Source organism: Cololabis saira, chromosome 2 (assembly GCF_033807715.1).
Source record: "Cololabis saira isolate AMF1-May2022 chromosome 2, fColSai1.1, whole genome shotgun sequence".
Classification (NCBI taxonomy): Eukaryota; Metazoa; Chordata; class Actinopteri; order Beloniformes; family Belonidae; genus Cololabis; species Cololabis saira.
Window position 1 is genome coordinate 14,530,028 of NC_084588.1, and position 60,948 is coordinate 14,590,975.

At 42.4% G+C, this 60,948-nt stretch overlaps 4 protein-coding genes across 7 annotated transcripts in view; 3 read left to right on the forward strand and 1 right to left on the reverse strand.

The window, feature by feature from the left end:
* jph3a (junctophilin 3a) overlaps positions 1-2,371 on the forward strand; it is a 23,764-nt gene extending 21,393 nt beyond the window's left edge. For both annotated transcript variants that reach the window (XM_061738804.1, XM_061738814.1), the window contains one exon: positions 1-2,371. This exon is cut by the window's left edge and continues 865 nt beyond it. The gene's annotated coding sequence lies outside the window, so the exon portion shown is untranslated.
* Positions 2,372-9,115: 6,744 nt separating this feature from the next.
* On the forward strand, positions 9,116-13,435 carry LOC133458666 (zinc finger protein 319). Its single transcript, XM_061738826.1, has 2 exons — positions 9,116-9,447; positions 10,256-13,435. Exon 2 carries the CDS (start codon positions 10,396-10,398, stop codon positions 12,154-12,156), a length of 1,761 nt encoding a protein of 586 aa, XP_061594810.1. The 5' UTR covers positions 9,116-9,447; positions 10,256-10,395; the 3' UTR covers positions 12,157-13,435.
* A 4,212-nt stretch (positions 13,436-17,647) lies between these two features.
* LOC133458675 (casein kinase II subunit alpha'-like) lies at positions 17,648-39,210 on the forward strand. 3 transcript variants are annotated; one of them, XM_061738836.1, is made up of 13 exons: positions 17,649-17,878; positions 27,343-27,713; positions 27,804-27,915; positions 29,861-29,962; positions 30,091-30,141; positions 30,308-30,367; positions 31,686-31,769; positions 32,275-32,385; positions 32,463-32,564; positions 33,409-33,509; positions 33,644-33,792; positions 35,385-35,472; positions 38,812-39,210. In XM_061738836.1, the coding sequence occupies exons 2-12, from the start codon at positions 27,607-27,609 to the stop codon at positions 35,456-35,458; spliced, it is 1,053 nt and encodes a 350-aa protein (XP_061594820.1). In that variant the 5' UTR covers positions 17,649-17,878; positions 27,343-27,606; the 3' UTR covers positions 35,459-35,472; positions 38,812-39,210. The 3 variants fall into 3 exon arrangements, with proteins under 3 accessions (XP_061594837.1, XP_061594820.1, XP_061594829.1); XM_061738845.1 differs by lacking the exon at positions 17,649-17,878 and adding an exon at positions 17,908-18,143; XM_061738853.1 differs by lacking the exon at positions 30,091-30,141 and having other exon boundaries at positions 17,648-17,878.
* A 1,928-nt stretch (positions 39,211-41,138) lies between these two features.
* kiaa0895l lies at positions 41,139-60,498 on the reverse strand. The gene is made up of 7 exons (XM_061738866.1): positions 60,358-60,498; positions 55,943-56,684; positions 55,722-55,865; positions 53,714-53,846; positions 51,271-51,576; positions 49,800-49,897; positions 41,139-46,491 (listed from the first exon to the last, which is right to left on the reverse strand). Exons 2-7 carry the CDS (start codon positions 56,636-56,638, stop codon positions 46,330-46,332), a joined length of 1,539 nt encoding a protein of 512 aa, XP_061594850.1. The 5' UTR covers positions 56,639-56,684; positions 60,358-60,498; the 3' UTR covers positions 41,139-46,329.
* Positions 60,499-60,948: the final 450 nt, after the last annotated feature.

Here is a 60,948-nt window from a genome sequence, read left to right on the forward strand (position 1 = left end):
AAATCCAACGTAAACACAGGCCTGAATTCATGAGGGGTGGAGTTTTACGTCCGACCACGCAAACACACTATCGCACGCAGAAAATGAAACTAAATCCTGACATGCTGAGAAGGATTCAGCCTTGCCCCTTTGTACAGCCTTGAGACTGTTATGTTATAACCACTAATATATATGTGTATGTGTCATTATTATTATTCAACTTTGTTACTTTTTGCAGTTTGCAAGACAGAGAGAATGATGAGTGCCTCGTATTTATTCATTTTTCCTGCGAATACTTTATTTAAACACCGAACAGAGACAAAACCTCCCACGTGGGCAAGCTAAAGCTCGAGCCCCACAGGACGCGCAACTGCCCCGGCCCGGCTTGGCGGCGGTTTTGCTGGGACTGTGGATCGTTTTGGAAGCAGAGCTCTTCCAGTTGCTGCCTCCTCAGATGGATTTGTGAGTTTATACGTTTATCCGTAGGCTCAGAGAGTGCGTGGGAATCGCGCGGTAGTCTGCTTGTTCAAAGACGTTCATCTATTTAAACTTTTGCTAGTTCTCAATTCTAAATACAGCAAGTTTGGTCTTGTGTGCTTAGTAGTTCGTGCTTGGGAAGTACAAGTCGTGAGAACGTACGTCGGAGGACAGGAGGACACATTTCAGTTTACCTGAGCTGGAGCAGAGGCGTACCGGTGTACGCCATGTCATCAACTCCACTAGCTCCACCAGCAGGCTAACGTATATAAAATAGCTGAGCATAAAATAAACAGTGAACATTAAAGTGGCTAAACTGTTTTAATTGGTTTTTATGCGCTTGTACATCAGCCACGTACAGTAGAAGTGAACATTTTATAAAACTCCAAAAAGCTTTTCGACTTCTAAATTGAACTATGTAGTTCAAATCTCTTCTAAAACCCTCTGAATTGTTTACCGACATATCTGCGGTTCAGCGCCAACGCGTATTTTTAGCAGAGCGGAGCAGACGGTGGCTTCGGGGACGCTTCTGAAGGCCCTTTTATTTTCAATGTTTGAAACGGGTATGAAGACGGACGGAGTTATCTGTCCATATCCTGCGTTGATGTCGTCTGTCGTTTTGCACCATGTATAGGTCAGTGGTGTTCAACCCTGGTCCTCGAGAGACCCTGTCCAGCGCGTTGTAGATGTTTTCCTGCATCAACACAATTGATTCTAATCAATGATCGTTATCAGCTTGTCATCAAAGTCGGCACAAGTCTGTTAATGGCATTTGTGTCAGGGTGTGCTGAAGCAGGGAAACTTCTTAAACATGCTGTATCGGCGCTCTCCAGGACCAGGGTTGAATACCACTGGTCTAGGTGCTTACACATACAGATGAAATGATGCATTACCACCAGAAGTCACTGGGGCAGTGTAGAGCCAATCTCTAAACTAAACACAAGAAAATGGGCGTACATCCTAAACTATTGTAGATTACGTTGGTTGTCAATTTTCAAGAAAATTCAAGACGATGATTGTCCATTTATATATTGACGTCCATTCAGTAGTTCCAATTCAAATGAAAGATCTCCTCTGCAGTTGCCATGTTTTTTTATATCAGTAGTTGACTCGTCACTGCCCCCTGGTGGATGCGTTGCTTACCTACCTTATGAACGTAGACTTGCAGAGGTATGTAGGCTAGTGGTGAAAACAACGTTTGGAATGGACAGATGTACGAATACAGAGCATAAACTCGGCTAAACTCGCTCCATGGCGCTTGCTAGACTAGACGTATCAGCTAGACTAGACTGTCTTCGATTAACACCGCTCACAGCGGTTCTGCGTCCTGGGAGCCTTGAGCTTAAGAGGAGACAAAAAAAAAAATGAACTAAGCGGACCATCACCCCTTCTCCTTCCCCCTTTTCATGCAATCAACCAACCCCCACCCCGAACTTGAAACGGCATGCACTGTTATGTCACTCTCTCCTCGTCCCCCTTTTCGGACCAGTCACAAAGTGAAAAGTGGGGTTTCTACAGTTTCCAGGCACTTTTTTGGCCAGATGAGTTTTGTTTTTGTTTGTTTGTTTTCATTTTTTATTTCCAGCATGTTTGTTAAGCCTGCTCAATCTGGTGTCAGTTTGTGAGATTCTCCCTCCTGTCTCTTATCCAGCAACACAAGGCTACGTGAGACATGGAGAGCAGTGTAAAATAAACGCTAGCTTTTAACTCTCAGTGGATACTGAAATGTCCCCGAGTTTCTGAATGATATAAAAAAACAAACTCTCTCTGCTACTGTATGTTTTATACTTCGCACCAAGTGGCATCATCATGTTGTGACATCATTGCATGCCCGAGCATGCTCTTTCTTACTCTTTGGTTTAATGAGGTTGTTTCGAAGTTAATGTGGAGAAAATAATGAAATGTTTGAAATTAATGAGTTCGGTGTGGTTATTCCTGTTTTTAAAATGATTCCAGTTCGCAAAGGCAGTGAAGTAAACCACGTCTACTACCCAGTTTACATGTGGGGCCCATCGGAGATAAAAATGGTGGTTAATAAAGATTGACTGGTTCCATATTGTGCCACATGTGAATTATCCACTTGGGTTTGCTCATTTTTCACCCAAACATTTCACTTGGCGTCAACATGGAATCAGGGGACTGTCCAACATTGGGCCCTATTCTTATCTCAGGTGGGCCCAACATACAAATGTTGTTTGGGTACCACAACTACCAGATACTACGGGCCAGTTACACTGTTGGTTGGCCTGTACTTAAGCATGGTCCAACCTGAAAGGCAGTGTCAACAGTACCGGACGAATCACTCACATCTCACAGATCCCAATCTGTTTCTATGGAAAGTGAGGAAGTGTGGCCAAATCAAGGAATCTTGGGTAAGCTGAGTGTCAAGGCAGTCAGTGTGTCACAGTGTGTATCCAATTCACCTTTATGTTCAACCATTGTACCGATGGCTGAAAATAAACAAAGGAATTCAGGAGGAAGTAAAATGCAAGATCCAGCAGAAAGGATTATAATCAGGTAAGATTACACAATAACAAAAAAGGCATACTTATCCTTCCTCAATCTTTTAAATTCATGTAATTTAAAGAACATTTTAAAAATAATTACATCCTCGAGTCTAATCATTGCTTTGTTGCAGCATACTGCTGCATTTATAGCATTTCTTCCAGATGAGATCTGAAGCCATTTGTAACACACTTATTTTGAATTGCGTTTACAATGTGTCTTTAATGTGTCAACCCCCTTTTTATTTCAGTTTAGACTTAATGTCTAAACAGAAATATAAGTCCATGCAGTCAAATCTGGAAATGAATCTCTCTTTCACAGGATGTAGAGACATAAAGTCACGCAAACTGCCAATTGCAACAATATAATCCCAATACAATCCCCCATCCTGAGCAGGCACCAGGCGACTGTGGAAAGGACAAAGTCCCCTTTAACCTGAAGAAACCTCTGGCAGAACCAGACTCAGGAAGGATGGCCATCTGCCTCGACCGGTTGGACATTGAGGGACAAGAAAGGGGACAGAACAGTGACAACAACAGATCAGCATCAGGAATGTAGGTTACCAACAACCATAGTGTCATTAATAGAGTCAGGGTAGAAGAGAACAGAGTAAGGAGAGGTGCACCATGGGAGGTCCGCCAGCAGTCAAGAGATGTTTCAGGGCACCGGAGCCATCCCCACCTATAAGCTTTATGAAAAAGGAAGGACTCTTTCTGCTTCCCGAACACAAACTGGCCAGCAGCATACTGCTACTGGGTAGCTAAAGGGGATTCAGTATAATACCCACTATGGTGGATATTATACTGAACTTATATTTTCAATCTTGGCCCCCAAAATGTTGGAAAACTATTTAATATAAATAAAAATCTCTTAAATCCAAATTGTATTCCCAATAACACATACTACATAAAAAACATCAAATGTTTAAACTGAGGAAAGGCACCATCTTATTGGGGGGTAAAAAATAATTTGATGGCAACATCATGTCTCAAAAAAGTTGGGACAGGGTCCATATAGTTTTGGAACTGAGGATACCAGATGATGAAGTTTTAGGAGAGGAGTGTTGTCTCTTTGTGGTCTGATATAAGACAGGAGCTGCTCAGCAGTTCTGGATGTCCCTTGAAAGGTCTGGACTGCAGTCAGGCCAGGTAAGCACCCAGGTTCTCCTACTACAAATCCATGCTTTTGTAAAGGATGCAGTATGAAGTTTACCGTTGTCTTGCTGAAAGATGCAAAACCTTCCCTGTAAAAACATCTTGATGCAAGCATGTTGCTCTGGATTAGTGAACTCCACTAGCATTTTATCTTTAACTCACGTGATAGAGCTACCAAGCACCAGACATAAAGTTTGAACTTTAAGTCTACTGTTAGGTAGGTATGAAGTATCACATCTTCATAACTTCAGATTAGATAGCCGATAGTAGATCTCTTTGACATTATTACCAACCATATCTAGATTTTGTGCTTGAGTTGGTCTTTTTGCAACCAAACATTTGTCTGAAACATCTTGGGAAAAGGTTTTCAGGAAGTCACCATAATAAAACTGTAAATTACGGTGGTAGATTGCCCAAGTTAGCAACTGTAGCTGAGAGGCTTACTGATAGTTTTATATGTTTTGATCAAATTCATAATGATCTAAAATTTTTCATAAAATTGTAAAATATCACACTTTCAGCATTTGATTTATTTAGTATGTTTTACTGTCGTTTTTTTTTTACACATTGTTGCAGTCAGTTTATTTGCATCCCAATTTTTTGGGGATGTATTTATTATTTCAGAACCTGAAACTTATTTTGAAAAGCCTAATTGAGATTGAAATGACCAGTCCCTAGAAGATTTGCAGGTTGGTCCAGCCTTGAACTGGGCCTTTGTCCAGCGCTGACACACTGCTCAGGATGGTGGAAAGGGGGTTGTAAATCACCTCTGGCCAGTTTACAAGCATTACAGAAAGAAATATCCAAAAGGCTGCCATCTTCTCAGAGTGATTGAAAGGCAACAAGAAAGCAACAAAGAAAGAAGAGCATAATAAAAAAGCAAACAACTTTGCAAGCAGGACAATTAACCAATACTTCACATAACATAGTCAGAAACCCGGAGCCCCTGCAGCCACTCATCCTCTGGACTTAACAGCAGAAGTAAATTAATTATTCTCATGCTCTTTAATGTAAATACTAAATATTTTAACCAAGCAGAGTATGCACTACATGTTGGTGTATATCCACAGTCGTCCAGGCCATGGTAAGGTTTGAGCTGCAGGGAAATGGACCTCTTTTCTTGGTCCTTAAAGACAGTAACAACAGCTCTTAGGCCTGAAACTCTCCACCAGCCAACCAGGAAAGAAGAAGCATTTAGGAAGAGAGGAGAAATCTCTTCAAGAATCAACAAAGAAGTCCAGTTTTCTTTTCTTCAAGCTTGTAAGGACATTCTGTCAGTGGGTTGGTCCATATTGATTGAGTTCATGCTGGGCAATAAAGTCAGAGTGAGAAAGTATCCAAAATAAACATTTCATAATTAATTGGTCAAATAAATAAACACATTGAACAAAAAAATGCTGAAATATAGGACAATTTTCTTCATAGAACACAGAATGGAGTGTCAGTGACTATTAAACGTCTGTGGGGCGGTGAGTGCTTTCAGTCTGCTTATTTCATTCCAACAAGTGCTCCAGATGTTTCTAAAGGAGTCTTGAAGCTGTTTTACTGGGGCAGTGGAAATGTGACTGAAGACACGCACAGAGGTGAGTTTTCCTGAAGACTTTTCGGGGGAATTGTTCTCTGTTCATTCACCTTGTTGGAAGTTGGAAAAACCACGGATCCTCACACTGTTCATGTATGAAGATCTGTGCCGACTGAGTTGACGCTCAGTTAGCACAAACTGCCTGTTGCTTCACGAAACTTCTTCCTTAGACTGTTCCAGACCAACCTAAAGCTAGTCAACCGTCTGTTGGAAAAATTAACAGCACAACAAAATGTATTCTCTTTAAAATGTGGCCGATATTCTGTTTGGTATTTATTCACAGATAAGAAATCAATACAGTGCTAAACACTTTTAGAGCCAGTTCCCAGTTGTCTGCATATTAACTGCAATATATTTATTATGTCCGTGTTGTCTTCAACCTGGAAGTTATAACGTTACGGTGTAACTTCTGGATTGATGCCAATGCAGAAGTAAGAAAAACTGCAGTTCCTTGAGTGACCATTAGGATGTGGCTCCAAAAGTGTGTTACCGGTAATCTCGTTTGATCTTCATGTTAAAATAAACAATTTTTGCAGCAACTATCTTATTAACATATTTACAATCTGGTTAAAAAAATGTTTTGGTCTCCATAGCTAGATTACTCATTAATGACAGCTGTGTGAGCGGTGACACTTTTGTACCACATCAGGTACATTTATATAAAGCACTAAAGTCATGAATAATTAGGGGTGTTGACTTTTGATAGGTGGACAATTACGACAATGACCAAAGATTTTGCTCTGGAAGCCGATATGCACAGTATGAGGAAAAAGAGGCTTTAAAAGCACCCTTCAGAAAACCTGTGGGTAAGTAATTTATAAGGTTTTCCATCCATCCATCCATTTTTACACCCACTTTATCCTTTGCAGGGTCACAGGGGTCTGCTGGAGCCTATCCCAGCTCATTACAGGTGAGAGGCAGGGGTTACACCCTGGACAGGTCTCCAGTCCATCGCAGGGCCACATATATACAAACAACCAGACACTCACACCTACGGGCAATTTATAATCACCACTTAACCTACTATGCATGTTTTTGGACTGTGGGAGTAAGCCGGAGTACCCGGAGGGAACCCACACAAGTACGGGGAGAACATGCAAACTCAACACAGAAAGACCCTGCCGGGCCTGGGAGTCAAACCGGGAACCTTCTCGCTGTGAGGCAACAGTGCTAACCACCAAGCCACCGTGCTACCCTTTATAAGGTTGGAAACAGTTGGAAAAGTGATTAAATATTTAGTAGTAGCGGTAGTAGCAGCAGTAGTAGCAGTAGCAGATTAGAACAACAAACAAGTTTACATGACACCATTGGATGATGTAGGAGATTATAAGATTGCTTTGGTTGCAATCTCGGCAAAGAAAACGGCGCCAGCGACCTCCGTGTCGTCACTTGTGGCCAGCTGGTATCTGACCGGGACCAGCTGGTATCTGACCGGGACCAGCGCCACTCGCGGCCACAGCGAGAACTGCAGGTTGCTACGCGTTCAGTGTCTTTTTGAGAACGTGCACGTCGACGCGTCAAATGAACGCAGGATACGCGTGGCGGCCATGATGCGTACGCGGTCTGAACTGCAAGAATATCCCAGGCTTTAGTCAGTTATCAGCCACCTTGTGGTGGTTTAAGGAACTGCATATTCATGTGCCGCTGCAATTGCTTTTTAAAAAAGCCTAAATTTACACAGAAATTTTAAGTGAATTAAAAAGACCCAATATCTCTCAACCAGCAGAAGTTTTTAGTCGGTTTAGAAGCTAAAAATAAATGTTAGTGAGCCTAGTGTTGACACGCAGTCCCGGTGTTCTGCCAATTTCTGCTGCTTTGCCGAAAAATGTTACCTAATGGTTTTCTACCTTTGTAGAGCTACAATTTTACTGTGTTTTACTCCCTAGTCCACTTCCTTTCCCCCAAGTGGTCCTTGTCGCTTGCCAGGCCGTTATTGTAAATAAGAATGTGTTCTTAATGACCTGCCTGGTTAGATAAAGGCCAATGACTGAATGAATATCAAATAAAGCGATAGAATTGTTTTTTTTTCTCTTTATCGTATAATGTTCACAAAGTGTAATGTAATTCATGTCATGAGTAGTGTATTTTGAAGCAGGCCCGGTTCTACGAGGGTGCATAAGCATGCATTGCACCCTCAGTTTATGTGTTTGCTTAAAGCCTGAATTATGGTTCTGCGTTACATCGACGCAGAGCCTACGGCGTAGGGTACGCAGCGATGCGCACCTACGCTGTAGGCTCTGCGTTGGTGTAACGCAGAACCATAAATCAGTGTACGTCACTCATCTGCATCCAGCGCGCAGTTTCCTGCACCAGCAAGACGCTGCTCTCTGCTTAACACAATGTAACAATGAATATTCGGAAGTGGTTCAAGCCCAACCACGCCAGCAAGTTAGACAACGGTGGTCATGAGAGAGAGACTCGATCTCAACTTGACTGGACCACACAGGTTATATTTATTTTTGTTATTTATTTTTCTGTTTTATTTTCTGTTGCTAGATTGTCTGATGGGTGAGGTAGCCCAGACTAAATGTAGCATTTTCTTTGTTCTGCAGCAATATTGCTGCAAAAATGCACTTGAAAGACACTTTAAATATTATTGTTTGACTGGTATCATTCCACTTGAAACCACTCTCATGTTTAGTGATGGTTTTGAGCTGTATAGATCAAATTAGTTTGAATTTCTATGTTTTATTTTCAGGGTAAGAAACATCTGTTGCTAGATTGTCTGATGGGTGAGGTAGCCCAGACTAAATGTAGCATTTTCTTTGTTCTGCAGCGATATTGCTGCAATAAAGCATTTGAAATACACTTTAAAGGAGCTTGAGGCAAGAATAAGAAATGAGACTCAATAGCGCCACGACGGCCGTCGGGGGTACTGCAGCTAACAGCGAAGCCGGCACGGGAGAACGGGGAGAAAGCGCATGCAGCGTCATTTGACGTCACATCCGCAGGACAGCGCGGGAAATTTGGGCCCGAATTGCAGCACATTTTGCAGCACACAGCCTGTTCAAGGCAAAGGAGAGATACACTAGAGGGCTCATTCTTTCTGGTTTGGAACGCTTCATCTGACATTATTACTAGAAAACTTAAAACGTATATGCATTTTTTTTCATAAATCCTGCCTCAAGCTCCCTTAAATATTCTTGTTTTGCTAGTATCATTCCGCTTGAAATTATGGGAAAATGCATAATTTAGTGTTGAATAACGTGCCAGGCATGTGCACCCCCTCTGATCTGAGATGCAGCCCTAGTCATCATTTTCTAGAACCGGCCCTGTTCTGAAGGATCAAATACATCAATATTATCAATTTCACATCGTGCAAAAAAAGGGTGGCAATCAAACTTTGAAATCGACTGTGCGCATGCGCAGAACCACAAAGTAGCATTTCTCGGCGGGTAGCAAGGCTCGGCAGAGCACCGGGGCGGGACAGCGCCCCCTGCCGGCACAGCGCGGAACTGCGCCGTGCAACATCTCAACGCGCTCGTTGATCGCCTTTGTGTTCGCATGAAAGCTCCCCGAGGAACCTCCAAGAGCCTCTTCTCTCCCCCGGGGCCGGTCTGGGGCTCCCCGGTGCCCCCCCCGGCATGGAGCGGGTGTAGCCGCCGCGGCTCGGCGGCTGGTTTCCGGTGTCCGTCCGTCCGGCTGCTGCGCCCCGCATCCCCCGCACCGGAGCTCGGAGTCCCCGCACGCAGCCTCGGAGCTCGGTCCCCGGCGAGAGAGGGAGGGCAGAGCCCCGGTAGTCCCCCCACGGTGAGTGCCGGGGTGGTGTTTCCGTGATGGAGGAGGTTGGTGCAGGTTTGTCCGTGCAGGTCTGCAGGAGAAACCCCGGGGAGGCCTGCTCTGCTGCCGGACCCGCTCCGCACGGCTACGCCGTAGCCTACGCGGAGCCTACGCGGAGCCTACGCGGCGACGCACACCGTACGTTGTGCGTCGCCGCGTTCCCTACGCCGTAGGCTCCGCGTCGTTTTAACGCGGAACCATAAATCAGCCTTTAGCCGTCGAGCCGCCGGGGTAGCTACATCCATCAGAAAAACACACAAATACCCGCGTTTCCGTGTAAAACAGCAGCTTTTTACTGCACGGCGTCACCAATGACACGTTTGCAACCTTTGAGCTGAAACATTTAGCTCAAATGTCGCCATCATTGACGAGGGGACGATTTGCATTTCAGGAAATAGACGGAGCCCATTAATTCAGGGTTTTTAATGCGGCTTTGAGCCAGTTTTTACTACCTGTTATTGTCACCCTTATCGTCTTTTTCCTGTAAATGCTTTAGATCGCTAAATGCGGTATTAGAATCGACCTGGCCAAAGCCGTAGCTTGTAGTTTGTGTGTGTTTTGGATAAAGGGGATGTAAGTGTTGGGCCTGTTTTATTCTCATCAGTTAAATGTGCTCACTTCCCTTTGGCGCTGCTATTTGTTTCCCTTATTTGTAGACAGGAACTGTCTGCAAATTGTGTCTTTCATGTTTGTTTATAATGGTGTCAAGTCACATTCTTCCTTGTATCTTTGAGCATATATTTACTACGATTGTCTTCTTTATTTTGCTTTTCTCCAGGTTTTCTCCCTGTTTTCATGGCACGTGTGCAAATGCAGATTTAAAACACAGTGGTTCCATCCTCCCTCCTGTCAGATTCGGGGAGTAGAAATTGTCCTTTTATGAGCTCTTAGCCCGCGACATTCAGAGAGGAAGGAAGGATGACGGAGGCATGGCAGCAGCAGCAGCATGCGGTGGCTCCGCCCGCTGTCGTGCACACGATCCCCCAGGCCACCGACAACCCTCTGGGCTGCACCGTGTACGGAGTCGTCCTGCAGCCAGATACCTCCCTGCAGCAGCCCCAGCATCCTCAGCAGCACGCTGTCCAAACCCAGCAGCCCTCCTTGCAAGTAGGGGGCGACAGAGGGCACAAATGTGGAGTGTGTGGCCATGACATTTCTCACCTGGCCAACCCCCATGAGCACCAGTGCATGGTGACCACAGACAGGTCCTTCCAGTGCACGCAGTGCATGAAAATCTTCAGCCAGGCCACGGACCTGCTGGAGCACCAGTGCGTGCAGGTGGAGCAGAAGCCGTTTGTGTGCGGCGTTTGCAAAATGGGCTTCTCGCTGCTCACCTCCTTGGCTCAGCACCACAACTCTCATGGAAATGGCAACAATCCGATGAAGTGCTCCATCTGTGAGAAAACCTACCGGCCGGGCTCTGGGAACGTCACCCCGACCTCGTCGGCCGCCAACCCCCAGCAGCCCTCCAACGGAGAGTCGTCGGGCGGCGGCGCGGTGATCAGCGCTTCGTCTCCTCCCACGTTTGAGGCGTCGGCGCCAGACCGGCCGTACAAGTGCTCAGTGTGCCATAAGTCCTTTCGGCATTTGTCGGAGCTGACCCGCCACGAGAGGATACACACTGGTGAAAAGCCATACAAATGTGACACGTGCGACAAAAGCTTCAGCCAGTCCTCACATCTGGCGCACCACCAGCGCACGCACAGCTCGGAGCGGCCGTACAAATGCGCGGTATGTGAGAAGACCTTCAAGCACCGCTCTCACCTCGTGCGGCACATGTACGCCCATTCAGGAGAGCACCTTTTCAAATGTAACTTGTGTGAGATGCACTTCAAAGAGTCGTCTGAGCTCCTGCACCATCAGTGCCAACCGGAAGGAGAGAGGCCTTTCCGCTGTGGGTCGTGTGGGAAGAGCTTCAAGCGGCCGTCGGACCTGCGGCAACATGAACGCACTCACTCCGAGGAGCGACCTTTTCAGTGCGAGGAGTGCCAGATGAGCTTCAAGCAGCAGTACGCTCTCGTACGCCACCGCCGCACACACAAAAACCCCGCCGATCGCCCTTTCAAGTGCAACCTCTGTGACAAGGGGTTCCTGCAGCCGTCCCATCTGCTCTACCACCAGCAGGTCCACGGCATGGAGAGTCTGTTTAAGTGCGCGTCCTGCCAGAAGTCTTTCAGCCAGTCGGGGGAACTTCTGCGACACAAATGCGGAGGCGAAGTGGAGAAACCCTACAAGTGTGACGTGTGCGGCAAAGGTTACAAAAAGAATTCGACGCTGCAGCGCCACCAAAACACCCACTGCACGGAGAAGCCGCTGAAATGCTCCCTGTGCGACAAGCGCTTCGTTTCCTCCTCCGAGTTCGTTCAGCACCGCTGTGACCCGACGAGAGAGAAGCCCCTCAAATGCCCCGACTGTGAAAAGCGCTTCAGGTACTCGTCGGAGCTGCAGCGCCACCGCCGGGTCCACACGGGGGAGAAGCCCTTCAAGTGCGACAACTGCGATAAGAGCTTCAAGCAGCGCGAGCACCTGGCCAAGCACCAGAGCGTGCACTCGCGCGAGACGCAGTTCAAGTGTGTGTGGTGTGGAGAGCGTTTCGTTGACCTCACGGCGCTGCAGGAGCACACGGTCCAGCACACGGCCGAGAGCGAGAGCTTCCCCGAAGCTCCCTGCATCCAGTAAACTCAGACGTTCACCTACAAGTGTGCCAGCCTCTGCTCTCCCCGTTGTACTTCTTAACAGGCTCCCATTTATTATGATTTTTAGTGTCTGAAATTTCAAGACTCTGTTCATCCTCACACCTCTTTGAGTAAACCAGAAAAAAAAAAAGACCAGGTTGAGAAAATATGTAACGTAGAACGTAGAAAGATCCTGATTTTGTTCAAGGTGTGGGACCTTAGTCTGTGGTTGCATGTGGTTGTCTGTTTTGTAACCGTCGATGGCCAGAACGTTGACACAGTCGTCCAGTTTGTGAGTTTTCTTTGTCTGCAGTCAGTCCATGTGCCTTTTTTTTTTTTTTTTTTTCATTTTGTTTTTTATTTTTACCAGTCGTTCATTTTTGTGTTCTTGTTTAATTTAACGTCCAGTAAAGCTGAACGAAGACTCTCTCCTATCCGGCGGCTGGCGCGTGCAGCGGTATCTTCTCACATACTAGGTCTTAGGGAGTACCATCTGTTTGTGCATGAATATTTATCTCACTTTTAATATCACTGTTGTATTATAGGTTCAGTTCATTTAGGAAAGCATCCTAAGAGGAAGAAGAAAAACAAAAGTGGATTTGTGAAAATGTATAGCAGTGTCCTATGAAAACTGTGTTGTTGCATCTTTGTATTAAAACAAATGGCATCTAGGTAACTAACTCGTACCTTTCGTGTCATATGAACACTTGACATGTGCAATAAAACGTGCACAATGTTATATTTATGACTACTGATTAATGGAATAGTCTACTCTGTTATATTATAGATCGTGTGTATACGCTATGTAAACATTTAAAACTGTATAGTGCTTATGTTACCCTTTTTTTTCTAAATTCACTATGAATGAGCAGCTTAGTTTCATTTCCCGTAGGATTATCCAAACATTTAACCCGACAACACTTCAGCCACAGACTAGCTGCATTAGTTATTGTGATAGAGCTAACAAATTTATCTTATTATTATTATTATTGTTATCATTATGGTTATTATTATTATTTGTCTATTATGAATTGGCCTTTTATTATTTCCACAGGATTCTAGCCGCCTCCTCGTCCAAATCGGACCGAAATAATCCGAGTAGCCTCAACGTTGCCACTTATGTGTTGGTTTATACCGGGGATAAACTAAAAAAAGAAGAAAAAAAAAAGATGTGTGTACTTTAGTTTACGGTGTGGATTTCTATATTCTGTACAATCTTTGCAGTATATTTAAAGGGTATTTGGGGTTAAGAAAAAAAAACGGTCAAAGGGGTATTTCCTGAAGGGGGAGGGAGGGGAAGGGGTGGGTTGGGGAGGGAAAGGGTCGACTGTGTGCCACGGTTTAAATCCTGGTGAGTGCTTCAACAACTCCAGTTGGGGTGCGAGTGTCCTGAAGCGTATGGATATCATGATCGACTCCTGTTCATACTGTATATTAAAATAAACCACCCTTATAATAAACGGTGCGTTGCGTTTCTGTCACGACAGCTGTAATTGTCTTTTTCTAAATCCACTTATCGATTGAGGAGGAATCCGTTTTACTGCACAAGCTAAAATTAAATTAAAATCATTTCTACTTGTACTCTTGTTTTATGCATGAACACAAAATCATCTACTTGCTCTGGGTCTTTTGGCAAATCCAATATCAGATTATTTGCATTTTTTATTTTTGCTCTGTCATTATTTAATAGAAGTCAATTTCCAGATCCTCCCCGATCCACTTTTAGCAGCAATAACCTGAAGTAGTTGTTTACTGTAGGATTTATTAGGCTCTTGGATATTTTTGGAGATTGAGTTAGCAACAGTAACTATGGGGGTGTGACGTGGAATTACTGATAAATCAGTTGCTTCTATGCAACAAATTCTTGTGTGTTCAAGACATGTCTCAATATAAAACAAATGTACATATCCTTCTATTCACGGTTTTCTTTTCCCTGTCTCCGAAATCATCTCAAGTTCCCTCCAGCTGAAACTAGGAACATGTTTTTAAGCAGTACATCTTACACACTGTGCCTGTCTTGTTACAAAGTACAAAAGTAAAAACAAATCTAACCTACATTTATTTGTGCCTTGTCTTTCAATTCTAGGGATTTATATATAATTCATTTTTAAAAAGTGGTTTTCAAAATTCCATGTAGCGCAAATACACAGATTCAGTGACTGTAAATCGACCCGATCAAAACTATACTACAGTAGCCTACTAGTACGAAAACAATGTACAGTATACAAGACCTGTGAAATGAAATAAATACTCAGATGATATATTGCATCTGGGACAGTTTCCAATATTCAACCAACTAGTTCCAATTGTCTCTGGTGATATTGTAGTACAACTGTTTTTAAGGTGGCATACTGCATACTAACAACAACTGCTTTACTGGTGTCCTGCCTTGTATGGGGGGTGCCCAGTCTGCACTTTCAAAATAAAGTGTATCTTACAGTATAACCAGAAACCAAGTGACCAGATGCCTCTGTTACGCCCTATTGTATTATGGGATACAGCGTTCAATGTAGACTGGTCAGTTGCAGATGTATCTGGAACTAGTACACCATAAGTATTTTTACACATACAGGAGATTGTGCAGTTGTTCACATACTGCATACTGCAGTTTGGCCAGTATTGTAGTATGCAAATCTGCATACTACAATACTCCAGCTTCCTCCTACAATCTTAACATGATTGTCAGGTTAACTGGGGGTGATAAATTGCACATAGGTCCCAGTGCTTGTTTGTGGGAGTGGTGTGAACCTGTGCCATCTCTTGGGCCAAAAGAGTGCTGATCAGTACCAGCAGTTCCCGGCATACCTGTCAAGTCTCCCGTTTTGGATGGGAAACCACTGTAATTTAGCCCTCTATTAGTATTTTCCCGTTTTATAACATGATACATTTTAAACAGCAAACTGAATTGTCACTAGTCTCGCGAGAACTGCCACCTGCTGTAGCCTGGGCGGCAGTTCTCGCGAGGTTAGCGGCAACAACGGGAGGAAACTCAGAACAACAGATGAGAGATGGATGGATGTAACGAGAGAGAAGGCATTTCTGCTAAAAAAGCGAAGACTTCGTGTAAATATCTGTAAAAATGGGATAGCGAATTTACTTTCCTAAAGATGAGCAGGACGGGGAACAGTTACGAGTTCTGAAAGATGTAACTGCGATGTTAGTGTGTCACTGGGGAAGGAGCGACGTCCGTCAGCAGCACAGCGAGCCACATGAGTGAAAATGACAAATTAAAAGAAAATGTAAATGTTTCACTTGAAGACAATCAATGTGTATATTTACTGAAAATATTTTAAATAAATAAATGTGCTTTAATTCCCTTTTGTGTTTTCATTTAGGCTCTATTATAAGAATTACATACAGTACATAGGAAGTACAGCATTTCAGTGTCAACAAAGGTAGAACTATCAGATTCTGAGCAGATAATTGTCTAAGTGGTTGACAGGTAGTTATTTTGGATTTCTTCTAAATCTGTCTTAAAATGTAAGATATTGGACCTCCCGTATTTTTAAATCCAAAACTTGATGTATGAATCCCCGAATTCATACCCGAATACCCGAATAGTAATGAGTATAGATGGTGGATATATATATTTATTTGAATTGTTATTACCAAAATTGGTTAATTTCACACTAATTCACTGAACTCTTACTGAACATATTTATTTTAGCCTTCTGTTGTGCATAAATTGAATTGTACTGGATTTAATTTAGGATTTAAATCATTAGCAAATCATCGCTTTGTTATTTAAATACATTTGAGCTAGAGGTCCAACTTTTTGAACACTAGATGTTAATGTATTTATATTTATATCCATAGAACTAAGGAACATCACATCTCTTTATTACTTCTCTAAAAACACAAAACAGTGGTTACTTGATAATCAAACATGCTGTCATAATCTGGTATATGGGTCAGGTTATTGTTTTTACTACCTGTTTGTGCTTATGTGCTTTTGTGTGAGCTAATGTGTTTGTGTGCGCTTGTTCTTCATTTATGTTGTTTGTCATTATTTGGAGTTATGTCATGGTTTTACTAATTGTTTGTACTCTGTGCTCTAGTGTTTTAGTGTGTTCTCTTTCAATGTTTATTATAAATGCCATCAACCTACCAGGGACTGCAGATGTAAATTAGCCTAACTTTAGAACATATGTTTTTCCTGTGTCCGGTGTCCAGAGACTTCTGGTTAGAATTAAGAAACTGGTTACTACAAAGAATAGAGGACATACCAGTCTTATATCTCTCATATGTTTTTCTATATAGATAACTTGAAGTCGAATGTATCTGACATAATAAATATAGTTATTCTCATGGGTAAATATCATATTTATTGTAGTAAGTGGAGGAATAGCAAACCCTCCTTTGATTAGTTTTTAAATGATTTTAAATTATTCTTCTTATCCCTAAGAAAAATAGACTCCAACAAAATGGTTAAAAAGATTTGTGACTATATATCTTGTTTTCTGCTTTTTTGATGCATGTCTCAGTCCTTGCTCCTCTTTTTGGCACTTTTGTTTGCCTGATTTTAAATACTGTGATACTTTTATAGTTTGCACTTTATAAAAACCCCTGTTTGTCTTTTATTTCAGTATATAGTTAACTGTTTTTTCTATATAGCTCTGTATTTGACAGCATCTCATATTATGTCTACTAAGTATACTATCCTCCTTACGAGAAGATGTTTAATTACTGTTCTATGTTGTTTTATTGTGTTCAATAAAGAAAAAAAAGATGGCTAAATCTGGCACATTTTATTTTTATTATATATCTTTATTTAAACTCGAAAATCATTGAGGGCGAGCCCTCATTTACAATGACATTTACATGATGGACTCAAGTGCTCATGATAATTAATGGAACCATCTCCCCCCATGTATAGTTGCAATAAACAAGGTGTCAAGTTTTAAAAGGAGACTGAAGCAGGCTGTGGTTCAGAAGGAAGCCATGATCGGTCCTAGGTATACATTGTGATTATTGTGCAAATTGTAAGTATTATAAATGTAATAGTCAATATATTCTAAATCACTGTAGGCTATGAGTGTATATAGTATAGTAGTATGAGTATATTATAATGTATGAGTATATTATGATATGTAATATATTTATACTACTATAAATAGAGGTATGGGTATATTATAAATTATAAAGTCGTTGCAAACTATTTTGCTCAAAAGTGGATACAGATCTGGTGATAGTAGTAAATATTGTTACTTAAGATGTGGATGGTGGGTTACTTAATCTTTTATTTTTGTTTCAATTTATTATTTCAGGAATTGTAGTGAATGTTTTTCACCCTTTTTGAGTTGTATCATTGTAATCTTTTGTATGTCTATGTGTGGACCCCAGGAAGAATAGTCTTCCCATGGTGAAGACAAATGGGAATCCTTTTTAAATAAACAAATAAAAAAATAAACAAATGTGCGTTGTCCCTTTCTAAATAAATAAATAAATGAAATGAAATGTATTTCTGCAGGAGCAGGTCTCAGCAGCGCAGTGATTGAGGGGTTGGTTTAACTTCCGGGTGAGCTGGTGTGAGCGGAGCAGCGTCCCGGTCCTGCTAACAACCCGAGCCCAGCGGTTGATGCGAGAACGCCGTTAACCTGCAGGCTCGGACCCGCGGTCACCTTGGCAACCGCCGGAGCCCGCCGGAGCCCGGACATCAAAGGCCCGCCGCCCGTCGCCCCGGCGACCGTGGATGACGTCCTGCCAGCGCGAGCCCCGCTAACGAGGTTAGCCGCTAGCCGCTAGCAGAGCCGTGTCCGTTTGAACAAAAACAACAACACGGGCCGCTCGGAGCATGCTCTGGTCGGTTTATGTGTGCAGTAGAGGTACCGGCCCGCCTAGCGTCTGTGTACTGGTGCCGTAGGGGGCCCAGATCGGTGAGGGTTGTGTGGGATAAACAGAGAGGAGCTAGTTAGCCCGCTGGCCTCACAGCTCGGTAATCACGACCCAGAACAGACAGAGCCTTTAACGAGCTGAGGGACGGGTGGACGGGTAAGAGACCAGAACCCTCATTATTATGTTGATGTTCAAACGCTGCTCACACCAGGGAGGGTTGAGCCTCCAGTCAGTTTATTTTAATTCAATTGTTTTTATAAAGCGTCTATTACAACAGAAGTCTGTAGGATCTTTACAGAGACCAGAACACAATTATTACATAAACAGTGGCAGGTAAACACTCCCCTAGTGGGAGAAAAACCTTAAGCCAAACAGTGGTACTGGTGCTGGAAATCCTTGAAAGTGCTTGAATTTCAATGTTGTGTTTTCAAGGCCTGGAAAGTGCTTGAAATTATAACTCTTTGTCTTTCACAAAATTGGGATCAGACTTAGGGCTGAGCGATATGGACCAAAAGTCATATCTCGATATTTTCTAGCTGAATGGCGATACTCGATATATATCGATTTTTTTTCTGTGCCATAATTGGGGTTTCCCCCAAAGCATTATAGCATAGCATCTCTGTTAGCTTCATTTTTTCTGAGGCAAACCCTTAAAAAAACAGTCAGTTTTAATACAAAGCCTCGTGCCAAATGTCACACAGGTTCCTTTATTAACAGAGGTCTGCACAATATCAAAATGTATAAAACAAATGAAATAAAAATAAACTGCCTGCATAAATAGAATAAAAATGCTTCTTGAATAAAATAAAACAAATATCCTTTTCCTGCATAACAATTAAAATACACTGTACAATTAATACAATGTAGACAGTAACATGCAGACTTTTCCACTGAGGTTGACAGTTGTGCAAATAACAAAACATTTGTGCAAATCTCAAATAAAACATGTAAACAGATATTGCATCTCTTTGAGCAAATCTCAAATAATTACAGCAAGTCAACTACTGTACATTTTACAGATTTTGTGCCAGGCAAACCTGTCAACACTGTCAGGTTTCAGCACACAAAGGTAGTTTTCTGCCAGCGCGAGGGGTCAGCGTTGATGTACAGGCAATTTGTCACAAAATAAGCTATATCGATATAAACGCTATTGTCTCGTACCATATCGCGTTTGAAAATATATCGATATATATTAACATCTTGATATATCGCCCAGCCCTGATCAGACTGTATAGTAAGCAATTTACAACTGCTATTCAGACTGCAAAACAAAAGCAATCAGGATACTTCACACAATGTGGGTTATAAGGATATAATAATTATACGGTTATAAGGATCACACAAACACACTGTTTTTAAAGTAGCATATGTTGAAATTCTGGGACATTGTCAAACTAAAAACTCTACAAATCATATTCAAAGCGAGAACTAATTCACTTCCAGGCAATTTACAGAAAAGGTTTTGTGACAGGGAGGGGGGTTATAATTTAAGAGGAAAATTTAATTAAAAAAAAAACAATGTGTTCATTCTAAAAGGAAAAACATGTGTATCTCAGTTGTTGGAGTGGATCTATGGAATGGGTTGGGTGATGGGTTGAAGCAATGTACAAATATAAATCAATTTAAGAAACGGTACAAAAAGGAAGTTCTGGGAAGTTATTTGATTGAGGAAGAGTTATGTTAAGGAAAGATTGTGTTTGTTAGCTGGTTAGGTGCAAAGGCACAACCAATGGGAAAATCTGTAGCCTAATAGTGTAAATTAGCAGCTATTTATTATTAATATTTATGTTTAATTTATAATAGAGGTAACAAAGGGGCAGGGTTAAATACGTTTTACTTCTACCTGCTCCTTTTCAGACACTGGGTTTCTTTCCCTGTTTGTGTTACGTTTTTGTTGTTGTTGCTTTTTTTCTGTATGTTTTTGAATTTGTTTTAAAATTTTATATTTTTCCCTTATGTGTTTGAAATAAGCAATCAATCAATCAATAGTTTAGTTATTACAAGGAGAAATAAAATCAGTGAGATGAAACATAACTAGTTGTTTACAGCACGATACAATGTACATAATTGTGATAAAAAGCGGAAAAAATAATCATGAGTATATATATATTCCTGTAGATATTTTACCCCAGCGATAAGGTGCTTGAAGATTTTGAAAATTACCCTTGAAAGTGCTTGAAAAGTGCTTGAAAAGTGCTTGAATTTGACCTTGAAAAATGTGTAGGAACCCTGAAGGAAAAACTCCCCTTTAGGAGGGAAGAAACCTGGATCAGGACCTGGATCTTAAGGGGGGGACCCTCCTGCCGGAGGCCAGACTGGGCAGAGCAGGAAAGGATAACAGACGGAGAGAATGAATAACAGAGAAAGTAGAGAGACAGATATATATATATTTATTTGAATTGTTATAAATATATTTATTTTAAACAGTTTTTTTCACTCTGCTTTACCATAGCAGTAGCTCATAAATGACCATGGCGACATGTCGTGTGCAGCCAGGTTCAGCTGAGTCAAGCCTGGGTCCTGGTTTTCGGTTGTTTCGTTCACTGAACCCAGATATAAATAGTTACAAACAGTAATAGACAAATGGCTCTTATTTACATATATACAATTTTTTAAAATAAAAAAAAAGTGAAAGGTGCAGCATTATGAGGTAGACATGGTTATTGAGAGGTGCATTGTTACAGCGTATGATTGTGGTTATTATTATTATTATTATTGCACAGTGATTGATTAACCTGAGACTTGGGGGAAGAAACTGTCTCTGTGTCTGGAGGTTTTGGCGTACAGTGCTCTGTAGCGCCGTCCGAGGGGAGGAGTTCAGACAGACTGTGTCCTGGGTGTGAGGGGTCTGCAGAGATGTTACCTGCCCGTTTCCTGGTACTGGACCGGTACAGGTCCTGGATAGATGGGAGGTTAGTTCCAATTATCGTCTCTGCAGACCTGATTGTTAGTGGCAGCCTGTGCCTGTCTAGTTTGATGGCCGATCTGAACCAGACAGTGGTGGACGTGCAGAGAACAGACTGTATGATGGCAGAGTAGAAGGTGATCAGCAGCTGCTTATGCGTTCTATAATTATCCATTGTGGACATTGTTACTGTTCGATCATGTTGTCAGAAAGGTCTTTAGTGGATTATCACATGTGTTGAGGGGATCAAACTAGCAAGTGTTGTCAATCAATTCAAGCCATATAAGGAGCGAGCGCTAAAAACACATGTCATCCTTCTCAATGGCGTCCTTATTTTTGAATGAGTCGACGATTAAGCACTTATATTGAGAAGGGCTTTCAGATAAGGAGGAGTGTTTCGGGACAAGTCTTGTCCTTCATGAGCGTTGCCACTTTTCTGGGGATGCCATCTGCTACCGGTCCAGACTACTGTGTCCCAAACTTCAGCACCACGCCGAGCAGAGCCCTCACAATTACACAGGTGATCTGTGTTGGGCTCAGATATTTCACAAGTGGTCCTTGATGCAGCCGGGGATCCCCAAATTCTTAGCAAAGCCACTATTTGCCACACCATCAGAAGAGCGTATTTGGCATTAAAAGCATATACGCACATCTTCATAACCTTCCCTGCCCAGATTGAATTTTTTTTAATTGATTAATTTATTTCAGTCATTCCACCATTAACCACACGCGTATTAACCTATGGTGGACAGGTGTCAATAGTCTATATGCCTTTGAATAATACTTACTGGATTAATGTAAGACAGTCATTCCATATTATACTAGAGAAATGTGTGATTGTGTTGCATATTCAGTAGTGGAATGATGTACCATGTATGTAGGGGGCAGTTTCTATGGGAGGGACACAGGCAGAGGCTGACACCCCCATCTGACTCCCTTCTAAAACAGGCCTGTCTTTATTTATACCAAGGGAGAGCTCTTCTGGTGGCTTGGATTCTGGGATGGTGGGCCACCCCCTGTGCCAGACACACAAGCCTTTTTTATTAACAGTTAAAATAAATACAGGGATAAAATCTGTGAGCAGGCATCTTCTAAGTCAGTACAAGTCACAGGAAAGAGCGACAGGCCGGGATAAGAACCTGCGCTGCATGCACGAGGGCAATGGCCTCTGTAAACGGTGCCTGGTCTACCCACTGAGCTATCCAGGACCCAGAGTAACATGAATTAATCCACTGTCAGATTTGCACATTACATTATAGAGTTCCACTGTTCATTTATAAGTTTAAAGTTGTTAATCTGAGCAAATGTCAAGTAAATCCTTGAATGATATGATTATAATGTTTTCCATTAGGAGTAGTGGTTAGAAAATATGTATTTTGGGTTATTTACGCATTCAGGTGATCCGCTATAGTTTGCCATGTCCTTTTGTCGCTCCCTTGTAATAGCAGCAGTGTTTCCTTTCTTTAGTATGTACTTCATTTTTTCATAAGCCTCCATCAAAAGATGTTGCTCATTTGGCTTACACAATGTATCTGTAGAATCAGTTAATCTGTGATCGATCTCATGGTCTTTTGAAGAAATGTGTGGACGGGCATTTACCTGGATTACTGACTTGACAAAGCCACACCTGCTGAGCCTAGTTTGGCCTTTTTTGAAACGGATGAAGCCAGGATGAACTGATCGCGCTATGTCAAGCCTGGATTTATCTCTTATCCTGGATTTCTTAATCCTACTTTTGTGAAACAGTCGTCAGGTTGATTCTGGAAGTGGGATGGGGGTCATTTACCTGAAACACATGGAAACATCCAGGTTTTTGTAAATTGTGTCCATCTTTTTCTGATTTATTCTCAACTTCAATAACAGTTTATGAAATCTATGTCAGGGAAATTAGTTTTTTAACACTTCTATTCACAACCATTCCCACCGGTACAGAACGTAGCAAACCATTCACATCAGGGCATAGGGGGACTTTATGCAGTAACTCATACAGGTGTGTCTAGGAGTGAAACTGTTTATCTATTCAAAAAACTTTGATTTGTCTTCTTGGTAGTCCAACTACGACTCAGGAGAACGTACTTCAGAGGACAGGACGTAAGTCAGTCTTTCTGCAGCTGGACAAAAACATCTTTAGTCTTAGTAAACAGAGGATGAAGGCAGCGGATGATCATTCAAATGATTATTCAGAGGCAAAGCACATATGTAATGCAATAATGCATAAAGATGAAATAGTGTTCTAGCACAACTACATCGTATTACTGCGGCCAAAAACAGCTGGTTACTTTAGATTGACCTGCTAAGTCACATCCGGCGCTTCCAGAGACGTGCAAATTCACAAAAAGTGTTTCCATTACACTTTTGCGATAAAGTGGATTATCGACATGTTATGAAGAAGTAAAAAGGTTTTTGCTATATTTATTAGTTTTTTCAAACTAAGCGTTTCCATTGCAGGTTTTTCTTTGGGATATTTTGGTTTTGTGCAGTTCTAGGAGTAATGGAAACACTTGTTTACTTTAGCAACATCACAACCCGGCTAGAAGGCTAGCATAGTTACAATGTTCTTTTTATTCCGATGCCATTAATTCTTGTTAATGGAAAATAAATGACATAATTAAAGGCTGGAAAAAAGCTAGTAGCGACAAACGGCATGGCAAACACGCTGGCGCTGTCTTTGGTGCCTTTGTGATCAAAGTGAGTATTTGATTTGACGAAACTCAGATTGTCCGGTAAATACATTCTTATGATCTAGAGCAGAGAAAGGACACAGGATTATTTCTATACTGTCACCATTTGTGTGGAACTTGGTTTTAAAGGTTTTGATGAGGTGGCATGTACATTTAGTCTTCAGGTTTCTGGTCTTAACAATCTCTGATAGTGGCCTTGTTGAAGGATGTGCAGTGAACGTTCCTAAATTATTTTACAAATCAGAAAAAAAGTTGTTACTCCATGGGCTCTCAGTTGGCCCTTGGGGATGCATAAAGTATTCTTGACTTGATTTTATAATCAGAAGATTCAAACTCCTATGGTTGTAAAGAAATGAGACATGTTTTGGTGAAATATCAGAGATGGAGTACAAAAGCTCCCTTTCAACCATGTGACAAAATAAGTTTGTTTTTTTTAAGTGTCGAATTTTTTGTTATATAAATATAAAGTTTTGAACCTTGGTAATGATCACATCATGCCTGCAATGGAAAAATATTTTCTCAATTAGATAATTTACCATCACTCATTTAATCTTTAAAGTGTTTTGTAGAACTCAATTTAATATTAGTTATTTTGATTCCAATGAAACACCATAAAAGCTCCATTGTCATGTGTAAGAAGAGGAAGCTACTACATGTTGTTAAATGTAAAAATAAAGTTAATTAGGACTGATATGTCCTGTCCTGTTTCCTCCGGGTACTCCGGCTTCCTCCCACAGTCCAAAAACATGCATATGAGGTTAATTGATGATTCTAAAATTGCCCGTAGGTGTGAGAGTGAGTGTGATTGTGTGCATGGTTTGTGTGTTTCTATGTGGCCCTGTGATGGACTGGTGACCTGTCCAGGGTGTAACTCCTGCCTCTCACCTAAAATGAGCTGGGATAGGCTCCAGCAGATCCCCGTGACCCCGCAAGGGATAAAGCGGGTAAGATAATGGATGGATGGATGGATGTCCTGTCCTCGAGGACCGCTGCCCCTGCATGCTTTAGATGTTTTGCTGTTTTAACAAACCTTGTTTAGATTGTCATCTGGGTCTGTAAATGATTCATTAATTTGAAACATAATCTCAAACATGTACTACAATGGACCTCCATGACCAGAACTGCAGAACATTGCTAAAGACTGTATAAAAAGAACTGGATAAATCCTCTGACCTCACCAATAAGTATTGAAGAGTTGTTTATAGCCCATTTTTCAGCCATCTTGGCAGGAGTTTACTCCACGCAAAGCAGTTAATCCAAAAATAACCAAATGTGTGGAACGGACAGACCAGGCAGCTGGTTCGGTCACGCTTACCTTACCTCACTTAGCACAAGCTGGATGTTTTAGCTTGGCTTATGATAACCTATGATAATAACTAATGTTAATTGACTATATAAGAAGAACTGAGCACACCCCCTGTCCTACCATCCTGAGGATTTCTGATGGGTTCTTCTGGTGGCTTTTTCTGCACAACACCATGTTGCAAATGAGGGTGATGAACCAACCTTGAAAGGTGACTTGAACATTATGCTAGTCCAAGGGTGCGTCCCAATACTCCCCCTCGCCCTCCTTTTCTTCCCTAACCCTAACTTTTGCGCGTTCCCGTGAAGGTAGTGGTGTCCCAATTCCTCTTTTCACCTAGGGGGAGGGGGCATAACGAGGGCTAGGGGCTGAGAATAGCCCCTTCAAATCGAGGGATTTCAGATGCTGACTTGGCGAGCGAGGGGGTATGAAAAAAAGAGGCTCTGCGTCGATTTGACTCGCCGACCGAAGGCAAACAGGCAGACTGGTCTCAGAGAAATAGAGAGAAATAATCCTGTGACTCGTCAGATTTGTTTTGGATGTTTCTGATATAATAGTCTTCAGAAACCACAAAGTAATCCAGCTGTTATCTGGGTAATTTACACACTTTCAGATAAAGTTGCGGAAGATCACGCCAGAATAAAGGGATTTATGGTTCCGCGTTACACCAACGCAGATCCTACGGCGGAGGTTACGCAACCTACGCCGTAGGCTCTGCGTCGATTTAACGCGGACCCAAGCTCCGGACCCGGCAGAAATCTCTAAATTTCGGAGCAAATTTCTTAACAGGCGTAGCTACAACTGTTAGATTTAATCTATTAAACCAACATATTCCTAAATGATTTATTTCAGCCGGCGTGATTCTCAACAGAGCTGCGTCCCGGGAGAGAGTGTCTCTCCCGGGACGACGCAGCAGCTTGACCCGGCGGACACGTCTCTTCTCGGGCTGTGAGCTGAGGCTGCTCCCCGGGGGCGGCGGCTCTTCTCATCTCCGAAAACATCGGGTCAAATTTCTTAACAGGCGTTATTTGGATAAACTGAGCCCCGGTTGGGGATCTTAAGGTTACCATTATACCTGAAAAAATATTAAAACTTAATAAAGTGCCATATTAACAGCGCTACAGCTGAAATTAAAACAGCTTTTGGCTCTCAGCTTCCTGATCAGGGAAGGGATGAAAACGAGGGGTAGGGGGAGAATTGGGACAGGCACCTGGGCCAAGTGCCCTAGATCTCAAGTGCCCTAAAATCTCCCCCTTCTTTTTTAGGGCTTAGGGAAGAAAAGAAGTGCGAGTGGAGAAAAGAAGGGCGAGTGAAGGAGAATTGGGATTGGGCCAAAGTTAACCATCACCTAGGGCTGGGCGATATGGACCAAAAGTCATATCTCGATATTTTCTAGCTAAATGGCGATACTCGATATATATCTCAATATTTTTTCTGTGCCTTAATTGGGGTTTCCCCCAAAGCATTATAGCATAGCATCTCTGTTAGCATCTCTGTTAGCTTCATTTTTTTCTGAGGCAAACCCTTAAAAAAACAGTCAGTTTTAATACAAAGCCTCGTGCCAAATGTCACACAGGTACATTTATTAACAGAGGTCTGCACAATATCAACATGTATAAAACAAATGAAATAAAAATAAACTGCCTGCATATATAGAATAAAAATGCTTCTTGAATAAAATAAAACAAATATCCCTTTCCTGCATAACAATTAAATTAAAATACACTGTGCAATTAATACAATGTAGACAGTAACAGGCAGACTTTTCCACTGAGGTTGACAGTTGTGCAAATAACAAAACATTTGTGCAAATCTCAAATAAAACATTCAAGTCAATTTGTCACAAAATAAGCTATATCAAAATCATAAAAAAAGAAAATGTAAAAAAAAACAAACTTTTAAAAAAAAAAAAATCGATATAAACGATATTGTCTCGTACCATATCGTGTTTGAAAATATATCGATATATATTAAAATCTCGATATATCGCCCATCCCTACCATCACCGTTAATTGATAATAATAATTTATAAAAATAACAATAATGATTATAACTTTACTTTAATTCTGATCATATCCGTCCAGAGATCCTCATTTCACATGTTACTAAAAAAAAAAACGAATTCCACCAGACCTGAACCTTTTGCAGTCGCTCAAACTTCCAATGTGTCCTCAGGCCCAAGTGAACTTTCGGTCAGACTGGTACTGAAATGATCCGTCCCGCGACCTCATTAAACATAACTGTATTACCATCTGGGTTCAGGTCCCAGGGGCTTCAGCCTAAACAGAGACGCTCAGACCAGCTCTCCTGCCACGTCCACCAGGAGGACACTGAGGTGTTCCCGGGCCACCAAGAGATAGAATTCCTCCAGCAAATAATCCAGAAAATAATCTGCAAATAAATCACCTGTTACAGCAAAGTCAGTCTAGAAATATTAACTCCAAGGTTGTGCTTCTGTCATTGCAGCTGGCGGTTCTTCATCCCATCCTGCCCAACATCTTCCTCAGGGGCTTTGCTCACTCAGTCATCTTAGCTCTGTCAGTGTGCACGACATCGGACCGGACCGGCGCCTTCCAGCAGAGAGCACAAGCAGCCAAAGCCAATGATAAGCACAGCAGAGCGATTTTAGAGCCGCGAAGCCTCCACGGTCGGTGCGCTGCCTTCCAGTATCGAAGCAAAAAGTATCCACAGGGAGGCGAGGGTCCCCGGCACGGACCCTCAAGGCTAGCGATGCCCGGATCCACGCCGGCTAGCAGCAAGGCTCGGGTGTACACCGACGTCAACACACAGAAGAACAGAGAGTACTGGGACTATGACGCACACGTGCCAAACTGGAGGTACAGCGCTGCAGCTTGAATCCACTGAACTCAGTGGCACTTTGACTTAATGTTTGTTTACGCGCCTTCACATGTTTTTACTGTCCTCAGCAATCAAGACAACTATCAGCTGGTGCGTAAACTGGGCAGAGGGAAATACAGTGAAGTATTTGAGGCCATTAATGTGACCAACAATGAAAAAGTGGTGGTGAAAATCCTCAAGGTGAGCTGTTTTACACATGTGGACAAATATGTTGGTAGAAAGAAAAAATAAACCACAATAGTCACTGAAATAACTTGAAGCAGATAAAAGTAATAATTTAGACACTCCTTTAATTCATACTCATAGAAAAGATGTAAAGTAATGTGACTATATTGACATGGTAAAGTGTGTCCTGTAATTAACATCTCAGCTGTCTTCAATCTTCAGTCAGTCTGAAAATTTTAATGGTCATGTTAGCTGTCGTGTGCTGGGCCAGAAGGCTGAGGGAAGCGGACGCCTCGCTCCATAAACTGATCTGTAAGGCCAGTGTTGTTGGAGTGGCGTTTGACTCCCTCAAGGTGGTGTCAGAGAGGAGGATGTTGGTACAGCACATCTTGGTGCTCGATGTCTCTTCATGATGTGCTGGCTAAACACTCGTTCCCCCAGGATGCGCCACAGGAAGTCATTCCCGACTGTGGCCATCAGACTTTACGACTCCTCCCTCGGAAGAACCGACACACAAGCTGTCATTACACCCCCACCATAACTTGTACCTATTTACTTTAGTCATAATTCATTGTGCAATACTTCATAAATGCACTTTACCTAACACCCATCTGTATATACAGTACCATAACAATTAGTATATATCATAGTGTTCAATGTGAGTAACAGAGTATGTATACAGATACATATACAAAATGTTTTTCTTTCTCATTTTGACACGCACAGGATTTTTTTTCTCCAATTTTTCTTAATATATTTTATGTAATTTTTCTATCTTTGAGTTGGAGCTATTGCACAAAAGACAATTTCCCCTGGGATAAGATAAGATAGTTTTTTATTACTTTATTACCCAGAATGACAATGGGGAAACTCATTTGTTAGCAGCAGTACACTTAAAACACACACACACACACACACACACACACACACACACAGGGAAGGGGGTAAAAAAGTAAAAGATATATATATATATATATATAATTACAAGATATGGACAATATATACATTGCGGTGGAGATAAAAAATAGTGCGAAGGAAAAAAAAGCAGGTAGAATGAGTGTGAGGTAGACAGACAGACAGATAGTGCACATCTTGTTATTGCACATGTTATTTATTGTCCGTTGTCCGGATCAATATAGTATTCTGATGATGATCAGGAAGAACATTCTAGACCAGCATGTTGAAGGTAAAGACCAGAAGACCATCTCCAAGCAGCTGGATGATCCTGGGACTACGGTTGGACATTTAATTCAGAAGTTTAGGCTCAACAGGACTGTAGACAACCTGAGTGGACATGGAGTCAAGAAGACAACTGATGAGAAGCTGAAGAGGCGAAGGATACAAATGAATCTAGAAGAACTTTGAAACGTGGAGGAGGCTCGGTTTCCTTTCTGGAGCTGCTTTGCTGTGTCTAGTACAGGGTTGTTGAATCTGTGCAGGTACAATGAAATCTGAAGAGCATCAAGATGTTCTGTAGACAAATGTGCTGCCCAGCTGCTGCCCTACGACCTCCAGCAGAGACTGACAGCAGCCAGGGCCATGTGGCAGCAGTACTTCTGTTAGTAGCACCTGGCTTTAAAAACCACCATCCAGCAACAGAAACACTGAGCCCTTCCTTTACAGAAAGAAAAACCCACAATTCTCACGGAAATAACTATAAAATGACAGAAGTAGTAACTAGATTGACGTCCATCGAGGTGATCTGGAGACAAATGTGCTGCCCAGTTTCAGAAAGCTTGGTCTCGGTTGCAGGTCTTGGGTCCTCAAACAGGACAATGACCCAAAACACACAACTAAAAGCAGCTAAGAACGACCTTCTATGAGTCCTGATTAAAACACGTGTTGAACATTCTGATTGCTTTGACAGTGATTTGTGTTTAAGCATCCAGCGATTTGTTTCCTTCACTACCATTTACTTTCTTCATTTGACTGAATTTTTGTGAACTGATTTCCCCTTCAGCCTGTCAAGAAGAAGAAGATCAAACGGGAAATCAAAATTCTGGAAAACCTGCGAGGAGGAACCAATATAATTCGTCTGGTGGACACGGTCAAAGACCCGGTGGTGAGTCAGAATCCTGCAGCCACCGAGCTGCGCGTCTGCATGTCGGCCGTGTTAATCCATTCATGCTAATGGTCTCCACCTACCTGCTGTTGTCCTCAGTTAAGCCATGTGTTGTCCTCTCTTTGCAGTCCAGAACACCAGCGCTTGTCTTTGAGTACATCAATAACACAGATTTTAAGGTACTTGAGTTTGGCTGGCATACATGCACAACTACCATCCACGCAAAAGGCATTAATATCCATTAACAACCTCCAGTTAATGTGGATGTACAGAGACCAGTGACATCATGAAGCCCATGGCTCCTCCTAACATTTTGTTAATGACTGTGTTTCATCTGGTCGGCAGGAGCTTTACCAGAAGTTGACAGACTACGACATTCGTTACTACATGTACGAGCTTCTAAAGGTAAAGTTTCACTATTCTTTGTCTTGAAGAAATCACCACACTTATTTAACACTTGTTGGTTGTTAATCACACTGAAATAATTCAGAGAATCCTGGACAAAAACCTCCCACAAATAATTCCTGATATGTGTCTACGTACTTTGTGAACACGGTTGATTCTGAAGGGGTAAAAAGGAGAATTTATTGGGGAATTGTTGTGTAATTCGTATGGATTTAATAGCCCCGTTCCTGAAACACAGATGAGCCCCTGGCAGTTGAGTATCAGTTCCACAGGTACCAGACCTCGCACATCTGTAGCTTTCACCTGCACACAACCCTGGAAAATCCTGAACTGTCATCTGTTTTATGGAGTTGAAGACAAAAACATTTTTAAATTATTTGAACAGTATTGATCCTAAATGTTGTCACGACGACAGATGATTCTTCAGTAAACCCTCACCTCCAAAATAACCTTTTTACCAACCGTATCTAGATAGATAGATAGATAGATAGATAGATAGATAGATAGATAGATAGATAGATAGAACTTTATTCATCCCCAAAGGGAAATTCAACCGTCCAGCAGCTCATCAAAACATAAAAATCAACCACACTTCCATTCAGAGAATAAAAGCACATTCATAATATTAAAATAAACATGAAATATAAGGTTTTTAAATAAATATCATGTAAAGTGCAAACTAAAAAATATAGTCCAGTTGTGGCAGAGGTGAGTGTGTGAGACTGAGTTCAGGACGAGTTAAACAGTACTCAAGACATTCTACATATGCCTGTATGACATTTGAATGCTCCTGTGAAAAGTGGTCCTGTTGTGTCCAAAATGTCTCTAAAACATGGTGGGACACAGTCACCATTGTTAAAGTGTAAACAACAATGGTTGTCTGAGTTAGCAACAGTAGGCGTTTTTAAATTAGACGTTACTTTCCCTGGACGAAGAACTTGTGAACGCGTGCTGGACAGTGTAAATGTCAGGGGTGTTTTTGTCTCCCCGGTGCCTGAAGGAAAGTTGCAGGGTGGGAAGAACAAGTCAGGAGACATTATTCAAATTAAATCAAATCTTTATTTGTATAGCGGTTTTCACGCATATATAAAATGCAACAGAAAGTGCTTTACATAAAACGTTAAACAAACAAAACGTATTAATGCGTAGTACGAGGAGAAAGAGGTTTCAAAGGCTATCTCTGTTGCTGGTGTGAGTCAGGCTGTAAAATAAGATCTGCACCACTGATGTTAGTTTTATTGTGTCTCTTTATAGTTTAATGGTGTGACAGTGTCTCTTTTATACGGTTTAATAGCTTGACAACGTCTCTTGTGTTCAGGCTCTGGACTACTGCCACAGTATGGGCATCATGCACCGGGACGTGAAGCCTCACAACGTGATGATCGACCACCAGCTAAGGAAGGTGCTGCTCATGCTTTTCATTATTATTTTTTTCTTTAACCTTTTAGAACAGGGAAATCTGTTCAGGCTCCTCTCTGCCGCCGTTTAAATGTTGCAGCTTGTATTCTCTCATTTTTTCATGCTACCCTCCATTTCCATCTAAACTCGACATCCTTGTTTCCATGTGGGGATTTGATTTTTCTTTAATGCAAATTACTTCATAGATAATCCATTACAGCTTACACGTTGAAGCCACACAGAGGGATTCTTTAATTCAAATGAAAACATTTAGTTTTTTGTTTATTTACTTTACTTTTTGGTTAATTTTATGATTTTATGATTTTTTTTTAATTGACTATCTGATAAGTGATTAGCGTTTTATCTTGGTGTAAAATTGAACAATTTGTCTACACTATTACGAAACTTTAGTTAAATATTAAAGCAAAGTGTTTTTGTTCAATCTGGTCGGCCTCAGTTACTATCCTGTTAAAAAATACAAGTGATGAACGCCTGTTTTCTTGTCACAGCTTCGTCTCATAGATTGGGGGTTGGCTGAATTTTACCATCCCGCTCAGGAATACAATGTCAGGGTTGCCTCTCGTTATTTCAAGGGCCCTGAGCTGCTAGTGGACTATCAGGTAAACACTCTCTTCTTCAGGGACTACTACAAGCTCCTCGCAGTATGTGAACTTTAAATCTCCCGTTCTGTTTGCAGATGTACGACTACAGTTTGGACATGTGGAGTTTAGGCTGCATGTTGGCCAGCATGATCTTCCTGAAAGAGCCGTTTTTTCACGGCCAAGACAACTACGACCAGGTATGAGGCCAGAACTATGTACATAGCCTTTTCTAGCACATAAATGAAGCATATATACCTGACCGGAGCGTTGAACACCTCTACTGCAGTCCCCGCTGTGTAGATGAATGCACTTAGTGTGTTTACACACACAAAATAATACACTTATTGTACAACACTTAAGTTCAGATCATAAAAATTCAGCTGTCAGAATTATGAACTTGGTAATGTGCAAAAGTTACCCCCCCTTTTGAACACCCCTTTTTAGTGTTAAAACCGCAAAAACCCTCTTAAATCCTAAGGACGTATTTAGTATAGCCCGTCTTTTTATATATGGTGTCTTTAATCTGATGTTGTATTTACTTCTTTCCAACGTCCACCACTCACAGACCGTCCCTTTACATGCTACAGTTTTATGAAATTAGAACCTTGAGTGAATGCTGCAGGTTGTATGTGACGCTATGATCAAATCTGCATTTCAGTATTAACATTAATGCATTCTTTGTTTTTAATTTCCAGGAGATATACCTGATAAAATCATTAGTGCTTCCTGATTTGATCATGTTTTGGTTCTGTGATGTTTACAAGCGTTGAGCTTTAAATAAAAGGATGTAACATGAGGCTGAAACCAGCTGCTGCAGAAAGGGGTTAATCTGGACTTAACGAACACCTTTAGTGGCCGCAGACTGAAACACCCTCTGTAAATGATTTGAAAACAGCCCAAAGCTCAGCAGCAGCAGCTCTAAAAACCACAACCATCTGCTGCTTTTCCAATTCAGAAATCTGACGTTAATATCTGATATGTATCTGAACTCATGCGGGCCCTAAACCTAAAATCTCTCTGTGCATCTCTCATTCTACCCAGCTGGTCCGCATCGCTAAGGTTCTCGGCACAGATGAGCTGTTCGGCTACCTGCACAAGTACCACATAGAACTGGACACTCGCTTCAAAGACCTGCTGGGACAGTGAGTACCAGCGCTCTTCTGCCAGTTAAACCTCCGTGTATGTCACGATTCACGCAGCCCCGCTGAGGGGTTACAGCAGGCGTGTTGGATGCATTTAAAAGTTTAGAGCTAACGTGTTGTCCGTATGTTTCCAGGCAAACACGGAAGCGCTGGGAGCAGTTCATCCAGTCAGAGAACCAGCACCTGGTGAGTCCGGAGGCTCTGGATCTGCTGGACCAGCTGCTGCGCTACGACCACCAGCAGAGACTGACGGCAGCCGAGGCCATGCGGCACCCGTACTTCTGTTAGTAGCACCTGGCTTTAAAAACCACCCGCCGCATCCAGCAACAGAAACACTGAGCACATGTGTTGGTGCCCTTCCTTTACAGAAAGAAAAACCCACAATTCTCACTGAAATAACTAGAAAATGACATAAGTAGTACCTAGATTGAGATCCAACAGGACAATGACCCAAAACACACAACTAAAACCAGCCAAGAACTAGGGCTGTTCGATTAATCGATTTTAAATCGTAATCGCGATTATGTAATTAGAACGATGTTAAAACTGGAAAATCGTAAAATCGATTTTTCACTTTTTTTTTTTTTTTTTTTTAAACCTTGTCTGCACACATATTAATGATTGATACCATATTAATGATTGATGGAAATACCTCTCAATACCTGCGACAAGTGCCCCATCGGAGAGGCTCTTTAGTGTAGGAGGGGGCGTTGTAAAATGCCACCGGGCATCCCTCAAGCCAGATGCGGTAGACCGGCTCGTGTTCCTTGCAAAAAACTTGCAAATGTGAATAGCAAATGTAATGACTGACATTACACACCTCTACCTCCTTCATGGGTTGCATTATTATTTAGCATGCAAAGACCCAGTTTAGTTTAATTAGAAAATGTCTTGTTTTATTTAATTGGAAATATAACTTACTGTATGTTTGCAAGTGCTGATTTGCTGATTTTTTTTTTTCAGAGATAAAACTTTTTTTCAACTTATTTTAAAGAGTTTTGCACTTTATTCATTCATTTTTGGTTTAATAAGAGCAAAGTTTGCACTTAAAGCCCAATGGGGCAAATGTTCAATAAAAAAAACAGCATATTTGAAATCATTTCTTTGCCTTTTGTCAATAGACAAAATAATCGTAATCGAAAATCGGATTTTGAGAGAAAAAAATCGAGATTTTATTTTTGGGCAAAATCGAACAGCCCTACCAAGAACCACTCAGAACCAAACACTGGACTATTCTGAAGTGTCCTTCTATGGGTCCTGATTTAAACATCTGTTGAACATCTGTGGAAACATCTGGAACTTGCAGTCTGGAGAAGAACCCCTTCAAACCTGAGACGGCTGTTCATGAGGACCAGAACACCTGTCCACAGGTGGACACGTTTACTGACAGTTACACTCACCTCTGGACTGAAGTGATGGACTCAAAATGTTGTTTAAATATTAAACTTAGGGTCCATCATTATTGTATATTTACTATTTTTTATTCTGTTGAACCAAAGTCTGATTTTCATGAGTTAGTGTTCAGTAAACTGTCAGTTTCAAAGGGCTTTAGTGACTCTTTTCTTTCTTTGAGCGAAGGTACCAACAAAAACAGTGTTGAAATGATTGAATGGCTTCTAACCTCTTTAATTCTTGTACAAACATGTGTGAAAGGTGTGATGGTTGAATTTCAGTCACATAAAAGGATATGTTTAAACGTTCTCAGGAGCGTCTCTGTTCACCGAGGTTCTGTTACACTGAAGATCAGGTGATGAATCACCTTTCAGTGTAAACACAACAGTATGTAGCTTTAGCTTGTGTCGGGTCAAGAGTGTGTGTGTATCCAGTGTAATTCTTATTTACAGGAGCTCTGACAAGTGTGTATTTATCCCCCAGATCCTGTGGTGAAAGAACAGGCCAACGCCAACACAGACGCCACAAAGGCAATAAGCAACTCCAACGCAACATGATAACCAGAGAGCAGGTAACGCACAAGCGTCGTCAGCACAATCCTTCAGCCACAGTCCCAGGAACAAACGAGATACTTTGTAAAAACTCAGTTATTAACAGAATCCAGTGATCTAGGTCTCAAACACACATCTGATTCACAGATGAACATAAAAACCACACTTGTTTTGTATACTGAGGTTTTGATAGCAGCAAACTCTCAGAACGGTGGGATAATGATAGTTTCCACGGCGCAGCATCTCCTCTTTTAACTACCGTCCACATACAACTGAGGAGACCAGATGATGGAGTCTTAGACAAATGATTTGAGCTTTTTTTTTCTTCCTTTTTAATGGTGCATTAAACTGACCTATCAATAAGCCCTGGCCCAAACACAGACAAGCCGATGGCTGTTGAGTATCAGCTCCACAGGGAGCAGAACATCTGTAGCTTTCAGATTCATAGAAACGTACCAGAAGGTTCTCAACTCCACTGCATATTTTAGTGCACTTTTAGAGCCAAAAATTCATCTAAAAACATCTTTGGATGAGGTTTTTACACAAGCAGTCCACTGATACTAATGTACCAAACCATTGTTAAAGTTACCATGTATAAATGGTTCCTTTTTAAATCTCCAATAACCCTCTAGATTTGAAATTTTAAACTTTTTTTTTTTTTCATCTAAAGCCTGATTTAGGGTTCTGCGTTAAACCAACGCAGAGGCTACACCGTTGCCGTGACGCCGCCGTGAACCCCTCGGACTTCTCCGTCACTCCGTTTCGCCGCGGTGCAATACCCCCCCAGAGCGCTAGTTGATACTTTGCTTAGCTTCCGGCTTTTCCAGTCACAGTGAATCAAAGAGATGAGGACAAATATTGTGCAAAAAACCAAAACAACCCCAAAAAAAAAAAAAAAAAAAAAAATCACACGAAGAAAAGAGCACTGAAGGTTCACTACTGCTACACACACCGGAACTGGAAATGCGTTGCTACCAAGCAAACCAATCACAGCCCTCTCGCTCTGCGTTGGGTCTGCGTCGCCTCGACGCGTAGTTAAATTTTTTGGGAGGTGCACGTCAATCTACAGCGTAGACTACGGAGAGACTCCCGCATAGCCGCGTACCCTACGGCGTAATTATTTATAATAATATAACCATAATTATTTATTTATTTATTTTTATTTAACCTTTATTTAACCAGGCAAACAGATTAAGAACAAATTTCTTATTTACAAATGCAGCCTAGGGGTGTTACTAATTCAGCCTTAAGTGTGTGTTGGTAGTCCAACCTCTGGTTGAAAGGAGCACTGGCAGAACTCCGCCGCCTTCATTTCAGATCTTGTTGGCTCGTGTGATGTTTAGTGAGCCTGGAAGGGTCCAGAAGTGATCCAAGGTGAAGGTGCCTCAACTGGAGGACTCAGCTGCTGAAAGACGTAAAAGAAAATTCCATCTTTGCATTAGCACTGACCATCAGCCTTCAAATGCAAGCAGACATGGCTGCATTACCGCAGGTCTAGACCCTAGTGGTCAGTACAGGAACTGCAGCATCTTTCTCTACTGGGTTTATGTCAGACTACTGAGCTGGATGTCCCTCAGTCAGGTCCTGTTGTAAAACACTTCCCCTCTTTAGGATCTAGGTGGACCGTCCTCACTCATCACACAGCAGATCTGTACCACAGTGGCAAAAAACTATATCAAGCAACAAATGTATGTATAATTAGGATGGTGGTTGTTTGACTGAAGGTCAGCACAGCCAACGACTGCTGCTTAGCACTTAGCATTGTAATAACTGCTGAGCCTGTGACCTAACACCTACCAGAGCGTAATCATTTATATTTTCGATAATAAAATCTAAGACCACCCAGTCGGCTCATGGGTTGGTCTGGAAAAATCAGAGAATGACGCTTAGCTAAACAGCAGGATGAATGTGCCAACTGAGCGTCAGCCAGACGCCACTAGAACGACATAAACAAGCGGTACTGTTGCAAATGTTTGCTAACAAGTCGACAGCAACTGCTGTGTGGATCAGCCGAAGGAACCAGCGGCTCATCCAGGAACATTTCAGCACAAGTCTGTGACGCTGGTAGCAGCAAGACAAACAGCTGCTAGTCCTGGTTTCAGGTGGTTTGAGTAGTGACGCTTGAAATGAGGACGGCCCGGCAGATTTGAACCAGAATGAACATAAAGTAACATCATTTAGTATCCAGTTTAGGATTACTTTTTTAAGAGAAAAAAGGCTTCAAAAGCACTCTTCAGCAAGCCTACAGATGACAGAGGGTTTATCCAGTTCTTCTTATACAGTCTACGCCCGGGACACAGTCACCTGTGGGGCGTCCTGAAAAAGAATCTCTGGGGGTGCAACTGTTGGTGAGGCAGGTTTACGTAAACATTGGCCAGTGTATGTGTTTGTGTTTGTGTATTCATTCATAGTTGCTACTGATAGAAACTGGGAATGGCAGCAATATAATAAATGTATCCTCTTTCCCTGATGTTTTTATAAGTAGACATTGTGGTCACACTTGTATAACAAATAGATTTCCAGCTGAAAATTGAGAATTTGTTAAAATGTGAATATAATAATGACTATTAAAAGCATAACAATCACAAGTCCAAAGAAGACTTTTAGCCACAGTTTAATTTCTTAAAGTGCCACCTTGTGGTATAACGGCACCATGACAGTCAAAGAACCTTTCTCACTTACTGCCGTCATAACAGCTGCAGCAAACGTGCCAATTACCACCATTAACAGAAACTTGTTTATTTAAATTCGGTCTCGGCACCCCCAATTGTTTGACTGCCAATTTTACGCCGACTTCAGGACGTTGAGTTGCCATCTGAAAGCTACTTACATCGCCGTCTGCGTCAGTGACGTCGCACGATTGTGCGGGTTCTCCTGCAACCCAGAGATTTCACTGAAGCCCCTGAAATTTGAGAGAAAAAAAAACGTAATATGAGTTTGAACCTGGGTGAAGTCGTCCCGAAAGAGGTGGGGCCTGTGGTGTTGTGGCTTTGTGCTGCCTCCTTCAACTTAATAGTCCTTCAATTGAAACTGACATTTCAACATAAAAACTCATTTGTACTGATTTAAAATGGATCATCTGTACCAGAATTGTCCTATTGAATCAAAATCCACAGCTCAAGTTTGACAGCAGATTTTGTTTTTAAACATTTGTTTTAATGCTATATTTTAATTAAGGAACCCTTTGAAAATGGGTGTAGATGATAAACGATACTAAACATAAGCAGTGTGAATTTCAGCAGGGGTATAAATGTGCAGTTTATTCTTCAGTTTTTTTCTTTACTGTTGTGCTGTAGTTTGACATGGATGTATAAATGTCTGACAGCTGATGGTTTTGTTCTTTTTCTCCATCTATCCAGGATGAATCTTTTTGTTTTTTTTTCTTTTTTTTACCTCAACTTGTGACCTTTTCGTGGCAGAAACCTCTGCCTCCACATCAACGACCAAACTGGAGCGAGACGCCAGTTATTACAGAAAACACGAACGGATCAAACTTCTCCCACCAGAGCCCGGGACCATGCGCTGCTGGGGTGCGAGTCACGTCTGAGCTCTGAACCCAGCCCAGAACCCGTTCTCCTGCAGACCGACCCGTTTTTAACAGACAGACTGTTGCTGGATCAGTATCAAGCCATGCAGTTGTAAAGATGTTCGTCCAGAGATCCAGTTCCACGGTCCAGACCTGAGTGACGTGGAGGCTCTTTTCTGCTGCGGATAGAACAAAAGCTATATTAAAAGAAAATAAAACATTTTTATTTAAACGCTCGTCTCAATGGCTTTTCTTTGCTCACAAATAAAAAAAAAAATGAAACAATTTTCAAATCACAATTACAACTCCTAAAGTTGACAAAGTTTTTCATTTTCAGCCACCAACTCGGGTCAGATACAGTTGTGTTCAAAATAATAGCAGTCTGTTTAAAAAATTGAGTAAAGCCCAAAATCCTTATAATGGTTTTTATTTCCATGCATTGGGAACACGGCACATTATATTCTAAATCAAAACATGAAGAAAAAAGCAGAAATTCTTTACTCACTTTACAGAAAATGAAGAAAAATGAACATTGGGCTGTTCAAAAAAATAGTGTCTGCATTTTACTTTACAAACTCTTTAGTATTTTTAGTTGTATAGCCACTGTTTCTGAGAACCACTTCATCTGTGTTGCATGGAGTCGACCAACTTCTGGCATCTGTGAACAGGTATTCCAGCCCAGGATGATTTGACAACGTTCCATAATTCCTCTGCATTTTTAATGCCACCCCACAAGTTTTCTATCGGATTAAGGTCCGGGGATTTTTGAACACGCCACTTCAATTCATTATTCAATTACACAGACTGAGGAGCATACATATCATGAATGTTGGCTCTGTTGGTTTTCTATGACCCTACTACAGCAACTGGTAAATTATTTGCCATGCAGTAATATCATTTCTACCAAAAACAGGTTATTCATGTTGGACTGCTATTATTTGGAACACAACTGTAAATAGACAGTTATCTGGTCTTCTAGGAACAGGACGTCCAGTTCCTTTCATGACAAACCAGAGCCTCATTCACGAAGCCGAGTGGGAGATTTGCATGCATGCAAATGTTATTAAAATTTTACAACATGCAAATGAATATGTAAAAAAAAAAAAAAAAAAAGGATCAGTGTTTGATTCTCTTTGTCATGTCTCACTCCCTGCCAGCTGCATCTGTTGCGCGTAGATTTTAGCTGCAGTTCCAAGTCGGAGCCGACAGTCGCGTCTGGGACGCTGCTGAGCCGCTTCACGTCTGCCGGGAGGGGATAATCGACAATAAAGTTTTACTGCAGCTTCAGGTCGTGAGATTTGTAATTTAAAACAAACATCTGGCTGCCAGATTACATAGCATAAAACACTATAAAGATCGTAATCTTACCTTCAGAGTTCGCTGTCGACGGCTGCGGACAAGGCTGCTTTAATGCAGTTTAGGGAGCGTCCCATGTTCAGGGTCATGATGAGCTGAAAAGGTCATACCCTTTTGTAACTTGTCAGGTTTTCTGTCAATCGCTCTTATCACACATTCCATGGCTGCTCATTGATCCAAATCAGGAGTGAACCATGTGGCCCTCAGGCCCGTGGGCTTACCCATCAGAATGTCTCAGTAGTTTTGATGTGTGTCCTTCCCTCTATGATTCAGTGACATTGAGTGGAAAATGCTGGGGATGACGTTTTAAAAGTGGTGCCCCAAAAAAAAAAAAACTTATTAAGACGGAGTTTCTTGGAAAAGGCCAGCATCCCAGAGCTCACTGGAGTTTTTAGACCGGCTCCTACTGAAGATGGAACCAGCACTGGGGGAAGATCCCTATCCCACACAGCGGAGGGAGCGGAAGGATGCGCAGCTGGATGTAGCTGGAGAGGAGCAGGGGGCCCGCAGCAATTTTAAGAAGAAGAAAACTCCAGACAGTGTTTCCGAACACAGACATAGCTCTATGGATATTCCTGACTATGGCAGTGACCAACGCGAGTGGAGAACGGTCCTTCTGGGACTGGGCCTGGTGAAAAATAGACTGAGATCAAGCATGCAGCAAGACATCCTTCGTGATTTTATATAATATAAAATATATATATATATATATAAAATAATAATAAATATATATATAGCTAGCTTGTACAGGTTTTAAATTGTTGTGTGCATTGTGTTAATACTGTAAACTTTCTACGTTGCTCAGTTTCATCTTTTTGGTACCTGTAATCAGGCTAAGTTGCTATCCATGGTGCTGAAATGAGTGTGTTTTTGTGTCTCTGCTGGAGGCATGAACTATGCCAACGTTGGAACTTCATCCAACATGAAATAAACGCAGCATAACAACCACTGCTCACTTTGTGTATGTTAAAGAAAATACTGGACGCTTCCTTTAGATTGGGCCGATTGTCCCGGTGCAGCCGCCACGCACCGTTCACACTCTTCCACATCAAGGTTCCCGTGTGCCGCGACCACCAGCATAAACATTCTCAGGTTGGTTGCAACATGAAACAGACCACAGAGCTCATTAAGTATGTGTGTATTTGTTTTAATAAATAAATTGGAAATTTAAGACGTTTTCCAGAACACAAAACACTTGTGCATTATTCGTGCATTAGAAACAGGTGCATTCGTTTAGGAGAAACCGGGAAACCGGACGACCTGCTCAAATTTAAAATGTTATCTGCTTCAGGTGCTAAAATTGTAAACACAGCAGAACAAGTTTCAATTTCATGTGACTCTTCAAATCCACGTATTTAAAAAGCATCACAGTTACAGAGTTCACATTTTGATTAAGTGGCTTTTTAAGTTAAAAACGAGGCCCCGCTGGGCTCGCTGTGATGCACAGCCTTTTCTCTGTCACCTGGTTCTACCAGTGTGCCGGTTCTGTCCGGTTCTGCTCAGGCAGCTTGGCCCAAAATGAATGCCCTGACTTGACATCTGAACTCTTATCGTAAAACAAATATAAAGCCGCCTACAAACACACTAGCTAGCTACAGCAGATGAGCTCTCGGCCCATCGAAGGCACGCCCACAACACCCTGCCTGCTCCCCGTCCAGCGCCTGGATGAAGAGCTACGGTGACCGGCTAAGGTCGGCTGCGCCACAGAGAGCCCTAGGGAAGCGTCAAAGTCGCCGCTTCGGCACTTTATTTAATGGAGACATAGTTCAACATTTGGGAGAGGTTTTACTTTCTCACAGATTTCACTGATGTCAAATCACTGTTAGAACTGTAACTGTTTGGCACGACTTCGTCGCAGAACGTTTTCTTTTGAAGAAACACTGTCCCTACACGTAAATTGTGTTACATTTGTTCATTTAACAAACATCTAATTGGAAAGCAGTGTGAAGTTGAATAAAGTTGCCCCGGGTCCGATCAAGTCCTTCTTGAAAAGGAATTTGATTGCCGTAATGTTGATATTTCACTTTTAAAACGTGAGACGTCCAAACTCATGTCCACAGTAACAAACAGGTACAGTTCACCAGACGCCTTAGATCACAGCACTCTCCAAACTTTCCTCTTTAAATCGTTTTTTATCTATGAACATAGAATTAAGTCGTTTTTTGTACCTGAACCAAATGAACAAGAGAAAAGTTTTAAGGCCTTTGAACTTCTCCTGTTTGTCTATAGTCTCTAGATTAGAATCATCTAATCAAAGGTGGCTGCGAGCCAGTCATTCAACCATCTGTCTAGAAATGATCTATTTGAAGTTTTTCAGTTAGGTTTCAGAATGCATCATAGCACAGAGTCGGCACTGGTTTGAGTCACGAATTACCTCCTTATGGCCTCAGATAAGGGATTAGTTTCCATACTGGTTCTACTGGACCTCAGTGCTGCTTTTGACACTGTAGATCAGCATTTTACTGCACAGGTTAGAGCATGTTGTTGGGATTAAAGGGACAGCTCTGCGTTGGTTAAATCATATCTATCTGACAGGTTCCAGTTTGTTCATGTACATGAGGTTTCTTCAGAACAGTCAAGGGTCTGCTATGGTGTTCCGCAGGGTTCAGTGCAAGGGCCAATCTTGTTCAGTTTATACATGCAGCCGTTGGGAAGTATAATCAAGAATTAATTTTTCATTGCTATGTTGATGATACGCAACTGTATTCGTTTATGAGGCCAGATGAAACAGAAAACCTTAGCCAAACATCAGGTATGTCTTAAGGGCCAGTCGTCATAGCTGCAGCTATAATTCAATAAAATTAAATGTTATTTATATAGTATCTATTACAATAAAAGTTGTCTGTAGGATCTTTCCAGAGACCCAGAACATGACCCCCGAGCAATTATTACATAAACAAGACAAGAGCAGCTCGTCTTATAGCTTCATCCTAGATATGCTGCTATAAGCCTACGTTTCAGGGGGACACCACCATGATCCACTGGGCGGTGCCCCTCAACCCTTTTTCTCTCCACTTCCTTCTCTTTCCTTTCCTCAGATCAACGCCCGATATTAATTAAAAGTATCTCATAACCATAATTGTTCTCCATTGTTCTTGTAGTTTGTTGCGCTGGTCTGTCCCCTCCTTTTCTTTTCTGTGCATGTCTGCAGGCCAGAGCTTCAGGAGCTGCATCCTCACCTGCAACCGCTTCCACCTGTCTTTATAGATGTCTGGTAGATGCTGCTGACATCCTGGCCTGCACCCTGACCCCCCCCCGAACAGTGTCTGCTGTCTACATCTAGTTATATAGTCATCTCTGCAGTGCACCAACTAACCATTGTCTCTGTGTCTCTCCTTTCTCTGTTCTTCATTCTCTCTGTCTGTATTCTCTTTTCCTGCTCTGCCCAGCTGGTCTTCAGCAGGAGGTTCCCCTTTATGATCCAGGTCCTGCTCAAGGTGTCTTCCCTCTTCCTTCTTCCCGTTTTCTTGCCACTGCTTGGTTTAAGGTTTTCCTCCCAATAGGGGAGTTTTTACCTGCCACTGTTTATGTACCGGTAATAATTGCTCGGGAGTTCATGTTCTGGGTCTCTGGAAGGCACCTAGAGACAACTTGTATTGTAGTAGACGCTAAATAAATAAAATTGAATCTGGAGATTCTCAGTTTTTATCACATGCTGTGAGAAAAGTGAACTTGAAGAACGCACAAAGCTTTTGGTGGTGCTGCAGATTCCTGCGTCCTACACAATAATGACTGCATGTTCTGCAAGATTCGGGAACGTGGTAGCTCTGAAGTTCCATCTTTCCAAATGTAACTAATTGAAAGTAAATTAAGTAAATCTTATCCTGCGGAACATGAACAGGGTTGATCCTGGATGTTGTCATCATGTGATCATGACGACAGTGAGATGAAGTTCTGCTTGTACTGATGATCTCTGAACCCTCGCTTCTAACCCAAATACCGACAGTTTCTATTTTTTATTTTCATACATATCCCTCCACATACAGGTATGACATATTCTTTTAGTTTTACCCGTATGGAAACTCTTAACAATGCCGTCAGATAGTAACTAAAGGGGGCAGGGCTTAGTGAAAGGTCAATTAAGCTCCCACAAGTGAGAGGCCAAATAAAAGTTAGACTGTAAGATAACAGATAACATATTTTCAGCTGCTTCCTTCCACTGTTGGCAAGTTTTATGTAACAGCGATACTAATATGAAGATAAATGTGACCACTGTCACAGACTGAAAAAATCTGTCAAAGTTAATTAACCTTAACGTTTTTAGCGGTTAAGAGCGGTTTCTTAGCGGTTTTCGTCGTCCAAACGTGGAGAAATCAAACTTGAAGCGGCTCCTCTGCATTTTTTCAGCCAATGCAGATTTTACCATTTACAGTTTGGGAATTGTTTGGACGAACCGGACATGAGCGGTTTCTTTCTCCTTTTTTTGTGGATTGTCAAAGTATTTGTTTCGGGACTCTGTACTGGCCAATATTCAAAATCAAATAACTCCGAAGCAAAACCAAAAATGCAACAGGTCCATCCCCATTTAAAGTGCGTGATGTTTGTTAACACTGGTGTCAGATGGAATATGCATCTAACAGCTATAAAACCACACGATTACACGCTGAAGTTTATTGCTCTTCCCGGTCGTGCATCAAAGGTTTGTCCGGACGGCGGTTTTCATCTGACAGCAGTCTCATCGTTCCAGTTATTAATCATACATTTATGACACCTACAGATTTATCATTTATGTTGTCAACATAACCGTCTTTTATCCACCAAGTTGACGGTGTGTTGCCCGTACAGCAGCAGGACGTCTCACTCGTAATCTATTCTCATATTAGTTGTCTTAAGATTGACAATTAAATGATCGTCAGAATGAAAATTTTAATGTTTATAGTCCTAAAGACTGCGGAGTTGGAGAGTTACTGTCCTGCATAAAGTAAAGAAGATCTGATACATTTTTGATGGCAGTGCTTTTTAAATCTGGTGATTCGTGACAACTTTAGTGCAGCGCAGTGGAAAAAAGCAGCATAAAACTAACAATATAGTGGCTTTTTTTATTTGATCTTAAAAGATTAAAATGTAAGGACAAAGGCCAGCGGGGATCTGCTACGTTTATCTCTGCAACCGCGATGACTGAATAAACGGCGCCAGCAAAATGACGGCAGTTCCGTCTGAAAAGTTCAACCAGCCGGTGGACTCACTGGTTCAGACACAACCAGATACTCTGGCTGTTCCTTCTCTGTGTTAATCGCTCCTGGGAGACATCACGACTTAATACCAGTAGGGAAACAATCCTAAAATGTTGAACTATTCTCTTTGATTAGCAAATAAAAGGTTTGGTTGTTTTGCAGCAGGTGAGCTCGAGGACGGGTCACATCACGATAAAACGCATCGGTACTGGAAAGTCCACCAAGGACGCCGTTAAGACAACACAGCTGATTCATCTCATGGTAACACTGATATGTGAGGGGAAGTTTCAAAACACTGGCTGAAGCCGCTGGCACTTGACGTTTTAAGGATTCGTGGCCTCAGCTGCCGCTTCCCCCGCGTTTAGAAATGTTGCGTCCTTGGTGTCTTTTTCAAAATGCAAAACATCTAAGGCATAAAACAACTTTTGTTCAAATAAAAAAAGAAAAAAGATAAAGCTAATACCAGAGACATTCAGTTGGTTCTCGCAAAGTAAAAAAAAAACAAAACAAAACAACAACAAAGACTTAAATAATTGCATAAATAAAGCGAGTGATTATGAGTTTCAAACTGATTATGTGTGAGTCTACATGTATAGTGTTGGTTACATACTACAGTGTCAGTATTGAGGTAACTCCATAGAGGGAGTGACGGCGCCGTCTAACAGCGACACAAACATGCATGGGACAGAAGTGAAATGAAGATGGGGTTACGGTACGTCCCTTTTGTTCGTATCATTCAAGTTTCACGAGAATAAAAATGCTCGATAAAAGGTGGTGCACCCGATGACCGTCGGTACCGGCATCCTCCTGCTCGGCGGCGCTCAGGGCAGCAGCTCCTCCAGAATCGAGTCGTCCAGCTCGTTGACGGCGACGATGTGGTCCAGGTGCTGCAGGTACCGCTCCGGGTCTCGCATGAAGTGTGGGATTCTGGTCCGCTGGAGCGCCGCGAAAGGACGCAGCCTCTCCACGTCTTCGAAAGACACCTGGAGGTTTAAAGAGAAAGAGATCAAGCATACAGCTGTGTACAATGTAGTGCCACCTCCTTTAATCCCAAGGTTTTTGATTGTTCAGTCCACTGACGGTTTTGGCCGTTTGCTTGTGCGCGACTCTCTTCCGGTCTTGGCTCTGCATTTCTTTTGAGCTGCTTCCTGAACTGGACAACAAACTGCTCCAACCTGGTCAGGAAGGCTCACCAGCGCCTCTTCTTCTTGAGGACTGAGGAAACACCACCTCTCTTCAGACGTGCTGGTGAACTTCTACCGCTGCACCATCGAGAGCATCCTTACCAACTGTATCACAGTCTGGTACGGGAACTGCTCTAGCGCTGACCGGAAGGCCCTGCAGAGGGTGGTGAAAACCGCCCAGCGCATCGCCGGAGCTTCACTTCCTGCCATGAACACTATCCACAGGAAGCGTTGTCTCAGGAGAGTAACCAACATTATTAAGGACTCCTACCACCCAGCACACAGGCTGTTTGCCCTCCTGCCCTCTGGGAGACGCTACAGGAGTCTCCATACACGAACCAGCAGGTTCAGGAACAGCTTCTTCCCCACAGCTGTCTCCCTGCTGAACTCTGCCCCCGCAGGCCCCCGCAGGCCCCCCAGACCCCCACACCAACCCCCCACCCCTCCACCCCCTTTCACTCACACACACCACCCCCCCACCCCCCCAGAAGTGAACAGGGCTAGTACGCACCAACTCTTTGCACTATTCTGCACATAATATAACTTCACTGGACTTTTTACCTTTTAAATACCTCCACACTCATGTAAATATTGCAATCACCCATGTATATACTTTAGGGCTGCAGCTATCGAATATTTTAGTAATCTAGTATTCTACTGAAAATTCCATCGATTAATCGGATAAAACATATTTTTGTTTAGTTAAAGAGCAATTATAAATATACATAAGATGTTAGATGTTAATTGACATCACTAAGACTAAATTATATAATACAGTAGGTTCATGGCTGTGCATTTAAAAACCCTGAACTTACACCAGTTGACCAAATTCACCGCCTTCACTCAAAAAACTAAGGATCTTACCAAGAAGTTTTCTTATTTCTATTCTAAAAATGCCATTACACCTGATAACACACATCACTTAAAAGGTTAGCAGTTTTTCCCACGTGTTTCAATTGAACCTTCATTTAATTTTAAGTTCTAGTTAAGTTAAAGTATAAGATTTTGAGTTTTGGCAGTGTTCAAAATAAAATGATGAGACCTGCTGTATTGGAGCACATTAGACACCAGTGCTGCTTGTTTTATCCATCACTGACTACAGAGATAAAATTGAAAACTACCCAGTTAGCTTCATTACGTTTTTATTTTTCTGACATTTTCTGCATTTTCTTTTAGTTAAAACTGTAGCGTGAACAGATGTTTAGAGGAACCTATGTATGTAACGGACCAGAAGAATATAGCGTGGATTGAAAATAAAAGTTAAGCACTGAGCTACATGTGCCTCCCGTCTGGGCCATTGCAGACTGCCTGAGCATGATGTTACAACACAAACATATCCGCCGCTTCTTTCTTCTTCCTTTACGTGCGCGGCGTCAACGTGTTGTGCCGCATTAAACGTAGTCCAGGCGAAACACCCTGCTTTGAGCTGCAAAATTAAACGATTCCTCGAGGCAGAGAAAATTCCTCGATCATTTATTGTAATCGAATTACTCGAATTATTCGAGGAATCATTTCAGCCCTAATATACTTTAACTCAAATCTGTGTAAATCGTATAATCACATCTCATCTGTTCATAATATATATTATCATTCATTCATTTCTGACCTGCACCTTATAACAACAGTCATTTATTAATCTTAATCATTTATTAAAAATTAATTTCACTGCATAAGCACTTCTGGTTACCGGTAGATGCTGATAACTGCATTCCGTTGCCCTGTACTTTTGACATGTGCAATGATAATAAAGTTGAATCTAATCTAATCTTTGACTCGACCATTTGGCGAGTATCATCGTTGTGTCTTTTAATAATTTGTAATTTGTACAGCGGTTCAGAGGAGTTTGTGGTAAACTCAGCGACCTTAAGTCAGGTCCATTAGCTGCAAAACAACCCCCACCGATCACGCCTCCACTGCCGTGTTTGACAGTTGGTAAGAGGCATTCACGCAGAAGTGCTGCGTTTGGTTTTTATCTCCTAAAAAAAAATTCTACTTTAACCTCGGGCGCAAACTTGCAGTGACGTCAACTCCTGAGAAATAAAACAAGTCTTAAATGCTAATATCTCAGAAATAGTTTGATGAGCAGCAAAGACTTTTCTCCAATATCACAACTTATGTCTTTCCCTCTTGGCATTGTGTTAACACATGCCTAAATGCTCCAGAAATCCCAAAACATCTTCCTTTACAGAGGTGTGAACAACTGCTGATGATCAGTCCAACATCAGGCGGAGAGTTCAATCTTGTTGCGACCCGCTCTTCTCCTTTAAACCTAATTTTGGTTAAATAAATAACGGCACAATGGGAGGAGTTGTTTGTTTGTCCGAGCTTGTATTTACCTTCTACTAAGACCAGCTGTGATCAGAATATTTTTATAATGTTTTACACACCTAAAAACCGGATTAAAAGAGGCAATTGTAACGTAGTGTTGTTATTGTCAGCCTGTTTCAATTTTAATTTAGTCTAGTCTTTGGGTCAAGCTATCATTTTAGTTTTAGTCACATTCATACTCCTTTTAGTCGTGTCAAGTTTCAGTCGACTAAAAGTCTGAGCAGAATTGTCAGAATTGTCCATGACCATTTTAGTCACGTTTTAGTTGACGAAAACTGATGACATTTTAGTCTAGTTTTAAAGATTGTGTTTAGCCAAACCCATTTTACAATTCAAACAAGGTTATCTTATTATTATATTATTGTTACCTTATAGACTCAAGAGTACATTTATTCCAGACACAGAAGACTCTAATTTGAGTTTAAATCATATTTATTTTTCCGCATTTCTCCCCATCTTTTTCTTTTTCGATTACACATTGGGTTTTATTTTCCACATCTATGTAGGAAAGTGTATCCAAAGATGGTTCTTCTTCTTCTCCAGCCCCAGAGAAGATCCCCGTGTTTCTCTATTTAACTTTGTTTTTAATTGATGAACCTAGAGCTCTGCGTTAACGCATTCACAGTTCATCGTTTCCTCATTTGTGGCGGTGAGTGACCCAGTAATACTTCAACCACCACAGTTAGTCATTTTCACAACATTAAGTCGAGTTGACTTTCTAACCTCCTTATTTCCGCCTGCAGGTAATAAAACGTCTCATCTCAGGAGCGGAAACTCACCTTTCCTAAAGAAGTTAACATTTTGAAGTCGATGTTCCTTCGATGCCGGAGAATCCGCAGGATCCCGTCCAGGTAGACCTGATCTTTGCTGAAGCAGCCTGACAGAAAAACACAACACACAGGCAGGTTTAGGAATAAAAGCAACAAACTCCTGCTCTGTGCAAAACAGAGTTACATTTAGAGCCGAACACCAGCCTGGCTTCTGAAAGTGGAGCCGGGTTTTCTGACGCCAGTCAGAGACACAAAACACTCCAGTTTGTGATTATACGTCGTTACAATTAGCCGTTGGAACTCAAAGATGATGAAAAATTTAACTATAAATATGTGAGATGAATAATAATTCATAAATGCATTTCATTCCTTCAAATAAGTCTGAAGAAACGAGCTGCGACTATTTATAGAGATGAGAAGAGGCTCCTACTGACAAACAAAACTATATAAAGTACAGAAACCCGCCATCTGCACACTGCTGCTATCAGATCTTTAGTTACGCAAACTTGGGTCAATGGATGCAGACTGAGGAGAGTTCATGAATTCTCCAGAACTGGATCAGTAGTACTAAGATACTATAGTAGTATTCAGCTAGTACTGACTGCGCAGTTTGGTGGTGACTGGCAGGAAGTTGCTGTGCAGTGGTTTTGTGCCCGGCCTGGACGGGTTGGGAGGACTAGGCCCCTCTGGCAGTGAACCCAGGCTGCAGCCAGCGCTGTACACAGGAAATGTCCTTGGTTTGACTGCAGTTTCCGAGGCTTTAAATACCAATTTATTTTGACGTAGCTTTGTCTCTCTGTGGCTCGAAGATTAACTTCCATTTTAATGTCGCTCATATTTCGTCTTCAGTGCAAACTGTTTCAATTCATGTCTATTTGGTCGTCAACGAAAGTTTACACCATCTAAACAAATGTCCCGAGGCTGATTTAGCTCTGAAATGGATGGGGTTGAAATATTGGAACATCTGCTGCCCTGATTCCTACAAACTGGCAGGAACTTGTGTCAGTCGACCTCTAATTTCAAAAGCTAATGAAAAACACAGAAGTGCAAGGAAAAAAGGGTAAAAACAGTTTAAAAAAGCCTAATTTCCAGAAAATTTGTCAGACTTTTTGTCAAGAAGCTAGACTGTTGTTCTTCTTTGATGAATTCAAATCAAAACATTTTCTGTTCCCCACTGGCAGATATTTTTGCTTCGATTTAGGAGCATTAGGCTAATTCCTAGAGGGGCTGTTTTAAGGGTGAACTCCTTCACATTTTTAAAGTTATACAAGAGAAATTTAATTTTCCTTGTCAATAATGTCCTTTGAATACAGAAAACTAAAGTTCAGTATTTACAGAAATACACACGCCAGTTTTAACTGAAAAATGTACTGAACCTTCCCAGTTCATATCCGTCTGACAACCACCAGTTTCAGTGTGTGCGTGTGCGTGGGTGTGCGTGTGTGTGTGCGTGTGCGTGTGTGTGCGTGTGCTTCCTCACCGGGCTGCGACGTGTCCGTCTGTCCTCTCTTGGCTCTCAGACAGTACTCCCAGCGGACGTCCGGGTCCTGGACGAAGCGAGCGATGTGGCCGAAGAGCCGGCTGAAGCTCATGCTGTTGGCGTGGTAGACGGTGTAGTAGAGCAGCGCGGCGCGCCACAGGTACGGCTGCTTGCGCAGCAGCACGCTGTGCAGGCTGGCCAGGCCCTCCTCCGTGGGGTTGGCCGGTTTCAGGTTGAACTGCTTCCTGCCGTCGGCGGAGGCCCACGGCTGCAGACCGTTGTTCACACCTCGCAGGTAATGCGTGCCTGCGGAGAGGCGTGGAAGCGCTGCATCACTGTTGGGAGCTGACCCCGAGGAGGATGCAAAAACAGCTGACAGGAGGTTTAATACATGTGAATAAAGCCAGGCTGAAAGAGGAAATGACTTTCTCTGTGCCCCGGATGAGTCTGCATGTGACTGCAGCATGACTGCTGCTCTTCCCAGTCACATGACGCAGTTCTCAGTAAACCTGAACACCAGTAGCTGCATTCAGGCAGTAATTACACTTGAAATCATCCGACAGGCCAGTTCTATCTTGCACACCTCAAAAAGAGTCACTTTAACTGAACACACAACCTCGATCTAAACTTGAACCCTCCTGACTTTAGCTGTGGAGCTGCTTAGTTCCTTTCATATTTCAAAATTTCCACAGCTTTCAAGGATTAAGTTTGTTTTTGAGGAAAACATGCAGCTTGAAATCCATGTTTGTGGTGTATTATTTGGCCACAACGCGGCCTGATTCCTCAGAGTTTCCCAGCAGCTCCCAAAACAGTATAAAAAAGGCCGATTGATCAGAGTAATTCTGACAAAATGTGTGAAAGCTCATAATTCACCGTCACACAAGTCTGAATGTAACAATTATTCCCAGCCACTGTGATTCCACAGCATTTGTCGCTATTTAGTTCTTCCGGAGCCAGAATGGACCATCAGAGCAGAGCTGGAGACTCATCCTCCAACTTATTTGTGTCCTAACATCTAATACATTTTAGTTTAAAAGTGATCATAAACACAGCGTAGCTCTTCTTTTTGGTGAGTAAAATATACCAAGTTTCATGCAAGAGGAACCAGACACAGCTGGAAATACCCGTCTTTCCTTTCCTGCCGTCGACCAGCCGGGCCGTTAACCCTGCAGCTCTGGGCTGGTCACAGCTTCTTTTTTAATGGCGTAATGTAATGTTTGAGGCATATTGATACCGTAATACTTCAAACTAGGCCAGCAGCAGTGAGGGAGGGTTGGCTCAGCCACTCCAACCTGCATTATTGATATCCATGTTCTGATTGGATCCATTTCTTCCTGCTCATCCAACAATAGTGGATATTTTTCCTTGAACCTCTAACTTCTGATTGGGTTTGTACAAAAAGTTGTTTTTTTGGAGCTGCCAACGAAGCCTCATAGATGTATGTTACATTTTACATCTTAACAATTTGATTTGCATCAATTGTTTTGGCATCTTCAACATCAACAGCAACGTTCAAGTCAGGTTCCTATTGGGACGACAGGAAACTGAGGCCACCTCCGACCTGGTCCCACTCAGAACCACGATACTGGGCCCAGTTATTACTCAGCGAGGCAAGACCACTTAAAACAGTTTGTGACTAGTGAATCCTTTATTCTACATTTAAAAAAATATAATGTAAAGGGGGAGGGGTTCTCTGTGTTTCTTTGTCTTGTTGTTAGATGACTTTATTTAGTCGACAAAATCACAGTGATTAGTCTGCTTGGGCGTTGAACCAGGTCCTGGCTTGAACCGATCCTGGCTAAAACTGTTCCCGGCTAAAAACAAACCTCCAGCAGTCCATCCCTACCGTACTTTTCTCGTATGCAAACTCCCGCACGTCATAAAACAAGTTTATGATTTGACAGTAGGCAAATAATAAGCTTTGCTTCAGCCTACACCTTTTTCGGTTTAGATGGTATTTGTATATTGGAAATTGTAATGTTTTCTTTGAACAGTGTATTCGTTTTCTTGTTGTCATTTTTATTCTTTTTTTTTAGTGATGTCATGACCGAAATAAACTAAACTAAACAAAAAAAAAAAAAAGTTATTTGACAGCGACTCGGTCACTGTCAGAAACATCGACATGGACTTGCTTCAGAACCGACAAAAATAAAGCAAATAAGGCGTCCCTATTATTTACTTTGTTATAAAGAGGTGTGGCGATGCTACATGTCATGATCTGCTCATGAGTTACCTGTCATTTACTTAATACCTACTATGAATACAACTATTCAAATGTTATGATATTTTTGTTCAAACTCCACATTAAAGCTGATTAAACCTCAGACACAACTTGACTTTTCCATCTAAATGTTGAGGGAAATTCACGTATACGTGTATGAATCTTGCTGCAGCACCACAGGTGTTTCACAATCTGTCCCAGCTGTGTGCAGCTGCAGCGTACCGATCTCGTGCCTCAGCATCCCCTCCAGCCAGTGCTGGCGGGCTCCGGCCAGGTTGATGGTCAGAGTGGGACGACAGCTCTCCACCACCATCACCGCCTGAGAGAGCAGCTCTTCAGACAGACGCACCACCACCTGAAGACAAGCACGCAGAGAAAAAAAAAAGAAGAAAAGTCTGGAGATGTTAACATGAATAAATACCATCGATGTGATCAATCAGACAGGTTTCTGGGTTTCATTAGGTTTTTCACTCATTAGCGATGTTCCCAGACCCATTCATCCCAGAACAGGCCACAAATACAAGGATAACATAAGGACTGTGACAGCAGTTTCAGAGATGACACCCCGACCTGGGAAATTGTCCCGCGGCTCCAGATGTTTAAAAACGCAGCGATAAATCCACCATTTTCAACCACCAACCGGAGCTGGTTGTCCAGGACAAGAACCATCATTGTTTCCATTTGTGAAAACGAACTCCAGCCTCTGCTCCTGCGGTTCATCCATCTTCCCCTTTGACTCGATAAACACGTGTTTTTTCACCTGACGGATCATTAAGTGCTGATTAAACCTACTTTTGACAAAATTCGTTCCCCCTCTGGAAGCTGTAGCCTTGAATAATGGGCACGTCTCATGATTTGCTGGTGGGATTCTCCAGCCTTAAATAACTCCATGTTGACATGAAACCAATACGGCATCTGTCCAACAACTCACTGCTTCTAAAGCTGGAGACTCAAAACTAGGGGTGGGTAAAAATATCCATGCATTGCAATTATCCCCGCCCTGATTCAATATCGATTAAGCAAAGTCTCTGAATCGATTCACCTCCTGGCCAGTGGGGGCGCTGTGCGCAACATTTTCTTATGATTCGCGTTTTGTGAACGGTGGCTGCACGCGACCAAACAACAATAAAATGGCAACGATGGCAAGCGGAAAATCTTTCAGATCAGACGTTTGGACTCATTTTGAATTCCCATTTAAAGAAGGAACACAAGAAACGGACAAAAGTAGGGTGTTGTGTAAGTTGTGCCAGGCAGAACTAAAATACAACAGCAACAAGACAAACCTGCGGATCAGGTTGACACAGAACTGTCATGTGTTTTTTTTTTTTTTTTTACTTTTGTACTACATTACAAATGCACAATTTATGGTGCTGCTAAGTTTAATTGCTCAGTTAATTTCTATGTGAAGTAACATGCCACTTGTTATAGGCATGAAAATAAAAATAATGAAAAATTGCCAACAGGGTGTATTTCTACGTCTTACTGAATCGATATCAGAGCATTTAAATCAATATCGAATTGAATCGATATCAAATCGAATCGAAACCTAAAGAATCGAAATCGAATCCAATCGCGAGGTTCTCAAAAATACCCAGCCCTACTCAAAACCGAAAGCTGCAGGATGGCACAACTTCCTGTGCTAGATTTTAGAGCAACAAAGAAGAATTGTTTAGAAAAACAACGTTGTATGAGACGGTTCATAGGAGTAAATACTCCCAGATACTAGGGCTGGGCGATATATTGAGATTTTAATATATATCGGTATATTTTCAAACGCGATATGGTACGAGACAATATCGTTTATATCGATTTAAATTTTTTTTTTTTTTTATGATTTTTATATAGCTTATTTTGTGACAAATTGACTTGAATGTTTTATTTGAGATTTGCACAAATGTTTTGTTATTTGCACAACTGTCAACCTCAGTGGAAAAGTCTGCCTGTTACTGTCTACATTGTATTAATTGCACACTGACTGTTTTTTTAAGGGTTTGCCTCATAAAAAAATGAAGCTAACAGAGATGCTATGCTATAATGCTTTGGGGGAAACCCCAATTATGGCACAGAAAAAATATCGATATATATATATTGATCGCCATTCAGCTAGAAAATATCGAGATATGACTTTTGGTCCATATCGCCCAGCCCTACCAGATACGCTTATTTTAAAGAAGCAGCGAGTATTTCAGATGCTGGTTTGGGAACAGGTCTAGTTTTCCGGGGCGCTCACCTCTCCCACGCAGCCCTCTTTCTGCAGGTACTTGCGGACGGCAGCCCAGACTTGACTCTTCGGCAGAACGGTGCCACCCGTCACCTCCTCGAAGTTCTCATAACAACCAAACTTCCTCAGGACGCACTCCATGATGCCTACAGCCTGCAGCCAAGCACACATCATCATCATGGTCACCGTGACAACTCAGAGGTGTACCGGGGTGTTTGACGCTAACTCACCTGTTCCAGGAAGAGGCCTGAACCCTCCCTGTACTTGTCCAGCACGCTCCTGGGCTCGGGCTGCGAGTACTCGAACTGCGGCTCGTACTTGTAGTCCGCCTGGAAGAAGGCCTGCTTCTCCTGCTCCAGGTTGAGAGGCCGGAGGGCCACGAGCAGACACTGCCTGGCAGGTGTGGGCAGCACGTGGGAGCTCGCTAGTCCTTTGGCTATGTGGGGCAGGGAGGTGGCGGGTCGCATCTGGGCCTTGCTGGCCCGCAGCCCCAGCGGGTAGTTAACGGAGCAGGTGCTCTCGCTGCGCCGCATCCAGCCGGCCGCTCCGAGGCTGGGGCTGGTCAGGCTGCGGGTCGGCGGCGAGGGAGCGGCAGAGCCGCTGCGCCACGGAGGATGCAGGATCCGCCCGTCGCGCTCCTGAGAGCCTCGCGGACGCTGGGGAGTCATCTCCAGGCTGAGGGGGCGGCGGAGCGGCGGCCTGGACGCCGACCTCCTCTCTGCCGTCTGGCCGCTGCTCGCCGGGCTCGGGAGTCCGTTGTGGGGCGTCTTCTCCTTCTTGCTGCTTTTGCCCGCTGATCTGCACTTTGCAGCAGCCGAGCTGCTGGCGGGTTTGACTGGATCTGGACGGACGTGTGGCTCCATCAGGTCCCCGACGCGTTCACCCTCAGCCTGATCCATTAAGACTTCACCCGAGTCCAACACCATCACCACAGCCGCGGCGCCTCAGGCTGCAGGTGCCGCCGGCCTCACCCTGCTCACAGAACAAGACATTACATTACGAGTTCAACATGCCAACATTTAGTCATATTTCATGAGTTTTTCTTCAGTTGTCATGTTATTATCCAACTTAAAGGGGACCTATTATGAAAAACATGTTTTTTTCTTGCTTTAACATATATAAAGTGGTCTCCCCTCAGCCTGCCAACTCAGAGAAGGAGGAAAGCAACCAAATTCTGCAGTGTCTGTACAGCCGCCCAGATGAGCCGTCCAGTGTGATGTGGCTTCTAGGAGCCGTTCAGATTCTGCTCCCGTCTTTACATAGGTTGGCCTCCGATGCGTGAAACCACGCCCACAACTAACTCCACCAGCCGGAGCTTCCGCCATTTTTTCATCACGGTGTATCGCGTCATTCAGGCAGCCAATCAGCACAGAGCCTCATTATCATAGCCCCGCCCACTCAGAATCCTGCATAGATAATGAGGTTAGAGAATGGGAAGATAAAGACATGGCTCAGAGGCTGAATTTCTAATTTATTTAGCAAAAACAATCAAAAGCTTGTTTTTAAGACATTCAATGCCTGTTTAAAATAGGTATTAGATGCCATAATAGGTCCCCTTTAAATGAAGACAAAGGAAAATATATAAATACATGAATTGGGGAATTCTAAGAACCCGTTTAGGTTTAGGATTTAAGGTTCAGGAGTGACCACCGAGGGTGGAAGGGTGATGGTCTGGACCTGGACCTGGTTGAAGTCACTGGTTGAAGTCACCGAGGGAACCATGAACTCCTCTGAGAGACAAATGCGAGGACATCTGTCTGACAGCAGAAGCTTGGATAAAACTGGGTCACGTGACAGGAAATTATCCCAAACACTGCACCATATGTGCATCAGAATGATGAAAAATAACATACACAAGGTTTTGGAATGACCCGGTCAAAGTCCAGACCTTGACCAGATTTGAATGTTCTTGGAGGACAGTAAGACACAAGGTGTGCCCTCAAACCCTGAATGAACTATAGCAACAAGAAGAACGGACCAATGTGGGACACTTAGAAGTCATTAAAGTATTAAAAAGGTAATTGCTGCTGAAAGTGAATCTACAAGAACCTAAACCATGGGGGTACTTGGTAATGCCCAGATAATTATATTAAATAAATAGCAGCACATTAAACAAATGATATGCTGTTGTTCCCACGAGATGATTCTCACACTTTCACACACACGGTACATGGCTCTAGAGTCACCTGTACAGGACTGTGCAACTCTTTCAGCATCTTAAATGTGTTTTAAATCAACATGGAGGGATCACGACTGCACTTGCACACAGGTTTTGGAGGAACTAGGGAGGTAGAAGTCTTAAAGAATCTCAGGAAAACCAAACAGAGGTCTCGTGAGGATGTGGGCGGCTTCAAATCCCTCCACCTCGTCATGTGACCCCAGAAAGACTGGATGTTGAGGTCTGAGTTGTGTAGGAGCCAGACCGTCATATTTCAGGGTTGCTGTGCTGCTGCAGAACACATTTGGGACCGGTGTGAGTCGTCCACCTGCTTTTCACAGTATCCAGGACACCATTAATCCCACAAATCCGGATTCAAAGATCTAATCCCAAACTTACAAGGACCGGTACCTTCAGACATTTCTTATTGCACCACAATACAGTCCTTCAGCAGACAAGCCAACTTCTGCTGCAACCAAAGATTTCAACCGTGGACCCATCAGTCCAGGGCACATGCTGCCTTTTCTTTTTCTTCTTTTGTTTGTAGTTGAATCGCATGGCCTTGTTTCCACCTTGGAGGTGTGGGCTTTTGATTACAAATCTTTAATGAAGACCACTTCAAGCCAGATTTCATCGAGCAGTTACATAGGTGGACCTAGAGCCTACTGACTTCTGCTTGTTCTGACCCGACGGCGCTGCTGGACAGCTTCCAGTTTTGAAAAGCAGAAACCACAATGTGTCACTGCACTAAGATCAGCTGCCCGGCCGCTACGTCTACGTCCTGGAATTAGTTTAGCTGTTCCTCATCTAGTCTTGAGCTTCATTTTTCAGTTTCAGTTAGCAACTATGTTTGAACTTGCACATGAAACTGAAAGTTATAACATTTCTTTTTAATTGCGGTTCAACACAATCATCTAAAAATCAAAGTAGTGAAACTGGCCCGCAGAAAAAAGTTAATACCTCTAGAAAAGATGTAAAATGATGTAAGCACAGCAACGTCTTAAAGTAAATAAACTAAAGCGTGTCCTGTCTTCAGTCTTCAGTCAGTTTGACTGTTTAAAGGGTTAAAAGTCGTCACTGCTGTCTGGTATCATGGTGTTGACCACACCTGGACCAAAGAAAGTAGAGGAGAGAGTTGTCTGAGGACACCAGGAAGAACCTTCTAGACCAGCATGTTGAAGGTAAAGACCAGAACACCATCTCCAAATAGCGGATGATCCTGGGACTACGGTTGGACATTTAATTCAGAAGTTTAGGCTCAACAGGACTGTAGACAACCTCAGTGGACAACTGGTGAGAACCTGAAGAGACGGATGATACGAATGAAAACCAAGGAGATTCAAGGTGAACTCCAAGGTGAAGGTCCTTCAGTGTCAGATCACATAATCCATCACTGTTTGGACCAAAGTGGACGACTGAGGACTCCACTGTTGGAAGAACACCAGACAAAAGACTGGAATATTGTCAACCCACAAATCTCTGGGAGAACAGACTTTGGACAGATGAGACAAAACAGGAGCTTTTTGACAAGTCACATCTCCTCTATGTTCACAGATGCAGAAATCAAGCCTTTCAAAGGCAGAAGACGTCTGCTGTGAAACATGGAGGAGGCTCGGTTCTGTTCTGGAGCCGCTTTACTGCGTCTGGTACCGGGTGTCTTGAATCTGTGCAGCTATAATGAAATCTGAAGACCATCAGGACCTTCTGGAGACAAATGTGCTGCCCAGTGTCAGAAAGCTTGGTCTCAGTCACAGGTCGTGGGTCCTCCAACAGGACAATGACCCAAAACACACAACTAAAACCAGTTAAGAACCACTCAGAACCAAACACTGGACCTTTCTGGAGTGTTCTCCAATGAGTCATGATGTAAACATCTGTTGAACATCTGTGGAAACATCTGGAACCTGCAGTCTGGAGAAGAAACCCTTCAAACCTGAGACGCTGGAGACGTTTGTTCATGAGGACCAGAACACCTGTCCACAGGTGAACACGTCTCACCGACAGTTACACTCATAAGGTTTCATTTGGGTTTTATTTTTTCTCTTCTTAATGATTTTATTGAACCACAATTCAAAAGCAATACTTGATTTTCATCAGTCGATGTTAAATATATGTTTTATTATTACTTTGACCAGTTTCAGGTTATTTCAGTGTCCCCAGTGGGTTTTTCTTTGTGTAATGGAAGGAAACCAAAAATGTGTCCACGTGTATATGTTTATGACTGGGGCTTTTTTTTTTTTTTTTTTTTGGAGACACAACCCAGATTGTGTTTAACATAAAAGCGGCTCCAGATCAGTGCGTCTGCACGGGGATCAATGTGAACCTTTCCAACAGTTGTAAAGAATGAAGGGTGTATTTGTGGGAGCAGACTGAGCCAGCAGGAGTCCTGCAGCAGGAAACCCTCAACAAATCACTCCAGCAGCAGCTTCCTGAGAGGAAGACGCTCCTTAACTCCTCAAACCCACACCAAGTCAAACAAATACTCACCGAGCGCAGGGTCCCGGCGGTTCCGCAGAGGATCCGGAGCTCCCGGCCGGTTCATTCACCCACCTGGACGGCGGCTCCACACGCCGGAGCGGAGCGCTTCTTGCCGGGTAGCGGTTGTAGCGGCTCGGGGAGGAGCGGGGCCCGGGGCGGCTGAGTTGGAAGATATGACGTCAGACGCACGGAAACGCTGCTCCCCGAGACGTCATCACGCACAACCGTTAGCGAGGTGGACGCGGATGTAGGTCCTGAAAAAAAAAAAATCACAATAATCTAGATTCACTTCACATTTAAGACAATCACGAAACAAATATTTTTACTACAAAAAAAAAAGCAATGCGACTCATAAACAAAGTTGGATACAAGCACCCAACCAACCAATTATTTATAGATTCAAATGAGCTTAAATTCAATGAACTGGTGGAATTCAAAACTGCACAGATTATGTTCAAAGTCAACAATAACATGCTGCCAGACTGTATTCAAAATATGTTAAATTTAAGACAAAGCCATTACAACCTCAGAGGGGAGAGCAGATACAGGAAATCAACAATCAGAACCAACACCAAACTGAGATGCTACAGTGGCAGCGGT

What these genes read in the sequence shown, in the direction of transcription:
- kiaa0895l (XM_061738866.1), bottom strand. Translation starts at nt 56,638, where the DNA reads ATGGTGTTGGACTCGGGTGAAGTCTTAATGGATCAGGCTGAGGGTGAA. An exon ending in CAGGCCTCTTCCTGGAACAG is followed by an intron (nt 55,866 to 55,942) that starts GTGAGTTAGCGT and finishes GCTTGGCTGCAG; the next exon opens with GCTGTAGGCATCATGGAGTG. An exon ending in TGTTAACTTCTTTAGGAAAG is followed by an intron (nt 46,492 to 49,799) that starts GTGAGTTTCCGC and finishes TTAAACCTCCAG; the next exon opens with GTGTCTTTCGAAGACGTGGA.
- LOC133458675 (XM_061738836.1), top strand. Translation starts at nt 27,607, where the DNA reads ATGCCCGGATCCACGCCGGCTAGCAGCAAGGCTCGGGTGTACACCGAC. An exon ending in ACATGTACGAGCTTCTAAAG is followed by an intron (nt 30,368 to 31,685) that starts GTAAAGTTTCAC and finishes TCTTGTGTTCAG; the next exon opens with GCTCTGGACTACTGCCACAG. An exon ending in GCCAAGACAACTACGACCAG is followed by an intron (nt 32,565 to 33,408) that starts GTATGAGGCCAG and finishes CATTCTACCCAG; the next exon opens with CTGGTCCGCATCGCTAAGGT.
- LOC133458666 (XM_061738826.1), top strand. Translation starts at nt 10,396, where the DNA reads ATGACGGAGGCATGGCAGCAGCAGCAGCATGCGGTGGCTCCGCCCGCT.